General features: G+C 38.1%; 3 protein-coding genes across 9 annotated transcripts in view; 1 reads left to right on the top strand and 2 right to left on the bottom strand.

Annotated features, from left to right (window-relative positions):
* The first annotated feature begins 6678 nt into the window (after nucleotides 1-6678).
* Nucleotides 6679-51460, top strand: LOC106868008 (sperm flagella and cilia-associated protein 1). 2 transcript variants are annotated; one of them, XM_014913105.3, is made up of 6 exons: nucleotides 6679-7122; nucleotides 13561-13672; nucleotides 32581-32843; nucleotides 37668-37710; nucleotides 40941-41043; nucleotides 50259-51460. In XM_014913105.3, exons 1-6 carry the CDS (start codon nucleotides 7020-7022, stop codon nucleotides 50349-50351), a joined length of 717 nt encoding a protein of 238 aa, XP_014768591.1. In that variant the 5' UTR covers nucleotides 6679-7019; the 3' UTR covers nucleotides 50352-51460. The 2 variants fall into 2 exon arrangements, with proteins under 2 accessions (XP_014768591.1, XP_014768592.1); XM_014913106.3 differs by having other exon boundaries at nucleotides 6681-7122; nucleotides 51222-51460.
* LOC149137145 (uncharacterized) lies at nucleotides 38396-40340 on the bottom strand. The gene is made up of 2 exons (XM_089347122.1): nucleotides 40264-40340; nucleotides 38396-40166 (listed from the first exon to the last, which is right to left on the bottom strand). The coding sequence occupies exon 2, from the start codon at nucleotides 39919-39921 to the stop codon at nucleotides 38476-38478; it is 1446 nt and encodes a 481-aa protein (XP_089203248.1). The 5' UTR covers nucleotides 39922-40166; nucleotides 40264-40340; the 3' UTR covers nucleotides 38396-38475.
* Nucleotides 51461-56230: 4770 nt separating the features above from the next.
* The window catches only part of LOC106868009 (lysozyme), a 104406-nt gene continuing 88547 nt past the window's right edge, over nucleotides 56231-72089 (bottom strand). For all 6 annotated transcript variants that reach the window (XM_089347127.1, XM_089347124.1, XM_089347125.1 and 3 more), the window contains exon 5: nucleotides 56231-56665. In XM_089347127.1, the coding sequence (XP_089203253.1) occupies nucleotides 56472-56665 (194 nt within the window). In that variant the 3' untranslated portion in view covers nucleotides 56231-56471. The remainder of the gene's footprint in view (nucleotides 56666-72089) is intronic.

The following is a 72089-nucleotide window of genomic DNA, read 5'->3' on the forward strand; positions in this document are numbered from 1 at the left end:
ACTGGTTGACAACACCACACAGCTCACTGTGCATGGTATAGCCACTTGTATGGCCACAGTCAGCCCAACTAGTTTACTAATGATGACAACTCACCACAGTGCTATCCTGAAAGAATATCTGGACATTGCTCAACCAGTATTCTATAGCCAGCCAATCAAACATGAAGTTATCCACCACGTCAAAACCAGTGGTTCACCTATTGCTGCAAGACCCAGAAGGTTACCACCTGATTGTCTCAAGGCCGTCAAGCAGGAATTCCAACATATGCTCAACCTTGGAATCATCTGCTCGTCCAGCAACAACTGGTCCTTGCCAATACATGGCATTCCAAAAAAACCATCGACTGATTGGCGAGTTTGCGGTGATTATCAATCGCTGAACAACTGCACCGTAAGTGATGCATATCCAGTCCCCTATTTTCAGGATTTTTCTAGCTCGCTTCATGGAGCTCACATCTTTTCAAAGATCGACCTTGTATGAGCATACAACCAAATCCTGGTGGAACCTGCAGACATCCCCAAAACAGCAGTTACAACACCCTTCAGAATGTTTGAATTCCTGCATATGCCTTTTGGTTTATGCAACGCGGCACAGACATTCCAAAGGTTTATTGATATGGTTACCAGACGACATACTCGTGGCCAGTAGCTCGGACGAAGAACCTGCACCTGCTATTCGAACACCTGCACAAATACGGTGGTGTTATCAACCCCTGCAAGTGTTCGTTCGGAGTTGTTTCCCTTCATTTTCTCAGGCACATCGTTGATAAAGATGGCATTTGCGCCTTCCTGAGAAAGTCAAGGCCATCGTAGATTTTCCACCACCCACATCTCTCCGTAAATTAAGAGAGTTTCTCGGTTTAGTGAATTTCGATCGCAGATTTTTACCCCACCTCACTGAGATACGCAACCGCTCATGGATTTGCTACGTCAGCAAACTTGCAAAAACACGAATATTGCCCTGAATCAACTCGCCTCTTTCACTACCCTGAAATAAAAAGCGTTATCCAATGCTACCATGTTGGTGTATCTGAAACCAGATGCCCCACTGTGTACTCATTGACGTATCCGATTCCAGAGTTGGAGGTTGTACTACAGCAGTTTGTTGACGGCTTATGGCAACCGTCGTCCTTCTTTTCTAAAGAAGTTAAAACCCGCTGAAACTAAATACAGCACTTTCATACAGTTCTATATTTAAGAGAGTGAGGTACATTATTTACAATTGACGGATATTTGTTAAAACGTTTCAGTTCTCATTCTTAAGGTATTTTTTGATGTTGTTGTTATTGTTATTATTATTAGTAGTAGTATTATTCAGGTCAGTGCTGGCGGGAATTGAACTCGGAATCTTGGGGTTAGTAGCCCACACTCTTAACCACTACACCATATGCCCGTGGGCATTTAAGGAGTGAAATTTAGGGCTGATAAATCTAATATTCTCCTATTTTTCCTTAATACTGGTTCCCATATGCTGTTCATATCTGCACTCGGCCTGCTTAGGAGGTTGTTGTGTCCTAGCATATGTGTTACTTCCTTTAGTTTTCGTATTTTCCAGTGGTGTTCTCTGTCTATTATTTTAACTTTATCCCACAGGTGGAGGTGGTCTCCATTTTTCCATACACGATCAGCTATACTCGATTTATCAATATCTCCTCATGTCACAGTTTTGCGATGTTCGTCTACCCTTATTTTGAGGGGGCGACATGTTTAGCCTTTGCATAACCTACCACAGCTGTATGGGATGGAGTACACGCAGTTCTTAGTCATATTCTCTTCTATTGGTGGTTTTACTTGAAGGAGATATTTGTGAAGTGTTGTATTACTTTTGAATACTGTCCTGATGTCATATGGGCCACATATCTTTTGTATCTTTTCGGAGAGGCCTTTCACATAGGGTAGACAAACTGTGGACAGTTTATCAGTTTCATCCTCTCTTTTCTTCCTAATTGGAGTGGAGAGTATGCTTTTGGGGTAGTTGTTACTTAACAGATTGTTACTGAGCTTGATCATTTCTTTGTGGTGAGTATCACGATTGCTACTTATATTCATTGCACGATGTTTTAGGCACTGAACTATCCCTCTCTTTACACTGTATGGATGGTGAGAGTTGAAGTTGAGGTATCGTCCAGTGAAGGTCGGCTTGCATTATACAGATGTCCTGAATCCATACTTGGTGCATGTTATTAATACATCCAGGAATGTTAGCTGATTGTCTTTTTCTTTTTCCATTGTGAACTGAATGGATGGCTTTATTGAGTTCACATGATCTAACAGCACTTGGACATCTTCCTGGTGGAGCCAGAGTATGAAGGTGTCATCAACATATCACAGCCATAGGGTTGGTTTTAGTGGTGCTGATCCTAAAGCCAAATTCTCAAAGTATTCCATGTATATATTGGCTATTATTGGTGATAATGGTGAACCCATAGCTAAACTCTCTACTTGTAGCTACATATCAGTGTCCATGCTGAAGTAGGTAGTTTCTACACAAAAGGTCAACATTTCCATCAAGTTCCTTATTGGTATACTAGTGCGTTCTTTTAGATGGGTATCTGTCACTAGTTTTTCTTGAATCACTGATAGTGAACCTATAGTTCACCAAAGTCCCAACTAGTGAAGCACTATCAATGATTCAAGAAAAACTAGTGACAGACACATTTTGAGCTGTGGTAGGTTTATGTTGGTTTATTTTCTGTTTGTTTTTGGCGTCACGCATCAAAACGAAGAATCTGTCAGATGTTGATAACCACTCAATTATTAGCTTTAAATGTAAATGCCATAATGTTTGTTGATGTTTAAAAAAAAAACGATTTTAACAACTTTTTTCTTCCCAATTTAACATACCTTAAATTAAATGTTTGGATCTAAGTTTTGAAAAATGGTGTGCACTATTCTAAACATTTTCAGTCTTATTTATGACACTAGATAAATCACTTGTTTTTTTTAATATCCTAACTTTTGACAGGGATATTGAATTTCCCTGCTTTTGATGTGGAAAATGAAAGAATTGCATTTTGAGTTGCTTTTCCTGTCTCAGCTTGGAACACTTGAATATTGCTTGTCCAGTTGCAGTACGACAGCAATCCAACGTCCGCCTAAAAAACAAACAAACAATACTGCTACAAATACAATTTTTTCTACATTGACCATGATAGTAGTAAATGGAACTGACAATGAGAAATGCAAAATGTAATTATGCAAAATGTAAAATAACTCTGATTTGATGTCGTTTTGATGACGGACTGATATCGGCAAAAAATTACCGATATTCCGCTTTTCACCCGATATGGTCCTATTGGCTGGGGTCATGTATTGTGCCACACAGGTGGCAAGGTGACTGATGTCTGCAGAGAGACGTTACAAGAATGGAGATGGATGATGGGGGCAGCAACAGTTGTTGAACTAAGTTGGCATATCTGCAGCTCCATATGAGTGAGAAACTGGCAGCATCAGCTGGTGCAATACAAGGGCCAGACATACTATTTGACCAGGCTGGGTTTTGGGCTGAATTCTGTGCCAAAGATCATAGCGACAGTGCTCAAATATATCCAGGGAAAGGTTGATAAGGTAAAAAAAAAGCCACCAATTCCTATAGAGATGACATCCTAGGAGATGAGACTGTAATGTCTGCTGCAAATGTCGTAGGTCACCTGAAGAAGTTCAGGTTGACTATGAAATCACTGGAACCAATGGTTGGAGGACCTACACTGGGGCTCAAGCTTTAAAGAGACAAAACAGGTGCGTTGGTGTTTTGGAGACGGAATGAGATTCCAGAGCTGCATACCAGTGTCAACAAATAAGAACTGTTCTCAATGTGGGAGTCTAGTTGGTCCCTATCCAATTGCAGGGTGGCTTTGAACAGCATGCATCTAAGTCAAGAGACAAGCAGATGGGGCAAGATGGGAAGACAAAGTAGGAGAGAGGATGGTGATGATGATGCAGGAGATCCTAGAGAGGGTAAGAGAAGAAGACCCAGTTAGAGGAAGCTGGCATGTTCCCAAATTGGAGAACAAGACCATATGGTGTGATGCTAGCAGCATAGCAATAGGGGTTGTCCTGAAAATTAGAGGTGTTGAAGTGAAAGATGCAGTCTGGCTCTGAAAAGCAGATGATTACAACCACATCAATATGGCTGAGTTGGATGTAGTGCTGAAGAGGGTGAATCTGGCCCTGAGATGGGGGCTGTGCTCTATCGAAATCTGAACTGATTTGGCTACTGTGCATGGATGGGTTTGAATCAAAGGGGCTGCAGTGATCTTAGTAAAGCACTGTCTAGGGGTTCTGGGAGAGTTAGCTGTCGAAATTGGTTTGAAGCTGAGTGTGATCTTTGTGCCCTCAGAAAAGAATATGGGAGACCTGGTTGGTAGTGCTAGAAGACTTGGAGTGAGAGATAGCTGCAGCATATCAGCTAGGTAACCCAGATCTAAGAGGATTGCATTTCACGCCTCACATGGGTGTGGATAGAACCCTGTATCTTGCCAGGAGGGTTGACTCTGATGTCACTTGGCAGAGCTTTCAAAAAGTGGTTGGGAGCTGTGATAGGTGCCAATCTATTGACCCTGCTCCAGGTGTACACAAGCCAGGAAACATCTCTGTAGAGAACAACTGGAGGTGGATGTGACACACTTCTGCCAGGGGATGTATTTCTCGATGGTGAACTGTGGACCTGGTTGGATAGCTGTAAGAAGGGAAATGAAGACAGGTACTGCAGATGAGGTTGCACGTTTCCTGTACGAGATATTCCTGGAGTAACACCCTGTGAATGAATTAGTGATAGGCAATGCCACCGCATTTCATTCAGAGATGCTAAAGGAGAGGTTTGATAAGTGGAATGTGCACTGCTTCTTCAGAGCAGCATACAGGCTAAGTAGAAATGGGATCATGGATGAAGGCCATGGCAGAGTGAGGATGCATCTCATCACTGGAGGCAGTATTCTGGTACAATATGTCACCCCAATCAGTACAGGCTGAAGAGTCCATGCCACACAGACCAATATTCAGGTATGAGTGGTGGCACCCAAGTACAACATCAGAATGCCTTGTGGAAGTGAGAGGGCCTACATTCGTGTAGGTAGGAGATGAAGTCTGAGTTAGAGGAACAGTGATGGCTGTTAATTCCAAAAATGATGCTTCTGTAGATGGAATGCCATGTCACAATACTTGGATGTTTGCAGAATTGTTGCTTTGTTGGACAATGAAGGTGGAGAAGAGGAAGTGAGCAGAGCTTCATCCCTGTGGAGATCACAGTGAACGAGATGTCCGCCTGGATGGATGGCAGATTTCGACATCGAATGAAGTGAGGAGGTGATCTTTGAGATCAGTGGGGTATGTGAGGATGAGGTGAACCAGAAGGAAAGGACAGTGATGTCAACAGCTGAAGGGCCCCATCAGAAGAAGAAGAGGGAGTAACGAAGTGAAGGAAATAGGACCAGTGTGGTCTTCTTTTGGCCTTGACACAGTCGTAGTGAATGGACACATGTGGCCGTGTGGGCGAGACAGGGCTTTAGTTGTAGCTACTAGTGATAGGTGAAATGAGTAGGGCATGTCTTGGAGTTAACACAGCTGGACAGCCAACACTGAGTGGTAGGTGAACCATATTTTGTTTCTCATATTAGTTCCTGCATACTACATTTCTGCTTATAATTTCCAAATACTTTTCAGATGAAAAGGTGTCTGATTTGGGAGATTTAGCTGTTGTTTCTAGCATGTGCCATGACCATCTTGGTACCTTCCTTGTAGCTCTGTTACTCTGATATGTATTGATGTTTTTCAATATTTTTCTCCCCATCAACACATTTTATAGAATGATGATGCAGAAGTAACTCATAGCAACACACGTACTTGAAAATTTTACTTTCGAATTAAAATACTTTCCTTTTTCGTGGCAGAAAGAGCAAGTTTGGTTAATGTTTACATCTTGACCCAGAAATGAAAAGCAGAAAAAAAAAAAATACTGGAATGGATGTAAAACTATGTGTAGGAAAAGAATATAAAAAAAAATGCGCGCAAGGCAACGGGAAGGTGGGGAGAGGACTTCGGATTTTGGGAATTTTCCGAAAGTCCTCTCTCCACCTCAAGATTTTCCCCACAAAGTACTTTATAGTCGTAATGTATGCCGTTTGAAAAGTATTTCTTTAAAATTTCATTGGAACCCCCCCCCATTTTCCTAAAAGTTATGAGGGAATAGCTCGGATTTTGTGAATTTTCCGAAGGCCTCTCCGCACCGTTGCTTTGCGCGTATTTTTTTTTTTTTTTTCATATTCGTTTCCTACACTTTGTTTTATACCCATTCCAGTATTTTTTTTAAATTTTCATTTCCGGGTCAAGATGTAAACATTAACCTTTTTTTTTTATCACATTAAAACAATTCTGAAGTAAAAATCTAAAACCGAAACAAACAGTAAAATCTTAGTTTCTGTTCTATACGTTGCTATTTAAATACTCGAAATGGAAACAGCATAATGTATTTGGTTTCTGTTGATACGTTACTATATACTTAGTTTGAATATATATAAAGAGAAAAAAAGAATCCAAGGAGACTGATGATTATTTAGAAAAAGTTGCGGTTAACCAATTGTCGTTCGATCTACTTAGAGAACAGTAAGTGCCTTCAAGTTGTCATTGCAACTTAGCAAAATCTGGAATAAAAAAATCGCTGTAGAAGGGAAACAACTCTTTATCGGTGTAATTACCATGGAAACAGCATATGAAACTAGGTCAAGTTCTCGACTTGGAAACGCAACCGGTGCGTTGGGAAATTTAGGTCCCAATATAAGTTTAATTTGGTTTACAACTGCTACGTAATTGATATAAGTGGAAAGCCAACTTTTAAAATAATTATAAAAGTAATACATTTAATGAAATTTTACTCCATATTATTCCTTTCTGCTCTTGTATAGTAAATACACACCTACGTGTTATATAAGTAGTATCCATCGATACATTTGCATATTTTCATAAATGAATGTATGAATTGAAACTTGTCACTGTGTTGTTGCAATATAATAATTACATACACAATGGAACTTGAAGATGCAGTTCTGGAGGAAATTTACAGCTGGGTTGACCAACATCGTCTTTCGAGACCCAAGCGGAATATTGCCAGAGATTTTTGTGATGGTGGTAATTAAGATTTTATTTTGTTATGGCCGTTTTATTTACTAAGTTTGACGTCTATTTAAACATCATATAGTCTATAACGAAAAGATACTCTAAAACCAATAATAAGCGTTGCACACCAAAGATTTTTAAATATTAAAATATTTGGCGAAGGTAAAGAATACGTACACCCGGTGGTTAGGGTTTTTGTTACGTCGAAAACCTGTGGTGTACGTATTCTTTACCTCTGCCGAATATTTTCCATCGTTAATTCATCTCACAAACACCTAAAATGAAACCTATGGCACTGAGCACCCTTAAATAATAATGATAGTTTAGCTTTTTGTAAGACGTATGCATCAGCTATAAATAATTAAAAAGATCTCATGCTAGTGTGAGGTGTGAAATTAGTACAGCAGCTAGGGATAATGACGAAAATGATGATGACCAAGATTGAGCAAATTTAAAAAATGGTGCAATATACCTATATATATAAAAAAAAAATTCTTAAAAAGATGCTAAATTTAACCTCTAATCTAGATAACGTTTTGGCTAGATTCTTGGTGTTGTTTTAAGAAAATTATGCTTTCTTCATACAACTGAAGACTGCAACCCCACAATCCCCAAGTTTTCACATGCAGAAGCACTGTAACTGTACAGGCAAAGATACTGTTTATAACACTTGTATGAAACTACTTTCTGCAACCAAGTGAGAAGTGTCAATTTGCTATTGAAACTCTTATAAGACAAAATTTCTAGGAGAACTTTTGCATAGCACATAGCTTGCAAGTTCTCTGATCTGAACAATTGCAAAAATGCTTTCTGGTTTCATATTAAATTTGCAGGATATATCACTTAGTCATGCATTTGCTATTCTGCTTCACATGCAATTCCACAATGTATACCTTAAACTAATCTCCAAACTTCATCTTATGGAATCTCTTACCTCATGACTATGTGTGCACAATCTTTCCTATGTCCATTCCAGTTTAATAAAGTAAACATTTTTGAGAGTGTTCCTGCCATCACCTATAAACAGTATGGATATGAACTGGACTCTATTCTCAATCATCTTTTTAACTTTTTTCCCCTGCACATGGGAATATTTTTGACATAACTTTCTTGCTTGATTGCCTCTTAATGAGTGCTTCCCACTCTCTCATTTTTTTGATTAAGAGATAGTCAGAGAAAGTTTTTTCACCAATTGATGTAATGAATTAGTCAGGCAAAAAAATTTTAAATGTTCATGTGAGTTTGATTATATTTTCCACATTTTATACATCAGTTCTCCGGTCGCTATTAACTTTCATCAATAAAACTAATTTCTGCTCTTATGAAAACTTGCCTGTCATGACAAAATTGACTTCTAGAAGCACTGTGTGGAGATATGTGTGTTTGATGATATGAGGTTCTAGAGAAGACCTGTCTACATCACCAAAAATTGAGTGTTAGAAGCGTTTTGTCCCACCCACATGCAACAATAAACTTTTCACACACCCTACCCTAAGAAACCGAACTATGTCTCCTCTTCTAAACTGCATCTTTCTCCTCACATTTCCTCTTCGTACCTTAAGGGCATGCCTGACAATTGTCACCATATATCACTCTTCCTTACTCTGCCATCCCATCTATGCTCTGATCCTTGTTACTTGTGAGTATACCCTGATACTTCACTACCTTCTCTCTCTTGCTCACTCTTGCACTTTTGCTGCTTCCCTCTCTCTCTCTTTCCTCTGGTTGGGTAGCCATGTATCTCCTCTACAGCAGTACACCTGTTTCTGCCTTCATTCTTGATCACTCTCTGTCTCCTTCTCTTGTTTTTCCCTCTGGCTAGGTAACCTAGTATCTCCTTTACATTAGCATACCTGCTTCTGTCCTCTTTGTTGTAACTCTAAAGGGTATCATTCTGTATTCTGGGAATGCAATCTGCTGTCGGTGCAGAGTGCATCTGTGTCTCAGCGATAATCCTGTGGACCCTATGTAATTCCAGTAGCAACCCGAGAATTTTGGTGGTCAATGAGGAAACTAGGGATAGAAGAATGGTTAGTGAGAGCTGTGCGAGCCATGTACAGAGACGCTGTTAGTAAGGTGAGGGTTGTCAATGAGTACAGTGAAGAATTCCGGGTAGAGGTAGGGGTCCACCAAGGTTCAGTCCTCAGCCCCCTCCTATTTATCATAGTCTTCCAGGCTATAACAGAGGAATTCAAGTCAGGATGTCCCTGGGAGCTCCTCTATGCTGATGACCTTGCACTAATTGCTGAGTCACTATCAGAACTAGAGGAGAAGTTTCAGGTGTGGAAGCAAGGACTAGAATCGAAGGGCCTTAGAGTGACTCTAGCTAAAACCAAAGTCCTAATAAGTAGGAAGGTAGACAAAACACAAACCCCTTCAGGTAGATGGCCCTGTTCGATCTGTAGAAAAGGCGTGGGTAGGAACTCTATAAGATGCACCCAGTGCAAGCAATGGACACATAAGAGGTGCAGCAATATCAAAGGCAGGTTAACTAGGAAGTTAGTTTTTGTATGTAGCAGATGTTCAGGAGCTATAAACACTGTGAATGTGCAGAAAACAACTTCTGCCACATTCCAGGGAGAAAAACTAGACGTAGTTGATAGCTTCCACTATCTAGGTGACCAAGTTAGTAATGGGGGAGGGTGCGCTGAAAGTGTAGCTGCTAGAATAAGAATAGCCTGGGCAAAGTTCAGAGAGCTCTTACCTCTGCTGGTGACAAGGGGCCTCTCACTCAGAGTAAAAGGCAGACTGTATGACGCATGTGTACGAACAGCCATGCTTCATGGCAGTGAGACATGGGCTGTGACTGCTGAGGACATGTGTAGGCTCGCAAGAAATGAAGCCAGTATACTCCGATACATGTGTAATGTCAGTGTGCATACTAAACAGAGTATTAGTACCTTGAGAGTAAAGTTGAACTTACGAAGCATCAATTGTGGTGTGCAAGAGAGACGATTGCGCTGGTATGGTCATGTAACGAGAATGGATGAGGATAGCTGTGTGAAAAGGTGCCACACCCTAGCAGTTGAGGGAACCTGTGGCAGAGGTAGGCCCAGGAAGACCTGAGATGAGGTGGTGAGGCATGACCTTCGAACATTGGGCCTCACTGAGGCGATGACTTCTGACCGAGACCTTTGGAAATATGCTATGCGTGAGAAGACCCGGCAAGCCAAGTGAGACTTAAATCTAAGGCCTCAGCCAGTCCACTTATACGTACCTTCCTTCATTGGACACTAAACTCCACTTGCGAAGACCTATTGAGGCAAGTGAAATCGAAATCGAGTTAAATTGGACACTAAACTCCACTTGCGAAAACCTGTTGAGGCAAGTGAAATTGAAATCGTGTTAAATTCGACGGTCATCTCTTTCATTGGACACGAAACTCAGCTTGCGAAGACTTATTGGGGCAAGCGAAAGCAAAATTGTGATGTCACCTGTGTCCAGCGTCGCCTTTCTGGCTCTTGTGCCCGCGGCATGTGTATGGACTTTCGAGAGAGATTGTTGCCAGTGCCCCTAGACTGGCTCTTGTGCCGGTGGTACGTAAAAGCACCCACCACACTCTCTGAGTGGTTGGCGTTAGGAAGGGCATCCAGCTGTAGAAACTCTGCCAATTGGAAATATACTGTGCGTGAGAAGACCCGGCAAGCCAAATGAGACCTAAATCTAAGGCCTCAGCCAGTCCACTTATGCGTACCTTCCTTCATTGGACACTAAACTCCACTTGCGAAGACCAGTTGAGGCAATTGAAATCGAAATCAAGTTAAATTCGACGACTGGCACCCATGCCAACGTCGTCTCCTTCATTGGACATGAAACTCAGCTTGTGAAGATTTATTGGGGCAAGCGAAAGCAAAATCGTGATGGCACCTGTGCCCAGCGTCGCCTTTCTAGCACTTGTGCCCAGCGTCGCCTTTCTGGCACTTGTGCCTGTGGCATGTGTAAGGACTTTCGAGTGAGATTGTTGCCAGTACCCCTGGACTGGCTCTTGTGCGTGTGGCACATAAAATACACCATTTTGAGCGTGGCCGTTGCCAGTACCGCCTGACTGGCCTTTGTGCCGGTGGCACGTAAAAGCACCCACTACACTCTCTGAGTGGTTGGCGTTAGGAAGGGCATCCAGCTGTAGAAACTCTGCCAAATCAGATTGGAGCCTGGTGTAGCCATCTGGTTTCACCAGACCTCACTCAAATCGTCCAACCCATGCTAGCATGGAAAGCAGACGTTAAACGACGACGACGATGATGATGATGATGAAATCAGGTTTTCTGAGGCACAAGTAAAGTCAGATTTGATTTTGAATTTTTGTCTCTCTTTAAAAAGGAATTCTGATCCTTCTAGAAGGATGGGACATGTTGCGCAATATATATATATAGCTCTTCAACAACTAGAACCTGCTCTATCCTAACCTCTTCCCCCACTCCTTAACCCTAATCTAACATACAGATGTAACATCCTCTTTCCTTGGGTTTGTTGACTTATAAGCTACATTGTGATCTGAATAGTATTGGTGGTACGAAAAAGCATACTGTATGCACTGTAAAGTAGTTGGCATTAGGAAGGCATTGAGCTATGGAAACCATACCAAAGCAGACAATGGAGTATGATGTAGTCCTTGACTCAAACTGTCCAACCTGTGTCAGCATGTAAAGTGGATGTTTGATGATGGTGATGTGCTATGTTTTCTCTTTGCATCCAACATAACTAAAATCGTATCTGCTCCTTTAAACTCGCAAGCTATATTCTACCCGAATACAAACTCAATTAATGCTTCTGTTTCTATATCCCATGCCACTCCATACTAAAGACTTCATTAATCATTCCTTTCAAAAATTGAAACCAACTAGATTTTCTCCAATGTCTTCATTTTTGTTATAGGCAAAAGTGCAAGCTAGACATCAATTACACCAATTTTATTAGTCTAAATCAACCTCAATTCTTATAGACATTGCCCTCCTGCTTTGGGCAAAATAATTAATGTGTTTATTTTAGTTAACTGAGAATGTTAAAACACAAAGTTAGTCTGCATGAGAGAATAGTTCAGAATGTAAAGAGATATTTGTTGAGATGTATAAATAAAAATTAAAAAACTGTTTGCTGGTTTTGCAGATAGATATATTGACATTACAAATAATTACTTTGACATTGCCACTGCTGCCAATGACATTGAAGATTTGTGTAAAAATTGAAATAAATCAGTTCAAGTAAATACACTGTCTGATAATCTGCTTCAGTAGATTCATCCAATTTAATCCAATTTCAAGAGTAATTTTCCACATTTATAAAGCTTCTTGTATTTTAATAGGAAAACTCTCATCAGCAATCAGTGTTTTATACTGTCATTTTATGATTTTTTCTAAATATATATATATATATATATATATATATATATATATATTACAACAAAATTTTATATAGAGTTACACAAGGTTTTGTACCCACAAAGCTAAAGCCTTGTGGACAGTTTGTCAGACTCTATATAGAGGAAATGGCTCATAATCATTAACATTTTTTCATATTCCTCTTATTCTGAGCATTTCTTCATGTCTGTGACGTAGATATTTTAAAATTTAGTATTCATATAGAGTCTGACGAGCTGTCAACAAGGCTTTAGCTTTGTGGAGGCGAAACCTTGGGTAACTCTGTATAAAATTTTGTTGTAATAATTACTGCTCTATTTTTTAGAGTGTGCTTCTTTCTGATATATGTTCTTTTTGTTAACTATATATATATATATATATATATATATATATATATATATATATATATATAATGTTCCCACAGTTAAAACATATACTTTACAACTAGATACCATCCAAATGTTAACTATCCAATTAAAAAATGGTATATCTAATATTTTACTTAATGTCTTCAGTGTTTCCATGTGCTAATAAATATTGCTTTATTCATATTTGCTCAAATCCACTCTTGGAAAAGATTCTAACCTAAAGTAATATTTCCTGAACATCTGATAACTATTTCTCAAAGTTAGGTGCCAGTGTCTTATATGTTCAAGTATTCATATAACCACAACTTAATTTACACTGAAAAGCTTCATCTCATGTCATTTTCAATTAGTATTCGACTATTGAATTAATCAATTACTATAAATTTACCAAATTTTTTTCTTTGCTGAGCTCCAGCTTAGAACAGCGAATCACAAGTAAAAGCTAAGAAAATGGTAAGATGATGAGCCAAGTGAATAGGATTTATCAGTTCGTGGTTCACAGCTGTATTAATGTTGCAGGCATTTTGTTGAGTTTCTAGAATAGGCCACTTAATTCTATGTGTTTTACTTTTTACATGCTATTTCTAAAAGAAATACATTATATCCATAGTAAACATCTTTCATATTTCAAATTTTATGCACTGGCTTTATGAACCAGTATTTCTGAGGAAAGATAAAAATACAAATCCTTTTTCACAGATATTCTGAATGATTTCCTTTTTTAGTGCTGCTTGCTGAAATCATTCATCAGCACCAACCAAAATTAGTGGAACTTCACAATTACACTCCAGTGAATGCAACCAAACAGAAAATGGAAAACCTCTACCTTTTGAATAGGTAATATCATAACTTTTAATATACTTTTTTTATCTTATGAAAACTTAAAATATTTTATGTCACAGTATCAACTTGAGATTAGTATTGTTGGTTATCATAATATGCTTGTATATAAGTTGTGGCTCTTTAGTGTTTGCATTTTATCTTTTGTCTTTGTTTTCTTCATAAATTGCATGTTACTTTTCATAAATGCTTTTTGCAGCTTCACATGCAGTTGCAAATTAAAAAAATGCATGTAGCTGAAATAGTCACTATCATTACCAATACAATGTAAAAAGGTCATGAAGCCATAACTATCAGAACCATATGTTACTATGATCTATATCTGAAATGAACAGATTAATCAGTGATTTTAAATAGCCATTCCAGATTGACTGACATTATATTCTGGATCTACTGTACAACTACTAGTGGACAGCATATATATGATTCACACATGTGAAATATGAAATCACAAAATGCTTATATATGCAGTGGTGCTCCAGCATGACTGCAGCCGCATGGCTGAAACGAATAAAAGAATAAATTAGAAGAATATATATATGAGAGGCATTGGTATCCAGAAGACCCAAGGTGGCAGGTAAAGCTATGTAAGTGCTTTGGAAGGACCGTAGTTAAACCCTCAGTTTGATAATAATACGAGTGAGGATTTTAACGTGGGTCTTGTATGAGCATGTATATGTTAAATAAAATGAGACAACAAAGCCAAGGTTGTGTGGAATTTATAGGACATTTATGAAGAGAAAGTTAGTCTTACAGCTGTTTCTGGGATATTAGGGATATCCCTTCATCAGCAATGATGTGAGAATGGTTAAATAGAGGGAAATAGTAGAGTTCAATATAAGTACCTTTCTAACATATCATCCCACCTCCCACTCCTCACACATATTCATTCCTTACATTCTTATCTCTTCCTATCCCTCCCCTACTCCTCTCCCATCCCCTTCATAATATCTTGACCACCAACTAACACTCCTTTTTTCATTTTCTCTTCCTCTTTCTTTCTTTCTTTCTTTCCTCACCTATTCCTTTTGATCATTTTAACATATACATCTTTTCTCTCCTCTCTATCTACTTAATACTATGTCTACATTCTCAAAATTTCATTCACACCACAAGACCTCTTTGAATGAACAGCACATGGAATCTACATCTTCACACTTTCCATTTGTAATGACAAAATATGAATTCCTGTCGGAATTTACATACCATGGACAAGAAGCATTTCTATCACTTCTACACACCACTTTCCTTGGATAATGGAACTGCAACTATAACATCCTACATATATCTTTATTTTTAATTTTATTCTCTTATTTCTCTTTATACTTCTTATTTCTATCCTTTTCCCAAATAACCCCTATATTGAACTCTACTATTTCCCTCTATTTAACCATCTCACATCATCCCTGGTGAAGCGATATCCCTGATGCTCCAGAAACAGCTGTAAGACTAACTTTCTCTTCATAAATGTCCTGAAAATTCCACACACCCTTAACTTTGTTGCCTCATTTTATTCAACGCACGCGCGTGTGCGCACACACACTCACACGCACGCACGCACACACACACACACACACACACACACACACACACACACACACACACAAACTCACACACACACAAATATATATAATTCGAAGAAAGAGGTTGTGAATCCAACCAACTAAGGGATAGTGTCTATCCAATATACTGCTGGTAGAATGCCTAATTAATACACAAGTGTTGGCTATTGTGTGGCAATTACCCTACTGAGTATAATAATTAGGCAGGGGTAATAAGCAGTTTTACTCTTAATTTATATGGCAAGAATAAAAAGGGAGGGAATCCAGAGGTAGTATTCATCAGCTGTTAGACATTATGTTATGTCTATTTATTTATTTTAAACAGTTCAGATAATATATATAAATACATGTGTAAAGTATTACTAATTTCTAGAATATATATATATATATATATATATATATATATATATATATATATATATATATATATATAAACAATATATGAGTATATGCATATATGTACATGTATGTATATACGTTCATCTACATGTACATATAGATACATAACTAGGTACATGACGTGGCAAAAGAACAAGGACAAAATGGTAAACAAGGTGCAACAAACAAGCAGGCCACATAGAAACATCCCCTTCATCAGCTGCCACCATTAAAACTCCGGCGTTTCGAAGAATTAAGGCAGTACGCATCGTTAAAATGGTTCTTCCCACGAACACAAACTAAATTGTTTTCGTGGAGGGTAGTGGCGGATGGAAAACAAGACAGGAAAACGAAAGGGTGAAATAAACAAACAAAAAGGCTGTACAGCCAGACGTGAAGTGTGTATGTCTTGAACGCTGTGAAGCACGTACAGGAGGGGCAAAGATGTACGTGCGAGCTTGGTGATTCAAAGAACGAAAAGAAATAGCAGCCGGACACACGTGACCAAGGTTGTGTGAAGAGAAAGAGTAGCAGAGGGAAAAGGAGGGGAGGAAGTAGAATAAAAGTGAGCAACGAGAGGTAGAGAGAGAGAGAGAGATAGTAGTAGTAATGGTGAGAGGCGAAGGACGAGTAACAAGAGAGAGAGAGAGAAGTGGTGACAGGTAGAGGCGAAGAATAGTAGAGGGAAGAATGAGAGGGGGGGATAGAAATAGAGGGAGTCGCATTTATTGTTTCTGTAGTTTCAGCTTAGAGCTGTGGCCATGCTGATGCACTGCCGTTTTGCTACACTTTTATTACTGAGAGCCTCTTCCAATATGTGGCATTTGGTGAAGAATGGAATTTGATGTAGCTACCCTCATTTGCACCTCTTGCCGTGAGGTAGGTTTATCTGGGACTCTCAACAGGAAGAGGTCCAATTTGATTTTAAAATGCCTACATCTACTTTGTGCTGCTTCCTCAGGCTCTTTGAGAGAATATTAAAAAGCTGTGGGCCCCTGAAACCCAGGCTGTTGCAGTAACTGGTCCTGAAGCGCGATGGTATTGCTGGAATCCTTGGCACTATGCAGTGTCGTCCCATTCTGGCATTGGTGTAGCTTTCAATGCCAAAATTTGGCACAATTCCTTCCAGGATCCTCCAGATGTATATTACTGCATACCTCTCCCGCCTTCTCTCCAGCCTTCTCTCCAGGGAGTAGAGTCTTAGCTATTTCAGCCTTTCCCAGTAGCTGAGAAGTCAGAAAGAGATGATCTTCTTTGTGAATCTTCTCTGGATTGCTTCAAGGTCCACTGTTAATTTCACACTGGTGGGTGACCATAGCTGTGAGCAGTAATCCAGGTGGCTGAGGATGAATGTCCTCCAGAGGACCATCATGGTTTCCTTATCTCTGGTTCTGAATATTCTCAGGATCCATCCAGCCAGTCGTCTGCACTGTGTCGCCATCCTAGTAATGTGCACTTGGAAAGAGGTATCATCACTCATGTCAATACCCAGGTCCCTCACTGATTTAGGCTCTGGGATTGAAATTCCCTGTGGACCAGTGTACCCTGTAAGTTTCATATTCAGTTTTGGACACTGGTAGTGCAGGGCTTGGAATTTTTCAGCATTAAAATGCATTTAATTATCCTCAGCCCATCTGTAAATTGAGTCCAACTCCTGCTGCAGATGTGCAACATCACTGGAGTTCTGTATTTTCTGCGAGACTTTCGTATCGTCTGCGTAGCTTACAAGGGTGGCTATCCGGGCACTTGAGGGCATAATTGAGAGGGTCACTATAAAACGCAGTGGTCCCAAGACAGTGTTCTGTGGAACACCACTCACTATTTGTGTTTTCATAGAGGTGGCTCCATTATCCACTACTGCCTGACTTCTATCTTTCAGAAAGTCATGTAACCACTCTACAAGTTTTCCAGCTATGCTGAAATCATGCAGTTTGTGGCATATCATATCATGATCCACCTTGTCAAAAGCTTTTGCAAAATCAAGATATATTATGTCCATATTTGAGTTGTTGAGTAACTGCCTCAACACCCAGGCATAATGTTGTAAGAGCTGGGTCAGGTAGCTCCTACCTGGTCGAAAACCATGCTGGATATCACTCAGCAAGTTATTTTCTTCAAGAAATGCGATTAGTTTCCCTCTGATTATCCATTCCATGACTTTGCTGATGTGTGAAGTCAGAGAGATAGGCCTATAGTTTTTGGCATCTTCTCTGCTTCCCCCGTTATGGATTGGGCATATTATTAACTTCCTTCAGCTTGCTTGGCAGTCTGCCATTTGTAAGAAAGCTCTGGAAAAAAATCTGGAGGGGTTTTTCCAGGGCATGCTTACATGATTTGAGGAGGATTGCCGGGAAGCCATCAGGACCAGCAGTTGAGTTTGTATCCACTTCATCTATGGCTAGTAGTATATCTTCTTAGCTAATGTCAATGTATTCCATCGTAACTGCCTTGCTGGTTATAGGTGAGGCGGCAAAGAAGTCCACTGGTTCGTTCACTTGTCCGTGTTCCAACGGGGTGGTAAAGACACTTTTGAACTGGTCATTCAGTGCCTCACTGATCCTAGTTGGACTGTCTGTGAGGGAGCCATCCTTTTGGAAGAGGGGTCCTATCTTGCAGCATACTGAGGCTGTTTCTTTCGCGTAATGAAAGAAGGCCTTTGAGTTTGACTTAATGTTTTTTATAACCCAGGCTTCTTTGTCTGCTTTCTCCCTCACATAGGATTGTTGCAGCTCTTTTTCAATCTCCATCAGTGTTATTTTTAGGCGGGATCTTTCACTACTTTTGGGATGTTGGTTGAGTTGATTTGCAACCTTCATTTGTTGTCTCACGAGAATCTTCCTCTCCCTTGGAATCTTGTTCCTATTTGTGTTGGCCTTGTACTCTGGGACTTATTTCTGGCATATGGCTTGCACAAGAGACATGAAACATTCTAGTTTCATGTCAATGTCTGGTGGGGAGAGACATTTTGGCCAGTCCTCTCTGAGGATCTCTTTTTGGATCGATTTCCAGTCTGCTTTGTGGAAGTTTAGATTGGAGAGATTTTGGGTGTTTCTTTTAGGCTGTATGTCTCTTGTTACTTTCGGTCAAACATAGACAGCTCTATTATGTTGTGACTCGAGACTAATGTCGGTGTTACTTTCACATCATGAATGATGTCCATATTGTTAGTGAAGCAGATATCCAGAATGTTATTCGCCCTAGATGGTCTGAGTACAGCTTGATCCATGAATAGGGCATTGGTGAGGTTGAGCAGGGACTCCACCTGCGCTTGCTTGCAATGAGTCATTCCTGAGAGTATGAGACCTTCGGGCCATTTGACGTTGGGGAAGTTGAAATCACCCATAGAAAATATGGTCACATGGTGTTCCAGTTTCATGAGGATTTCTTTAATTCTTGTGATGCAATCTTCGAACTTGCCTATGTGGTTTGGAGCATCCGGTGGGCAATATATATTGCATATGACTATATTATGTTGTCTTATGTATACAATTAGAGTGTTACATTCCGAATTTGAGTATGACAGTAAGACCTGGGGTGTGAGTTTGTCTTGGATGTATACAGGAACTCCACCATGGCTCCTTTCCCTTCTGTCTGTTCGCAGTATGGCATATTTTGGTACGTGTACTTCTGCATCCTCTATATCAGGGCTGAGGTGAGTTTCCACGAGTGCTATGCATAGGGCTTGATTGCATGCAGCAAGATCTCTCAGGAAAGAAATTTTGCTTTTATTATGATGCAACAGGCCCCCAATATTTAGTAAAAATATTGGCATGATGACTGTGTAGGCATTAGGGGAGGCCATCCCGTGTCTGTTGACTGTGGTGGTCTTGTGCAGTGGTGGGCAAGGTTTCTTGTTTGTGCTTGGTGTAGCCAGGTCAGCTGCTGCACAATCTTTTGCGCCATGTACAAAAAAAATCTCATGCTCAGCTGCTGCATTGCGCATAACCTCTGAAGAGCGCACTTCTTTTGGTCGCTATAATAAAAGTTGAATGAAAATTATAGTGAGAATTCTCAGAAAGTAAACAAAGATGAAGTCGTAACTCAAATATTACCTATGATAAAAGAAAATAAACAAATGAAAAGGATACTTATTCACAAGAGGTAAAATTCCAAATCCTTGTTCTTGTATGTAGAAGTTTTCTTTCAAAAACAATTCTTTTTTGTTTCTTACATTTGGCTGCAAATAAAAGTACGACTTGTAACCATGTGGTTTTTCGATGATAACTCTAGCTTGTGTCACTGACTTTAATGTACCATATTAAAGTTTTAGTGTAATATATTACGTCTTTTTTTTAATCAATATATTATGGTACATCATTATGAAGTAACAAGTACTACGTTTTTCTCAGTTTTAGCAGATTTTTTTTCGTCGATTTATGCAATCCCATTTTGGCTGTTTCAGGAGAATGAAAAAGCACATCTTTCTTCAACAAAACCAGAATAATATATATATATATATATATATATTCTATAAAATCACCATTGGCTTGAGCCATGGTCTCCAGATGACTTTGTAATCTGCAACTCTTCTGGATGGTTTCCTTGTTTAAGTTGGTGAATGCTGCCATAATCCTTGCCTTCAATTCATCTTTGGTGTTATAAGGAGTTTTGTTGGTCTCTCACTCAACTGTGCTCCACACATAGTAATCAAGGGGGTTGCAGTGTGGGGAGTTAGGTGACCAGATGTTAGGGGTGATGTGGTTGCTGAAATAGTGTGACTGGGTTCTCCTGTTTGTGTGGCATGGTGCAGAGTCCTGTTGCCAGACATAGGGTCTTCCAGCATCCAGCCTCTTTACCCAGAGTAGCACTACTTCCTCCAGGTACTTGATATAGGCCACCGTGTTGAGTGTGAGGCCATGTGGGAACATGAATGGAGGCATAACATCGCCATCACTAGTGATCACTCCAAACACCATGTTGTTGACTGGATGCTTGGTTTTTATCACTCTTGGTACATATCCTCAGATTGACACCCGAACACTCTGAAATGTTTATATCGGAGCTTCTGATGTGAATGCCAAGCAGTACAGCATATTGTTTCCAAATTTCTGGCAGTGTGAATTGTGTCATACCGTTTTTCTCACAGATGATGTCCGACTATACCGTGTAGTTGACAAAATCAAAAACAAACAATGCACATGCACGAAATTAAAAATATAAAATGGCAACAATTTACCCATCGTACTCTGTATATATATCTTACATAATAAAACAGAGTTTGTGTGTGTGTGTGTGTGTGTGTGTGTGTGTGTGTGTGTGTGCGCGTGTTTCTTATGGATTTGAAGACTGAGTTGTCAATTTTGATGTATGAGGTATCAAAAGATTCAGTAATCTTTCAGCTACCAAATAAAGTATGTTTTTTGCACAACAACTCTTTTTTACTACAAAAATAACCTAAAGTTTTATATCTTGGAGCACAATGAGAAAATGTTTAAAATACATGGAATTTTACCAGAGAATGAATCTTCAAAGATACCATCAACTTTATTAGTATTATTTAGTAGATGCTCTCTTAATGTGAAGCATGTTTGTCTGTGTTTTGTTTAGCAAAGAGTTGTGTCTGATGTAGCAGACCAATCGCATACTTTTTTTCCTTGCCTGAAATATGGTAAATCTGCGTCTTTCTTTTGATGAAAGGTTGTGTTTTAAGAGAAATTTGGCTGCTATTTATAGTAGCTCAAGTTATCACAGACATCTGTGTGTGTGTGTGTGTGTGTGTTTCTTTGTGATGAAAAAAATACTTTTTCTCAGAATATGTTGCACAATAATTTTTAAAGAAATCTGGACATCTTTCTTACTACTAACCATTCAACTTCAAATTACAGTTGTTAATTGTTGGAAGTCAAGTAGACTGAGATGTACATATAGTGTTATCGTATAGAGTGGAAGTTCAATACAAAGTCTTGAACTCATTATCTTGTGGTTAATAATCCATTACCTTAAATTTGAAGCCATTAAGTCTTTAAACATTATTTTACTGGGTTTAGTCTTTCAACTGTTGCCATGATGGGGTATCACCTTCAAAAATTTAATTGATCATACTGACTCAGTACGTATTTCAATCTGGCATTTATTTTATAGATCTCTGCTTGATGAACTTTGAAACATAGTGGGACACCATACTTGATTTAACAACAAATGTAAACACACACACACATATTAGCCTGTGTGGTTGAGAAGTTTGCTTCTCAACCACATGATTCCACATTCAGTCCCTCTACTTGAGCAAGTGTTTTCTACTATAGCTGTAGGCCAACCACAGACTTGTGACTGAATTTGGTATATGGAAACTGCAGCATTATTCATCAGGAAATAACCAAAAACATGTTTATAAAGAAGAGTTGTTTGCCTCATATTCCTTGTGTGCTGATTCTGTCCATAAGAAAGGAACAAATAATACAATATGGTTGTAGGTCATAACACCTGGACAATGCTGGGTGCATTGCTTATATATATACAGAGAGAGAGAGAGAAAGAGAGAGAGAGCAGAAGAGATGTCTTTAAAATAAATGCATATATATATATATATATATATATATATAAGCAAAGTAGCTGTAAGGTTGTAAAATCTCAATAAGAGATGAGAGTGGTAACTATACTAACAAGTAAAGGTAATTGCCACATCATTGTGGCTGTTCCATGTTACTGCTAGTTTAACCCCAGGCAGATCTTGTGTCCACCTGGTTATTGGTGCAGCACTGCACTCTGTATATTGCCAGCAGGGGAGCAAAACCCTACCATCCTCCAGCAGATGAAAGAATCACAAGACCAATTTGGTATTGAGCTAGTTTGCTCATCCTCAGTCACGAACACTTGGCCACCAGAGAGATGGCTACAGTCTGTTCCAGCTAGCAATATATTGTAAACAAAACAACCATTAGTCACTGATTTGCAACAGGCAAAGTAGCTAGTTATAAAATCTCAGTAAGAGATATGAGTAGTAACTATACTAACAAATAAAGTGATGCATATATATATATATATATATATATATGTGTGTGTGTGTGTGTGTATCTAACTATCTATATATATATGTAGGGGAGTAAATATAAGGACAAATAAGTTAGGTAAATCTTAAATACTTTTAATACAAAAAATGTACATATGTATTTATATAAAAAAGTCTAACTTTCACAGAATATAAATGATATCAGGAATTAAAGGAGTTGAGTAAGAGTCCAACAGCTGTTTCTGGGGGCTTGGTGGTTCAAAATAATGATTGTAACTTGATTCCATCATTGGATACCACCAGCCTCCATCTTCAGGGAAGAATTTTACATTTGAGGTGTTGACAGAATGGAGTTTAAAGATGTATATATACTTTGTGGTGGTATATATATATATATATATATATATATATATATATATACATATACATACACATATATATGTGTATGTAAGTATATATATGTGTGGGGGTGCGGTGGGGTATATATATGTATGTATATATGCATGTATGTATGAATGTGTGTGTATATATATATATATATATATATATATATAAATTTTCAGAATGAGATAAAAATCCAAGACTGTGAAAGATTTTAGAACATTTATAAATAGAAGGTCTTACAGCTGTTTCCGGGATGTATTATATATCCCTTTATCAGAGACGGTGAAGAGATATATAAAATATCCCATCTCTGATGAAGGGATATATAAAATATCCTGGAAACAGCTGTAAGACCTATTTATAGATGTTCTAAAATCTTTCACAGCCTTGAATTTTTTTCTCATTCTGAAAATTTTTTATATATACACATGCTGATATATGACCTATGCTGGACTCCTCATTCGCATAATCACCGAACCTGGAGCTTTACTGTAGTCTATCCATAGCACTTACTCAGCATTACATGACACCTTCGGGTCTTATTGATACCATTACCTCTCATAACCTCTATATGTATATATAAGTTAAAGTAGTGAGGAAAACAAGTCATCAATGTAGAACTATGGCATTTAAATTCATTTAATTCAATCTAAGAGAGTTGAATTAACAATAACAGTAATACAATATTGGTAGAGATAATAGAAAAAAGCCAATAGAGGTAAGCTACTGATTGCCAACTTTTTTCTGAACAGGGCATTTGTGTTACCACAACTCCATTCCCTGTTTGAAATGGGATTTTGGTAGCTTATCTTTTGGAGCACTCAGAATGCACACTTATTAGTTTGGGTTACCTTAACCTAAACTCCTCATTTTCTGTATATATATATGTATGTATGTGCCATTACCATGTTATCACATTCATTCATTCATTTTTCAAGTTTATCACACAGTCACTTATTTCTCTAATTCTGTCTTAGATTAGCTGACAAAAAACTCTCAGATTTTTCAATTCTATATTACTATTATCAACATTTGCTGTCTCGTTAAACTATGCTACACAAATCCCAAAAGATTATTTTTCTCCCTCGTGTTCTGATCACTAACCCCACTCTCCCTATCTCTGCCTTACTCTGCTCATGGTACACCCGCCCTCTCACCCCCTCCACCTGTACCGGAAGTTCTTTTCCTCTCCACCTGTACTGGAAGTTCCTATCCTCTCCACCTATACCGGAAGTTCCTACCCTCTCCACTTGTACCAGAAGTTCCTACCCTCTCTACCTGTACCGGAAGTTCCTAACCTCTCCCATGAACACTTCGAAAGGCTTCACAACACCCCCACAACAACTTACGGTTTATCTCCTCCTAAGTAAAGTAGTGATCATATAGTGCAAAAATATGGTAGTGTAGTGTATGCAGGTTGAATTGAAGGCTACTGCTTGTTTATGAATTCTGCCAAATGCAAGTTTCTTTTCAGGTACATGATGCTGCTGTCCCCCGCCCCAGGGTCACATGGGCCCAAACCTCCCACACCCTCAGGGTTGGCACTCTCAACATTGGCACACTGAAAGGTAGGTCTGGTGAGATTGTTGAGATGCTTGAATGGAGATGTGTCGATATCTGCTGCCTCCAAGAAGAAAGGTGAAGAGGAGATTCTGCTATGTTCCTCACAGGCAAAGAACACAGGTACAAGATTTTCTGGGCAGGGAACACAGACGGTATCGGGGTTGTGGGTATACTTCTAGCAAAAAAATGGGTGGATAAGGTAATCGAGGTAATCAGAGTATGCGATAGAATACTTAAGATTAGATTCGTCCTTCATCATGGGTTAGCAACCATTATCTTGGCCTATGCCCCTCAGCCAGGGCTACCCGATGAACAGAAAGACCGATTTTATGACATCCTCTTGCAGACTACCTCGTTGACGAATGACAGGGACCTTCTCTTTGTAGCTGGTGACTTCAATGGACATGTTGGACAACATACAGGGGGCTTCCATGGCGTACATGGAGGCTATGGTTTTGGCTCACGCAATGAGGAGGGAACCAGGCTGCTGGAGTTCTGCGATACAAATGACCTTATGGTTTGCAATACTAACTTCAGGAAGCCTGCCAGTCACCTAGTCACCTACCGTTCTGGCAGACACACTAGCCAAATTGACTACATCCTCACCAGAAAATGGGAAAGAGGACTGCTTATAAATGCCAAAACCTTCCCAGGCAAAGAATGTACCCCACAACATAGACTAGTAGTTAGTGACTTCAGGATCAGGACTAAGTGGATGCCCAGAAGACGACCAGCATCACGGAGAAGGGTCTGAGAGCTTAAAGACCCTGCAAATGGACAGAGATTTAGAGACGTATTACTCAAAGCCTTTGACGAGATGGAAGGGGATATAGCTTCACACGATGTAGAAGACAACTGGAGGTTACTATGGGACAACCTACTGAAGGCCACTGACCAGATCTGTGGATGGTGCAAAGACCCCTCTCGACCCAAAATAACGTGGTAGTGGAGCAATACTGTTGACAGGGCTATTAGACAAAAGAAACAGGCTTGGAAAGACTGGAAGAACTGTGGTAATAGGGAATTGTATCAGACTGCCAGAAGGTAAGCTAGGAGACAGGTTTATTTAGCCAGAGGGGAAGCAGATAAGGAAAAATTTGCCAATGTTCTGCACCGTGAGGACCAAAGACTTGAGATATTTCATGTTGCAAGATAGTGTGTGAGAGAGAATCATGATGTCATAGGAGAGAAATGTGTCCGCATGGATGATGATTCACTTGCACTAAATGTGGCTGCAAAGAAAGAGGTCTGGAGATGCCACTACGATAGATTGCTTAATAAAGAGAATGAATAGGAGAGAGTCTGCTGAAGGTCGACTCAACAGAGGGACCAGCTATCCAAGTTGACAGTACCATGGTAGATAAAGCAATTGAGAGTATGAAGACAGGGAAAGCCCCCAGCCCATCAGGAATCAATGCAGAGATGCTCGAAATATCTGGCAGTGGTCGGCTATAGCCTAGTTATCCGTATAGTTAACCAGGTGATACACGAAGGAGTCATACCCAATGACTGGTGTAGAAGCACCATAGTCAACTGCTACAAAAGTAAAGGTGACGCTTTAGATACAAATAATTACAGAGGTATCAAGTTGTTGGATCAGGTAATAAAAGTCACGGAGAGGGTCATAGCCCAACTAATTAGGGAGAGAGTCAGTTTAGATGAGATGCAGTTTGGGTTTGTGTTACGGAAAAAGCACCACTGATGCTATATTTCTGGTAAGACAGTTGCAGGAGAAATATATAGCCAAAGATAAACCTCTGTACCTGGCTTTTGTCGACATGGAGAAAGCCTTTGACAGGGTGCCCCGATCCCTTATCTGGTGGTCAATGAGGAAATTAGGGATAGATGAATGGTTAGTGCGAGCTGTGCGAGCCATGTACAGGGATTCTGTCAGTAAGATGAGGTTTGGCAATGAGTACAGTGAAGAATTCCGGGTAGAGGTAGGGGTCCACCAAGGTTCCGTCTTCAGCCCCCTCCTATTTATCATAGTCCCCCAAGCAATAACAGAGGAATTCAAGACAAGATGCCCCTGGGAGCTCCTCTATGCTGACGACCTTGCACTAATTGCTGAGTCACTATCAGAACTAGAGGATAAGATTCACGTGTGGAAGCAAGGACTAGAATCGAAGGGCCTTAGAGTGAACCTAGCTAAAACCAAAGTCCTAATAAGTAGGAAGGTAGACAAACCACAAACCCCTTCAGGTAGATGGTCCTGCTCGATCTGCAGAAAAGGCGTAGGTAGAAACTCTATAAGATGTACCCAGTGTAAACTATGGACACTGCAGCAATATCAAAGGAAGGTTAACTAGGAAGTTAGTTTTTGTATGTAGCAGCTGTTCAGGAGCAATAAACACTGAAAATGTGCAGAAAACAACTTCTGCCATATTCCAGGGAGAAAGACTAGATGTAGTTGATAGTTTCTATTACTTAGGTGACCAAGTCAGTAGCGGGGGAGGGTGCTCTGAAAGTGTAGCTGCTAGAATAAGAATAGCCTGGGCAAAGTTCAGAGAGCTCTTACCTCTGCTGATGACAAAGGGCCTCTCGCACAGAATAAAAGGCAGACTGTATGACGCATGTGTACGAACAGCCATGCTTCATGGCAGTGAGACATGGGCTGTGACTGCTGAGGACATGTGTAGGCTCACAAGGAATGAAGCCAGTATGCTCTGATGAATGTGTAATGTCAGTGTGCATACTAGACAGAGTATTAGTACCTTGAGAGAAAAGTTGGACCTTAGAAGCATCAGTTGTGGTGTGTAGGAGAGACGATTGCGCTGGTATAGACATGTGGCAAGAATGGATGAAGGTAGTTGTGTGAAAAGGTGCCACAGCCTAGCAGTTGAGGGTACTTGGGGAAGAGGTAGACCCAGGAAGACCTGGTATGAGGTGGTGAAGCACGACCTTCAAACATTAGGCCTCACTGTGGCAATGACTAGTGACCGAGACCTTTGGAAATATGCTATGCGTGAGAAAACCTGGCAAGCCAAGTGAGACCATAATCCATGGCCTCTACCAGGGGTGTAGCCAGCCCACTTATTCATACCTTTATTTCATTGGACACTAAACTCTGCTTGCGAAGACCTGTTGGGGCAAGTGAAATCAAAATCGTGACTGAACCATATTCGATGACCGGCACCTGTGCCAGTGGAGCACTAACAGCACCGTCCAAGCGTGATCATTACCAGAGCAGCTATCCAGCTTCCATGCCGGTGGCACATAAATAGCACCATTTGAACATGATCATTACCAGCATTGCCTTTACTGGCACGTGAGAAAACATTCGAGCAAGGTCATTGCCAGTGCCATTGGACTGGCTCCTGTGCAGGTGGCACATAAAAAACACCATTTGATTGTGGCCGTTAGGAAGGGCATCCTGCTGTAGAAACTCTGCCAGATCAGACTGGAGCCTGGTGCAGCCATCTGGTTTGCCAGTCCTTAGTCAAATCCTCCAACCCATACTAGCATGGAAAGCGGACGTTAAACGATGATGATGATATATACATGCACACACACAATCATACATCATGTAGGTAATGTTTTCAACTGAGAGATTACAATCATATCTGATTCTTCAAGTGCTTCAATTCTGTCTATGTACATATATTTACTAGATTGCTGACATTTATTAGTGGTTTTCCCTATTGTGCTAATGTGCCATTTTCTATCTTTAAGAAAACTGTTGGCATTTTTACCAACACGGGTATGCTAGTAATAATAATAATAGTCTCTTCTTCTATAGGTACAAGGACTAAACTTTTAGGAGAAAGGGCTAGTTGATTTTATTGATCCCATTACTGGTACTTATTTCATTGACTCTAAAAGGATGAAAGGCAAAGTCAACCCTGGTGGCATTTGAATCAGAATGTAAGGCTGGAAGAAATATTGCTAAGCATTTTGTTTGGTGTGGTAACAATATTACGTGTTTGCCACCTTCTGAATGATAATTATAATAATAATATTTTAAAAGGATTGATGTAACTCTTCAGAGAGGTAAACAGACAAGACGAAGAGCATGATGTGATTGCAATAGATATTTTATTAGTTGAACAATATTTCGACAGCAAACCTGTCTTTGTCAAGTTCAAAATAAGAAGTGATAAAAATTCAAAATTATAGAAATTTAAATTTAAAATATGAATGACAGCCTCCACACATTGATGGAATGATAAAGTTTCAAGTTTATAACAGGTGAAAACAAAAAAAAAGACAAAAAAAAAGAGGAAAGAAAAAAAGAAAAGGAAAAAGAAGAATATTTAATCAAACAGTTTTGTATAAATTTGATGATATTCTCCTGTCATTTTATTCATTCCTTGAAGGTGTGATGTTAATAACCTGCAAACATATTTCTTCTCATGCATTTTAAGAAGTGAAAGTGAAGCAGATTCAGACTATTTTCTGAGAATATGCACTTTCAAAGTTTTTTTTCAAAATTGCAGCCGTTTGAAGCAAAATGTTCAGCAAGTTATGTTGAACTGCTGTTATTGTACCTTACGTCATATCTGTGCCCATTAAATCTTTTGTGTAATTGTTCTGTAGTACAACCAACATAAATCAAGTTGTGTTTCGCGAATTATGCCGCGTACACCAAATGGGAATCTCTACATGTCCCACCTTCTGTATATATCATAACATTTCTGTTATAATTCCTGATGGAATTCACTTGACTCATGTTGTTGCACTATGAACATGGCTTACCTCTCTTGTGGCTGTTTTTCAAGGTACAGCATGCAGATACTCCAATGTTCGTTTTCTTGGGGTCAGAAATAGAGGTCAATAATTCTTGTATATTCTTATTCCGTCTAAAGGCTACAATAGGCAGCTGAGGAAATATCTGTTTGAAATGATATTTTTTCACCACATGCTGGTAACTTTCATGCAACTCTTTTGAAATGCCAGTAAAATTTTGGAATTCTGTCATCTATTGTATTGTGTTTGCTAAAATTATGCATGAAGGTTTGACTATCTTTGCTAATCTTAGCTAATTCATTTGCTATTTCCTTTAATCATGATTCACTGTAACTGCATTTGACATAATGATGTACAAAAACATTTGCATGTTTCCAGGATTACTGGAAACATGCAAATGTTTTATCCTCAAAAATTGGGATTTTGGATTTGACCAAATAATATGATGTGAATGATCGGAGTGGTGGTGGAGGTAAATGTGAGAACTTTTGTGTCCAAAAATTCAATGCTAGTTTTTGAAAAACTAGGCGTAAATTTTATGTTGTATTTAAAGTCGTACTTTTTAGCATAACAGTCACAGAAATTCAAGAAATCAATTAAACTATACTGTGATCCTTCCTAGACAAAAAAGATGTCATCAATGAATCATAACCAGAGTATTGGTTCATGACCATGAAAGGATTTGAATGTCTTCAGTAACTGTGTCTCGAATTTCGACATGAAGACATTAGCAAAATTAACTGTAATGGGGTTACCCATGGCGCAACCCCTCGTCTGGTGATAAAATCTTTGCCCAAACTTCATTGTGTTACTTTGTAACACAAACCTCAATAACCTTCAGAGAAAATTTGATTGAATACTTTTGCTTAACCACTTTTTGAAGACATCCATGCATGCTTCTACCTTGTTATTGTGGTCAATATTGGGATATAAGGAAGAAACATCCATGGTTACTAAAAAACAGTTCTCAACATGGCCTCGATGCTTAAAAAAGTTGTTGATTTTAGACACAAAATCAAAAGTATCCCGAATATAGGCACTTTGATCTTTTTGTGACAGGGAGTAGAAAGCCATCCAGCCATTCTGAAATCTTGGCTATACAACATTCATATCTGCTGCAAATTGGGAGCATTGGAGAAAATCTTTCGAACTTCTTGTGTATTTTAGGGAAACCATAAAATACAGGTGTTCTTTCTGACCAAAATCCTGGATTTGGCCTTATTAATGAAATTGTTTTCCTCCATTTCCAGAATTATTTTGTCGAGTTCCTCTCAGTAATTGGAGTTTGAAACGACAGGTAATTCTTCATATGAAGTTTTGTCATTTAAAACTTCTTCACAAGCCAAAATATACTCACTTTTGTTCATAATTATGATAGCGCCTCCCTTACCTGCCATTTTAATAACAATAGAATTGTTATTAGCTAGACATCAGATTGTTTTAAGGCTTTCTCTAATGCCTATCTGACAAGATTCGAGAAATTCCAATAGTGCTTGTGAATGTCCATCCTGAACTTTATCTGGCTACCAATTGGGATTCTTTTCAATCTAATTATGCCAGATTTGATCATCATCATTTTCATTTTCAGTAAGCATAGGGTTTTCTGAGTCCTCATTACCAGTTTTTTCAAAAAAATATTCCTTCGGCTTGTGACGGCAGACAAACTGAAATAGCCCTTGAACTAGTTTATTCTTAGTACTTGGGCAGAAACTCAGTTCAAGCTCCAAGACTGAGACATTGTCAGGCAAAAGTTTTAGTTTAGATAAATTTATGACCTACTTATTCTCTAGTGTGATGGATTTTTTTGGGCAAGTGGTTTTCAGAGTCTTACTTTCATTAGATTTCTGACTACTTTTTGGGCTTTGCTCAAAATCTTCACTTAAAACATGGAACCTATTGGATGATAAAATTTGTTCTAAATGTCCATATGAGATAATAATAATTCTTTCTACTATAGGTACAAGGCCTGGTCAATTACATTGATTCCAGTAATTGACTGGTACTTATTTTATTGACCCTGAAAGGACGAAAGGCTGAGTTGACCTTGGCAGAACTTGAACTCAATGAAATGTCACTCAACATTTTGTTTGGTGTGCCATTAGTTCTGCCAGTTCACCATTTTAATAATGATAATAGTAATAATAATGATGATGTAATTTTTAGTCTCTTAGTTTGTCATGAGAATTTGTTCAGTTGGTTCTTCATGCAGCCAAGAAACATATTTTCATTCATTAACTTCACCAGCTACAATAGCAGCATGAATGAAACATCATAAGACCACTTGTGGCAGGTGTAAAGAGAGATGGGATGAGATGGCTGGGTCACAAGCTGAGGAAGAATGAAAGTAACTGGATGGGTGGAGTAGAGAAAGGAGAAAACAAAGAAAGGCATGGTTAAAAATGATAGTGGAAGAAATGTGAGTAAGGAAGTTAGTGAGAAGAATGGAGAGGATAGGGTAAAATGGGAAAGATAATCATGGGACCTGCTAGGTTTACTCCTGTTTTTGCAGGGGAAAAATGACCATTAAAATGCTTGTTGCTGTTTTCTTAGCTTAATTTGTCTCTCTGACACAAAATTCTTCTGTAAAGTCTTCATTGTCATAGTGAGTGTGGTAGTATCATATACCACCCTTTCTATTTGTAAAAGAAATCAAACAGATAAATAGCTCACCATATATTCAACACTTTTAAATTTCTTCAGTGTAAAGTTAGGGAAAAAAGTGAACCTTTAGGAAGGTGATGTTTTTGCACAATTCTATCTTATTAAAATACAGTGTAATTTCTAGAGCTTGTAAGAGAAAAATTCATAACTTCCATTGTAATAATAGTAATTATTATTCTCTTTAATTTATCTGTGATGTTGCCACTGTCACAGTGAGTAAGATAATATTGTAGTTGAGGAAATTCCCTTGTAGATTCTACACAAATAGTTTGTTTATTTTAGGGCGACAACTTTATTAAGTTTGGTTTTGGAAATGTAGAAAATGCTTTTGATGCTCAGATGAAAGTAAAGAGAACAATACTGTAAATTTTTATAATGAATTAAAATTTTCAACAAATTGGCACCTAAAAATGCTGCTTACTTCTAATTCTACATGATTAAATTTCTAGAATGTTTAGATCTGATAAAAAAAAAAAGGAATTCATTACAAATGTTTGAAATCTTTCATTGAGTTACTAAAATAAAATTGTTTTAGATGTTTAATTACTAGTTTTCACAGCCAATTTATGTTTGTTTATGTTAATTCTATCAATAATAGATTAGATATTTAACCAATGGCTCTTGAAAGTTGTCATAGAAAGAAAATATTTACCTCTTACTTTGAGAATGATGCATTCCAAAATATTTTCAATTTATATTTTACTTTGTTATTTTTATAACAGGCGAGTCTTTTCTAAGATGAAATTTGAACTTTCAGATGAAGTCATTTGTGCTGTTGCATATTGCAAGCCATATGCTATTGAAAAAGTATTACTTTTTTTGCGTTCACGATTAGAAACATTTAATCATAAGGAATGGACTAACACTAACTACTTGAAGTTTAATCTTGACCAAAAAGCAGTTCCTCTGTCAGACCCTCCAGAACAGGAATTTCAAAATCAATTACCACAAAATTGTGATCAACCTGAAGCTGACCAAAGTACATGTGAGTTTATCAAAAGTGTTCATTATTTCTGTCTAAAATTTTATGAAATTTGCTTGTAAATTGAGTCTTAGGTGTTAGTATCATAAGTTATTGTGAATATTTATTTACTTCTGAAAGCTGTTTAATCTGTATTACTACCAGTAATCATTAATTTTACAGGTTTGGCATTGGCCCTAAACTTTTAATGGAGTCAAAAGGGTACTCTCATAATATACTGTACATCTGTCTTGATGGTGTACATTTTTCTGTCCATTCCTTGATGTCCATATATCTTTTCCAATATCCTCCCTTCCTGTTTTCTCCTTCCATGGTTCCTTAAAGAATGGTCTTTGCAAGGCCATCAGATATTCTTATGTGGCCATATCAGCTCAGTTTTTTTCTTTCTTTTTCTTTTCTTTACTGTTATGAGAAGGTCATCATGGAGTCTAATTTAATGCTGGATGGTTTTGTGTATTCAAAGTATGAGATATTTGTTGCAGTAGCATCCCATTTCCAGTGCCTCTGTCTTTCTCTGTACAGGCATTTCCTGTGTTATGGAAACACTGTATTCCTGAAAATCTTGCCAAAATGTAGAATTCCATTGCATAAAACCTATTTTCCATTGTCTTCCATGTTACACAGAAATCATTGAACATGGAAATCCACAGAAAATATGTTTTTCATATTAGAATTTTATGTTACAGCAATCCTGAATGTAGAGATGTTTGTATTTCTAGATTAGCTTCAGTTTGGTTAATATGGTCATTGTCTGTGTATTTTTGTTGAGAATTTCAGAGTTTGATCCTTTTTAATTACTAATTACCCCTAGGTATTTGAGATACTATGCTATCTCAAGTTTCAGTCCTTTACTGAGATGTTTGTTATGATGACGCTGTAGACATTTGCCACTAATCTGGTTTCTTCAGCACTGATTTCCACTTTAAACTGTGTGGAAGCACTATTAAAGTGGTTCACTAATTTAATCAATTCCTCCTCTCTTCTTGCCATCCATCAGTGTCATCTGCAAATCTTGTGATGTTCTTCCCTCTGATGTTGACTATGGTGTGAGTACTGCACTGATTGTATTGGCATAAAGTCTTTGGTTAGTATAAATTACTTTCTACTTCATGTTGAATTTCTGCATTGTGGTCCATAGAACATCATTCCAGTCTCTGTCAAATCCCTTCTTGAAGTTTATGAAATTATGGTATAATTTACTTTAGTGTTGGAAGTATTTCTCACAGAGGATGTTGATATGAAGTGCTTTTGTCTTTATGGAAGCTTGCTTGTTCCTTGGCTATGATGTTTTGTTCCTAAGCTCTGTCTATTCAGGCTGATTCTGATTACTAACTTTGTTTGCGTGGCTGATCTTGCTGATTGTATGATTGTATAATCAGTAGGATTGTACAATTAACTGTACTGTGATTCTAGCATAGTTGATGTTTACCTTTCTGGGAAGCCTTATTATCAGCACCTGAGTCTAAAGTACCATAAGTTATTTATTGGCTATTCACCTGTCTTCTAAATTGTATTGTAGATGGTCATAAGGATATCTATTGTGGCTTCTTCTCTATACATTACCAGCAATCTTACATTGGCTTTAACTTCTCACATGACTGAGTTATCAGTCTCATTGGAAGATTTGTGTATTCTGTTCACCTTTCCATTATCTCTTACTCAGTGAAGTTTTTTCCATTTTTGTTTTTTGATGGTGTTTACTTTTGGTTTGTTTTATTTTGTGAGGTCTTTTACCAGGTGGAATAACTTCCTTGTGCTGTGGGGAAGCCTGTCTTCAATATCTTCACATTGTTCATCTGTCTATGCTTTTTACAGGTTTCCTTTCTACTGATTTTGATCTTATATTTTGTTCTTTTTGTGTTTTTATCATTCTTTAGCTTCCTCTTTTTGTCATACGTGTCCAATATCATGTTCATAACCCATGATTGAAATTTACAGCCTCTTTTATCAGTAATCTCTTTTAATGTCTCTATCATCACAACAATCTCAAGGTTGGCATTCTAGTGGTGCAAAGTTTCCCCCAAGTTATCATCATCATCATTCAACATTTGTCCTCCGTGCTGATATAGGTTGGACAATTTGACAGGATATGACGAGTCATAGGGCTGCATTGTACTCAGATGGCTGAATATCTTTCTTAATGCCAACCACATTATAGAGTGTAGTGGGTGCTTTTATGATGGTACCAGCACCAGTATGCTGGTGTAACTCAAAGCCTAAGGAATCCCCTTAGTAGAAAAGGAGGTGACTTTATGCTACATGTTGAGAAGTTAAAGTATGATAGAAGGAAAAGGAACAGGCTTCTTGCTGTTAAGGCAATATATAAAGGTGGATAGAAGCAATTGGAGTGAAGCTGGAGGAGATAAAGATAGTGGTAATGAGGTGTCAGAGTGTCTTCAAGGTACAAGAAGGTGAATAGGAGAGAGTGTGAGGACACAAGATCAAGAAGGGTGGGTGAGTAGAAGTTTCAAGAATGCATGGGGTGAATAAAAGATGACAAGATGAGGATAGATTTGGATATAGTATGTAGTGAACAAGGCTAGAGGTGTGGTTGATGGTAAATAAGAGTTGGAAAGAGTAGCAGAATAATAATAAAACAATGGGGTAAAGTTGAGAGAAAGGAAGATTCCATTCATCCTATGCATTCCTTCCCACTTTTTTCACTCCAGACACTTTGTATGAATTGTATGCCTTTATTGTTTGTCTTTTTGATGATCTCTTGAAATTATTTGTAGAATTCTTCAATATGTTTATCATCATAGTCTCTTGTGTGTAAACTTGTGCCACTGTGATGTGGGCTTGGCTCATAAGCTGAGAATCACAGCCCTACATGTTAATGGTTGACATCCCAGTACAGCATTCTTGATGAACTTGTTGACTAGTGACCTTACCATTTTTACGATTGGTCTCCACTAATGTTGTGTACATGCTTTCTGAGTGTTCTTCTATCAGGTTTCACAGAACCCAAAGGAGGGGCCACGTGTAACTCTCTATCTTACATAAGTGTTCTTTTAGTTTTCCATTTTTGTTCTTATATTAATTGTGATAATTTTGATGTACTCACTGTCACAAATTTTTTCTTGTTGGGTCATTACATCCAATTGGAAAAAACAGATGGTATGATTGTTAATCCAAGCTGTGACTGGCCTAGTATAAGGTTCTTTTATTTCTTGGTTTCTTCATCATACAGCATATAAACCTGGTAAAGCTCATCCTTCTCCAGGTGTAACCCCAGCAGATTCTTTCCAGTAAAGTTACTTGTCTTTGTCATGAACATGAGGTCATTACAGTTCAGTGAGAGAACTTTTTCTGCCCTGGCTGGTGAGTTCATCAAGGAAGTCATTTTGTTAATGATGCCATGTTAACACCATTCCTCTCAAGCTTTTACTTACCAGCTAAAGTAGTTTACCAGGGCATAGGCTCTTAGAACATCACATGAAATGTGGATGGACATGGACTAATAACGTCTGTCCATCCTGTCAATTATGAAGCAGTCTTAGCTATCAAGACATTGCTTCTATTCCTTATATCCTATTGCTGAAGACTGTCTTCATGTAGAGCATCCAAAGACAAGGCACCCTGACAGAGACCATGTTATTGATCGTGGTCCCTCTACTGGTTGATTGTCACCAGAAATTCCATGAGATAAAAAATAATTGAAATGATAAGGTTAAACTGGAATTAAAATTGGTGTAGACTGATTGTTCCAGTCTCTTTGTTTAAAAATAAGAAGCATTATCTTAGAAAATGGAACTCTTGACTACCTGGAAATACACGTAATGCATAAGTAGTCTTTGAACCTTTTTCCAAATAAAATTATTTCATGTAAATTTTATTTGTAATACATTTTATTTTGAAATGTTTGATATGTTATTCATTTTTCTTCATACATCACTACATCATATAAACTGGTTATATTATTTTAATATTACAATATGTTATAAGTAGTGTAAATAACTTTGAAATACACCTTTTCACAATATTGGACATTTCTTTTTTTACCCAATAATGTAATTCACATCTTGTTTGGGATGGCCTGTAAAAGAAACTACAGGTTTTTATAGTATAGGACATGTAAGATAGTATCTTTGTAATTACACACTGTACTTCATTTAATCTTACCATCAAATCCATTGATTAAATTACTACAAAATTGCTTCATATTTGATTTGATCTGCTTATTTTAGATTTCTATATTGAGGTATTTATGTAGGTGCAGGATAGTGGATAAGTACATTACTACCTTCAGTTTAAAAATGAAGTTTCTAGCTTAAATTGTGATGTACATATCCATGAATAGGATACTTGTTAATGACTTGAGATTGAACTAATCAAAATGTTGTGTTGAAATATAAGCTCTAAAATGTTAACAACACAGAAAATTATACTCATAATATCAAGAGCTTATCCATTTAGATGTATAATTTATTTGATAGAATTTAAAGTATTGCTTGCTTAGGTTGGCAAAATGTTAGTACTTAGCTTGCATGGTGAAAGTTGTTTTCCTAATGAATTTGTGAAAGCTTGCTTAATTTTACTTCAGGTTTTGACATATGGATCTCTGCTAACTATTGGTGGATTTTTATATGCAAATATTCTGCATTAGTTTCTTCATAATTTTCTTCATCTATTTCTAATGATAGTCTGAATGAACTTTTTTAAAGTGGCTGGAATTTTAAAACAAAATACCTACCTCCACAGTTGATTGCATCCAACTACTTCCAGCAAAATTCTGTGTAGTTTAAAGAATTTATAGTCTAACCTTTCCAGACAAATATTTGTGTTCTCTTATATATTTTTACATCTTGTATATTTGTATATACACAGGTGAACCATTTTTATACCGTAGAAATAAAAAGACAGTGAAAAGGTGAGTGACTAAGCAATGTAAAATTATTTCCCTTTTAAATTTTATAAGAATTATTTCCCTTATATCACACTTTCTATTAGATCTTAAATACAAGTTTTAAGACTTGAATAGAATTAAAAATCAGCAAAATACAAGAACCTTTTAAATAATTATTTTCATATTCCTGAAAATTCATTGACTTTTTTTTTATCATGGGTTTGACTTGATACAAAGTATTTTGATTATTTAACTTGCTTATGTCCCTGTAGCTTACTGAGTCAATAAAAGAGACCAATATAAGTGCCAAACTTGAAAAATTGAATTGCTGTGATCAATTTGTTTGACTAAACCCTTCAAGGGTCCCAGCTTAGCCACAGTACAATGACTGAAACTAAAGAGCAAGTGTGTATACCATAAACAAAAGAATTAATTTCATATCAGAATGTATTTCTTGCCAAGCTGTGAAATAATTGTGTGATTAAAACCTATTGAAACTATGGGTTTGATAACACTGGTCACCAAAATGAAACTTTTTTAATCATCAGAGTTGCTAATTGACTTTTCTGGGTTAATTTTCGATGCTGATTATGAATCTGAAGTCCGATTTCCTCTATCAGGTCACATTTTCATGTTAATGATACCTGCTGTTTTAACTTATAGGATACGTAAAGCATGTCTATATAAAGTATAATGAATACAAGATACAATAATTTCATGGCTTTTTATTGTACAAAATTAAAATTATTGTGTACAAATAAGTTAGAATACACTCGAATGCATAACAACTTAAAATCTTTGGGATTTGGACTTTCTATGGTGTTTTGTTTCTGGTTCATCCCTGTAGAACATCCAACAGTAGTCAGTTAACATACCTACATTCCAAAATCTTTGATACCGTTGTTCCATCGAAGCAATATCTTGATGAAAGCGTTCCCCTTGCTCATCAGACACTGCTCCAAGGTTCTCTGCAAAAAAGTCCAGATGTGAATCAAGGAAATGGACTTTTGGTGACATCCGACAGCCCATTGCAGCATAGGAGTCTAGAAGACATTTCACTCCATTTCTAAACTCTAGAGATCTCTTGTGGCCTGGGATATTTTCACAGAGGCATTTGAAAGATTCCCAGGCTTTAAGCTCAATCTCATCAAGTGCTGTGAGGAAGTAGTTGTCCTTCAAGAGTTCTTTTATCTGCGGACCTATGAATACGCCCTCCTTTAGTTTTACCTCGGTGATTTTTGGAAATTTGGCCTTCACGTATTCAAAACCTTTTGAACTTTTCCAGGCAAGTGTCTTCACGAATTGTTTCATGAAGCCAAGCTTTATGTGAAGAGGGGGAAGAATAACATCTTCTGGGTTTAAAAGTGGCTTACTCTGGACGCTAGAAACTCCTGGCAAAGGCCACTCTGATTGCACATAGTGCTTGTTAGTTGCGCGACTATCCCACAGGCATAAAAAGCAACAATATTTTGTGAACCTGGATTGCATTCCCATCAACATTCCAATCACTTTCAAGTCTCCACAGATTTTCCAGCTGTAGTTGGTATACTTTATGGCATTGAGGAGTACTTGCATGTTTTCATAACACTCCTTCATGTGCACTGAATGTCCTATGGGAATGGGTGGTTTCTTGTTGTTGTGTAGTAGTACTACCTTGAGGCTTCTCTTAGATGAATCAATGAATAAGTGCCATTCAGCTGGAATATGCTCTTGGAACAAGCAGCGAAATAACTCATCAGTGTTATTACTGAAACAAAGTGGTCCATCAACAGAGAAGCATGAAGTCAGATCCCTATTTCTCTTCCTGAAATGAGTAATACAAACATCTTTCTTAAGCAGACACTTTTCTTGTAGGCAAGTTGCTAATAGTTCAGCTTTATCCTTCGACAATGACAAGTCTCTGACTAAATCATTTAACTCTCCTTGAGAAAATTTCTGTGGTACGTCTTCATTTTCAATCGTGAAATCTGCATCCACTTCAGTGTCTTCCACAGCAGTAGTATTTTCTTCAGGAAATACATCTTCGTCAGACATTTGAAGGCCATTTTCTGGTGGTATTGGAATAGGAAGATCATCATCGTTGTGTGGTACTGGTCTTCTTGCTGATTCCAAGTTGGGATACACAATCTTATGTTTGGTCTTTACAGTAAACCCACATACATTAATGTTGCAGAAATAACAGCCCATGAAATGATCCTTTGGCTCTCTCCATATCATAGGTGTTGCAAATGGCATTGCTCTCTTCCTCTTATTTAGCCAATCCCTTAGTCCATTTGCAGATGATGTGCAGGGCCCAACTCTTATCTTGATCCTCGAGAGAGCAGCCAAGTATAACTGGTAGACCTTCTTGATTTCATTTGTGATGACACGTTGCTCAACTTTGGTGGTAAATGAACCACAACAAGACAAAATATATCAGGACTGTTCTTGCAATGCCTTGACATCCTGAGTAGAATTTGATGATGATGATGAGTTGGCACCTTAAACAGGAAGTAAAATTTATTAAAAGAAAAGATTATGAAAACATAAAATTACAAAATGAATACAAATAGTTATAAAACAGAAGGCAGAATTTACCTGTATAAGATGTTTACCTGTAGCGATACTGCTGATGGGAGTTATATACCTCTCTTATCTCATCAGAAAAACTGTGCCTGAAAGAAGGAAACCAATTACATTTTTGAAATCTGCAGACAAAACTACATCTAAAACACCACATAATATCCCTGATACAAATTGGCTGTTAACCAGTGTAATTAAAGCATCTTGATTTCTATGCATTTGGATCTCATGGAATCATAGTGTATATGTAATTATCCTTGTACTCTGTGTATTAAGCATATATTGCCAAATGTTATCTTGTCTAACTGAGAGATTATATATGTTCTGACTTCACTGGAGTTTAATGAAATCCAGAAATGTGATACTTTGATTAGCAAATCTGTATATTCTCTGCAGTGATATATTATACAGAACAGTTTAATTAATATGGTGTATGATGGAAATTTTTGTATAACAGCTAATGCAGGATCAAACTTCAAATATTCTTTTAGCTTTCCTTTGTAAGTGTATAATTAAAAAAAAAAGTGTTTTCTCAAACTTAGCTTAATTTTACTTGTCTGAAATAAAGAGTTGCCATTGTAGTCATCATTCAAGCATAGAGTTATAAAATTCTGATTTATTACAATTTCCTTCTAATATCTTATAATGCTTGGTAGGTTTTAAATTGAATCATTTTTTTTCTGTCTTTATAGTCAAGCTATCCAGAAACCTTTTGTATTCAAGAATGATCCCATTAGTATTTCACAACTGGAAGAAAAACAGAAAGAGTCTCTGGCAAAAGATGAAACTATTAAGGTCTGGATTTCATATTCTTTGTTACAGATTATATTATTTTGTTGTCATTTGTATCCTGACAAGATTAATCTTAAGAGTAGCCATAGCAACTTCATATTTCAGTCATACATTTGTTGTACAATTTTAGCTTTAATTAGTGGAGTAATTGGAAGGTTAAGGTGATGATCATTGTATTATATTTCTGGGCAAACCACATCATTTTGCTGTCTATTCCTACCTACTTCATCAGTGAGTGGTCAATATTACATGTAGTCATGTATTATTGATCACTCAATGATGCATTATATTCTACTGTAACTTGGAACATCAGATAGTTTGACAAAGAAGACCTCATATGTAAGAGCATTCAAGAAATGAATTCTTTTAATTACACAGAATTTTGTTGGAAGTAGTTGAATGCAATCAACTGTAGAGGTAGGTGTTTTGTTCTAAAATTCCAGCAACTTTAAAAAAAGACTATCATTAGAAATAGATGAAGAAAATAATTTTTGAAACCAGATAGTCTCTTACATTATCAAATATAGAGTCTAACTATTCATTTCTGCAGTTTATCAATAGTTATGTAAAAGGTTGATAGTAACATAGAGACATTAGTCTCTCTCTATCACCTTCTAACAAAATAATTATTAGGAAATAAGTAGAACAATTAACAACATAATAAAAATAAGTTTTATTTTGGTGATGTTTGGCTTTACAAATCCTGTGTCATACAGCCTGGTAGCCGCTGGTTAACCTGTAATCAGCATCTTGAGATTAAGAGCTTCGTTGAGGAGCAAGTTGTTGTCACATAGAAGGCATCATGCTAAAGAGGCTTAGAAAACGTGCGAAGCGCTTTAAGTACTGGTTTACTACGCATGTGCACTCAAGGGGCTTCCGGGAAGGCAAGTCCCTTGCGCATGCGTAGATTGTACTTCCTTAATAGCGGCCATAATTTCGCACCAGTACAATGCCCCCCCCCCCCCCCCCCCCCGAGTACGTAGCACACACAAAGAAGAGATTGTAGTGGCCGTCTGAAACAAGATGCGGCTGTAGATACACAATGAAAATGAAAAAGAATTTGTTAATACAGAGAATGGAAATACCCAAAATGTAATACAATGCACATGGAAAATAATATTCCAGCGGCACAAGTCAAGTTCAGCTTGGTAAGTGTTGTTGGCTGTAAAAAAAAATTTTTTTTTGCTTACGTCACTGCAGTTCCTTTATTGCTTGTGATTGATGCAGTGACACAAGAAATTTCTATGAGCACTAATAGGGAAAAACACAGTTTGAGCCTTTTTTACAAAAGGAATGCTGAAAATGCAATAATATACAATGCAGTCAAATATAAATTATCTTGGAGTTTCTTTGGCCAGTGCACTGTAAAGCCAGACCTAGTGACACAGGGTTCACTTGTGGTAGTTCTCAACGACGAAGGTGGAGTTTTCACAGGTGTATGTGTTGGTGATGGTGATGGTGTTGATAATGGTGTATGCATTGGTGATGGTGTTGACAAAGGTGTATGTAAAGGTTGAAAGGGGGGCATGTCAGTATTGTCAACGGAAGATGTAGTTTTATCAAAATATGCTTTCTTCAGACGGTTGACAGACACGGTCTCCGTAGAACCATTAGCGTCTATTTAAAAAAATTTGGGTGTGCGAGGGAGCACACAAAAGGGTCCTTTATAAGGAGAAACCAGGGGTCCTCTGACAGAATCATCCCTAACAAATACACGTGACCAAGAATCAATTTCTGATGGCACTTTAGAAGGTGGAGATTGTTGCCAGGGACTCATAGTAGGAAGGTTAGAAAAATAATCTTGTAATCGAGTGACATAGGACACTGGATTTGGAGGCTGTAATTTGTCTGGTACCAACATTGTACCAGGCAATGCCAGTGTGGTACCATACAATAATTCCACTGCAGAAAAACCAAGGTCTGCTTTAACTGCAGTCCAGCATCCAAGTAGGACAACAGGAAGAAATTCAGTCCATGACTGCGGATTGGGTGAGGCGCACAATGCGGCCTTTAGTTGCCTATGAAAACGCTCCACCATCCCATTAGAAGCGGGATGGTAGCTGGTGGTGTGTATATGATGCACCCCCAGGATTCATGATAACTCATGAAATAATGCTGCTTCAAATTGTCGACCACGATCCATGGTCAGGCTGGACGGTACGCCGAACCTAGAAACCCAGCCAGAAACGAAAGCTTGTGCAACAGTCTCAGAAGAAATATCTGCTATAGGAATGGCTTTTGGCCAGCGGGAGAAACGATCAACACTAGTTAAGAGATATGAGAATCCGCGACTCACAGGCCATCAAGGTGAACATGGCGTAAACGGGCCTCTGGAGAAGGAAATTGTCCAAGAGGGGCACGAACATGCCTATGGACTTTCACACTCTGGCACTTCATGCAAGAGCGTGCCCAAGTGTTAATTGATCGCCGCATGTTGGGCCAGAAAAACCGAGCAGTGACAAGCTTTACTGTTGCAGAGATGCTCGGATGTGACAAGGAATGAAGGGCATCAAAAACAGAACGTTGATGGTTCTCAGGTACTAAAGGCCTAGGAGAACCGGTGGATGTGTCACACAATATAGAGCCTTCTGATAAAGGGATTGGAAGATAGGCAAATTTACAATTGTTGAATTTTGGTGAAGTTAAATCTAACATCGACAAAAGAGGTTGGTCCTGCGAAATAGCAAGTAAATCAATTGTTGCAGGAGAGGAAATAGAACTGACAGGGAGTCTCGAGAGAGCATTAGCAGGGATGTTCTCCTTCCCTGGCACATGACGAATATCACCTGTAAACTGTGAAATATAGTCCAGGTGACGGAAAGCACGAGGAGAGAGTTTGTCTGTTTTAGAAGACAGAGTGAACGTAAGGGGTTTGTGATCAGTATAAATCACAAACTCCCGTCCGTCAAGCTGGTGCTGAAAATGCCGAACCGACAGATAGATTGCTAATAACTCACGATCAGACGTACTATACCTGCGTTCGGCAAGCTGCAATTGGCAAGAAAAGAAAGCCAAAGGTTGTGGTTGATTATCTATGGTGTGCTGCAAAACAGCACCAACCGCAGAATCTGAAGCATCCACAGATAAAGAGAGCGGAGCATCAGGAGCCGGATGTGCAAGAACAGGAATGGAGGATAGTTCCTGTTTCACTGACTCAAAGGCAGACAATGCCTCAGCTGAAAGAGTTAGTTGAGCATCCTTCTTAGAATGGCCTTGTAGTAACCTTGTCTGCACACCAGTCTATAAATCTTCTGTAGAAGTTGACCATGCCTAAAAAATGGCGAAGTTGTCGCAAAGAAGTTGGAGGGGCAATGCATTGAATGGCATCGACCTTAGCAGGAAGAGGCTTGATCCCATTAGAATCAATATAGTGCCCCAGAAATTCCAGGGAGGGCTGCCCGAAAACACATTTATCGGGGTTTATCTTCACATTATATGCGCGGAGTTGCTGAAAAAGTCGCGACAAATGGTGGAGATGATTCTCTTTTGTATCACTAGCGATGAGTATGTCATCGACATAGGCGAATACAAAATTAAGCCCACAAACAACTTCATCTATAAATCTTTGGAAAGTGCTTGTCGCATTCCTCAGACCGAAGCTCATAAAAAGAAATTCAAAACAGCCAAAAGGAGTAGTGATGGCAGTTTTGGGAATGTCCTCTGGATTAACTGGAATCTGGTGATAAGCCCGAACCAGATCAATCTTGGAAAAGATAGTGCAACTGTGTAGATTTGCTGAAAAATCCTGAAAATTCCTAATTGAATAACAATCTGGGACCGTTACAGCATTGAGTCGCCGATAGTCCCCCACCAGACGAAAATCAGAATCACCTTTTCATGCCAAATGAAGGGGAGATGCCCATGGGCTGGTGGAGGGCCGTATGAGGCCGAGTTGAAGCATGTGTTCAAACTTGGCCTTAGCCGTCTTAAGGCGGTCTGGTGCCAGACGTCGTGGATGCGAAAAAACAGGCGGCCCAGTTGTTTTGAAATAATGGAAGGTGGAATGAGCAGGCTTTGCTGACTTAAAAGTTATGTCCATCAGCTCGGGAAAGGAAGCTAGAAGCGAATGAGAAACATCCCCAGCAGTGGCAATAGTTGAACTGTCGACAAGCCTCTGACGCTGAACATCTGCCAACATGTTAAAATGATTTAAAAAGTCTGCACCCAAAATAGGATGCGGAATGTCAGCTATGACAAAAACCCATTGAAAATCTCTATGAAGACCAATGTCTAGGCATAGAGAAAACTGACCAAATGTATTTATCGGAGAGGAATCAATTGCATGCAACACTATAAGCGAACGCTTAGGTTTGTCACTAGTAAAATGAAGAGGCCAAATACTACAGCACGATCCAGTGTCAATCATGAAGGACTTCTTTGACACTTGGTCCTGGACAAAAATTGCACGATGAAAGGTAGGTGTAGAGGAAGAAACAGACGGGCTCAATTTCTTGGAAGTTTTCCAAAACTTTAAAGGAGCATGGCTGGATGCACTTGTGTGCCTTTTCAGCGAATTTCGTATGATACCAGCACATACCAGGTTGTGTCCTAGAAGTTGAATGACTACGAGATCTGCTACGTGAGCGTGAAAAAGACCGCTTAGAATGGCACAGATCATTCATCCGACACGTAAGTTTCTCCAGTTTGTCAGCAAAATCATCAGAAGAGAGACAGGCACTGTGTGCAGGCTGAGCGGAAAATTCAAGAATCTTGTCTGCCATGGTGGCGACTTGATCAACCGTGTTGGCATCAAGCGCCATTGCCAAATTTGTACGCACGTGAGATGGTAAACGAGAGAAAAAATCTTATGAAGGAGAAGGGTGTCAATCTTCTCACTGCTCAACTCCCTAAGATGGCGTAAAAATTCTGAAGGTGTCCTGTCACCTAACTCTTCATCAGCCATCAGCTCATTAAATCTACTTTTGGCAGACTTTGTGTTGCGTTGCAAAATTTCTGCCTTTACAGACGCATAATTGGCATCTGGGTTCAGGGATGTAACTAGATCTCTGGCAGATGTTGCAAGCTGTGTTGGTAAACTACAATAGAAGAATTTCAGTTGATTCGACGGAGAAATTCCATATGCATCAAAGTGAGCTTCTAATTGAGTGAACCATAAGAGCGCATCACCAGTGAATGGAGGTAACATGTGTGACGACATATTTGTTCGAGAATGATTCCATCAAAGTGAAAAGGAATGAAAAGGAACAATGAATAAAATTCTCTCGATATGAGGACACCAAACAAAAAACAAAGCCGATGATAAAAAACAAAAAAAATATTTGTTTTTTGTTCATGTGTTGTGTGTGGAAACAATAGTGTGCATTAGAGAGAGAGAGAGAAAAAAAAATTTTCATAAAACAAAAAAACAATGGTGTTTGCTTTTGTTTTTTTTTTCTGTGTGCGTGTGTAGATTGTACTGCATGCAGGAAAAAGTTTTCACCAACCTTCTCGTATTTTGTCTGCAAGAAAAATATTACCAGGACAGGAGAGAGAAATTAAATGTGTGTGTGTCTGTTATATTTTAATGATAGTGTTGAAGTATTGTAGCACAATTGACACCATGTGGATTTGCAGCAGTTGTTTATCACTGTTTCTTTCTTCTTCTCTTCACGGACTGATGCGAGTGACAGAAAATGGAGATTTTATCGAGGCAGGCGTTGTCATCGTGACAAATTTTTTTATCATCATCTCTTCCCGGTTGACGAGTTGTGAGAGAGAAAGTGTGACAAGCGGCTGGGTTCTGTCTACTTGGTTCCAGTTTCAAACGAGAAAATTCCGTATTCTGTACTTGGGGTCACCAGTATAAAAGGTTGATAGTAACATAGAGACATTAGTCTCTCTCTCTATCACCTTTTAATAAAATTATTTATTAGGAAACAGTAGAACAATTAACAACATAATAAAAATAAGTTTTATTTTGGTAATGCTTGGCTTTACAAATCCTGTGTCATACAGCCTGGTAGCCCCTGGTTAACCTGTAATCAGCATCTTGAGATTAAGAGCTTCGTTGTTGTCACATAGAAGGCATCATGCTAAAGAGGCTGAGAAAACGTGCGAAGCGCTTTAAGTACTGGTTTACTATGCATGTGCACTCGAGGGGCTTCCGGGAAGGCAAGTCCCTTGCACATGTGTAGATTGTACTTCCTTAATGGCGGCCATAATTTCGCGCCACTACAGTTATTTTATTGACCTTGAAAGAAATGAAAAATAAAGTAGCCTATGTAGGATAAACCCTTTAAACTCCTTTTAATTAATTAATCAAACAGACGGTTCTGCATTTAAATTAATGTTCTACTTTATTTAATAGTAAGGCAACTTTTAGAAGATCCATTGGGATATATTAAAGTTAGTGATAATTTATAAATAGTTTGAGCATAAGTAAGCTGTGAAAGTAGATGAGCAGATACAACTGTACATAGATGTAAATGAATGATGAAAGTTGGATGAAAAACTATTTGCTGTTAGTGATTCTCATAACAGGAAGAAGTGATGGGGTCATATTCCTAACATTTGGTCTAATAGAAGAGATCACAAGAAATGGAGATGATTGGTAATAAGTTGTATAGAAAATTTATTCCTTTATTCAATCTGTAGCAGCATAGAAAAGTGCTGATTTAAAATGTTAACAAAAAGAAACATGATGTGTGTATATATATATATATATATATATATATGGGAGCATCATTCTGAATCGCTTTTTCTTTTCTGTAGTTTTGAGAAAATCTTTAATTATATGTATTATTTTTAGGTGAATCTGTAAAATACTTAGCTCTAGTTCCAAATAGTTCAATAGTTCCAGAAAAATTTGACCAATTTTATGAAAGCATTTAAATTTGTGTATAGAAATTCATCAATGTATAGATTCATAAGTGGGTTGTTTGATTTTTCATATCAGTATAATAAAATATAGCTGCAGTTTATCTGAATATAGTAACAAACACCATGGAGAAGTATAATTCTCTACTATCAGCAGCAGTAAAACAAAGGTTAATTTGGGTTTTATAGGTTCATTGTGCTAAGTTATTTGATAGACAGAAGTGGGTGAAGGTCTATGGTTGCTGATGCCTGTATCATCATCGTTTAACGTCCGCTTTCCATGCTAGCATGGGTTGGACGATTTGACTGAGGACTGGTGCAACCGGATGGCTACACCAGGCTCCAATCTAATTTGGCAGAGTTTCTACAGCTGGATGCCCTTCCTAACACCAACCACTCAGAGAGTGTAGTGGGTGCTTTTACGTGTCACCCGCACGAAAACGGCCACGCTCGAAATGGTGTCTTTTATGTGCCACCCGCACAAGAGCCAGTCCAGGGGCACTGGCAACGATCTCGCTTGAAAACCCTACAAGGCCAGTCAGGCGGTACTGGCAACGGTCACGCTCAGGATGGTACATCTTATGTGCCACCTGCACAAGAGCCAGTCCAGGGGCACTGGCAATGATCTCACTTGGCTTGCTGGGTCTTCTCACGCACAGCACATTTCCAAAGGTCTCGGTCAGTAGTCATCGCCTTGGTGAGGCCCAATGTTCGAAGGTCTTGCCTCACCACCTCAGTCCAGGTCTTCCTGGGCCTACCTCTTCCACGGGTTCCCTCAACTGTTAGGGAGTGGCACTTTTTCATACAGCTATCCTCATTCATTCTCACCACATGTCCAAACCAGCGCAATCGTCTCTCTTGCACACCACTACTGACACTTCTTATGTTCAGCTTTTCTCTCAAGATACTTACACTCTGACGGGTATGCACATTTACATTACACATCCAGCGGAGCATACTGGCGTCATTCCTTGCAAGCTTACGCATGTCCTCAGCAGTCACAGCCCATGTTTCACGTCCATGTAGCATGGCTGTTCGTAAACATGCGTCATACAGTCTGCCTTTTACCCTGAGTGAGAGTCCCTTTGTCGCCACCAGAGGTAAGAGCTCTCTAAACTTGGCCCAGGCTATTCTTATTCTAGCAGTTACACTTTCAGCGCACCCACCCCCACTACTAACTTGGTCACCCAGATAGCGGAAGCTATCAACTACCTCTAGTTTTTCTCCCTGGAATGAGATAGAAGTTGTTTCCTGTTTGTTTACAGTGTTTATTGCACCTGAACATCTGCCACATACAAAAACTAACTTTGTAGTTAATCTGCCTTTGATATTGCTGCACCTCTTATGTGTCCATAGCTTGCACCGGGTACATCTTATAGAGTTACTACCTACTCCTTTACTGCATACTGAGCAGGGCCATCTACCTGAAGGGGTTTGTGTTTTATCTACCTTCCTACTTATTAGGATTTTGGTTTTTGCTAGGTTGACTCTAAGGCCCTTCGATTCTAGTCCTTGCTTCCACACCTTAAACTTCTCCTCTAGTTCTGATAGTGACTGTGCAATTAGTGCAAGGTCATCAGCATAGAGGAGCTCCCAGGGGCAACCTGTCTTCAATTCCTCTGTGATCGCCTGGAGGACTATGATAAATAGGAGGGGGCTGAGGACGGAACCTTGGTGGACCCCTACCTCTACCCGGAATTCATTACTGTACTCATTTCCAACCTTCACCTTACTGACAGCATCTCTGTACATGGCTCGCACAGCTCTCACTAACCATTCTTCTATCCCAAGTTTCCTCATTGACCACCAGATAAGGGATCGGGGGACCCTGTCAAAGGCTTTCTCCATGTCAACGAAGGCCAGGTACAGAGGTTTATCCTTGGCTAGATATTTCTCCTGCAGCTGTCTCACTAGAAATATGGCATCAGTGGTGCTTTTACCTGGCACGAAACCAAACTGCATCTCATCTAAATTGATTTGCTCCCTAATTAGTTGGGCTATGACCCTCTCCGTAACTTTCATAACCTGATCTAACAGCTTGATGCCTCTGTAATTATTAGTATCTAAAACGTCACCTTTACCTTTGTAGCAGTTTACTATGGTGCTGCTACACCAGTCATTGGGTATGACTCCTTCGTGTATTACCTGGGTCGTAATACGGGTGACTAGGCTGTAGCCAACACTGCCAGATATTTTGAGCATCTCTGCAGTGATTCCTGATGGGCCGGGGGCTTTCCCTGTCTTCATATTCTTAATTGCTTTACACAAAAATGTAGCATTGGAATTAAATCCTTCCACGAGCAAAATAATTGTATAAAGGCACTTTCATTATTTGGGATGCATACCAAAAGCTATTAAACAGATTTCAATCCGGTATAAACTACTTGTTTTTGTATTTTCAGATTCTACAAGAAAAGATTCAACGTTTAGAATATCTAAATCATCTGAAAGATTTGAAAATTAATGATCTTCAGAAACGTCTTTCTGAAATCTGACTGAAATAAATTTATACTCTTATAAAATACTATTGTCTCAAAACTACTGAAGGAAAACTAATAAAATCACTGGTATTTGATATTGTTACTGTATTATAAAACTACTGCCAGCTATCAAATGTAAACACAAACAACCAGTTTATGAGTTTTAACAAGGATATAATGATACCTGTTGCATTTATTTTCTTTCATCAAAAGTATTGTTGAACCTAATTTTAGTTCTCTTTATGTCTCACTTTTTTTAAAATATTAATTTAAAATTTCATATTTAAATATCAATAGATTATGCATTTTTAGTAATTTTCAAATTCTTTTAAAAACACAAATTGGAAATGATATGAGCAACATGAAAATGTTCAAATGATATTTGAAGCAATAAAATATTGCAAACACATGCTAGGTATAAAATCTGAATCTCTAAATTCAGCAATGGAAAAACATTGTCCAGTGATGCCTACAGTACTGGTCAAAAGTTTGAATATACTGATAAAAATATGGTTTTACTAATGATGTTTTACTAATGATGTAGATAACAAAGGGGAACAGTGAGTGTATTTTATAATTGACTAAGTAGATAATTTGAAAATATGCAAAAATACAAATATCAATATTATACATTTCAATACTTGGTGTGATGCTCCTTTGCTTTTAATACATCTGCATTATAGTCAGAATACTTTCAATTAAATTTTTAGTAGTAATCTGGTGTTATTGCTTATGTCCAAAATCTCTTAAATCAATATTGATACCTGCAATTTTCTTTTTTTTAATGATCCATGTATTTTCTAACCAGTTCAAAGTTAGCTGATGATAATCTTTTATATAATAATGTAATATCAAATCTAAACTAGTCTTTCATACGTTTTTCAGAATGTCACAGTGCACTATTTGTTAGAATATAGTGCAGTTATGGATGGTCATATGAGTAAGTAACTTCTTCAAAGTGTCCAGGTGGGTTTTAGAGTTTATAATTGTACAGTGAGACAAATACCAGCTTTTTCACTTGAGAAATGAACATTGCTTAACTCTTGCTAGTGTATACCTGAGATTGCACCTTGAGTTTGATGGGCAGCAAATGAAAGATACATTAAATGCAAATTGTTAATGAATGTTTTGTTACTGAAGTTAGTTCTTCTTAATTCAACTTTTATGATTCCTATAAAATTGCAGATGATCCTGGATGTTTTACTATGAAAGTCTTTTTTGTTTTTCTGTTAGCCATTTTTTTGACACGATTAAGTCTTTCTTCAATTAATGTCTTATTGCCTTAGTGGTATTTTTTTGCTGTTGTTGACAATTGTACATGGATGTCTTTACTAGAAATCAGTAGGGATGCAACACAAAGATGGTGAAGTGGGTTGTGACACAAGGTCTACCTAATTTACCAAATGATTTGTAATCACTATCTGATGAAATTAGGATAAAGCTTTCTGCTAAGAAAGGCAGTTAGCTGAGTTGATAACTTTCTCCACATGAATTCATTTCCATGTAAAGCAACAATTTAACTTCATTCCATATCTTGCGATATCTTAGATGATAGGCAAAATTATAAATCAGTATTTCATAATTCATATATCATAAAACAATATAAACTGATTTTTAACTTAAAAATATCTAGCAGGTAATTAGATTTTTCTTCATATAAATGTATATTTAGAAAATACTAAATTTCACTTTTGTATTCAAATTTTAAACCAGCACCTAAGCTTTTGCAGTAATGAGTCAATAAATCATGGTGAATGTAATGAGATAACCCTACTGAAGCCTTCCTAGTCCTCAGTTATATGAATTGTAATTCATGAACCTAAGGACTGGTTTAAACAATATTAAATAAATTCACTGATTATCTTGTATGACATCAATAATTTAATGTAATTACCTGTTTTGATTATTGTGCCTTATATTAAAGTAAAAACCATTTATGGTTTGTGTGAAATTTGTTATTGTCTTAAATAACAAGTACTGGAAAAAAAATAAACATTTTCAGAAAAAAATATTTGGAATTGCTTTCTATTTTTAAAAATTATTATTGAGTGTTCATGACTGTGTGGTCAGATGTAATTTGTGTTCAGATTGAACATCTGTAGATTAATGCTAGTGGGAAAGTGTAGAGAAAGGATTTAAGAGGGATAGGATGAATTAGGCAATGTAATGAGTGCAAGGTTTGTGTGGAAGAGAGACAGGTGCATTGGGTGGAATTGGTATGCAGCTTGCTAGTTCAACAAACAGAAATCATAATAATAGACAAGACAGGTAGAAAGCAAAATGTGAGTAAATGGTCATAATGTGCTGCATGAGTGAATGTTTGCCAACCAGCTCCAGAGCTAATCTATGCAGTCTAGCATGTGTGTGTAGCAGTAGTATAATGTACATCATACTTATACTTTATAAAAGGTCAGCAACTGATGAGTGCTGAAGTATTATTTGAACCACAAAATGATGCTTCATCACTGAGATGCTGAGATATGTGGCTGCAGTTATGTGAGATGCAGTTTTAGATATGAAACTGAGTTATATGGCTGCAGTTTTAGATATGAAACTGAGAATCTGTGAAGTTAACATCAATAATAATTTTAAGGGTTTTAATCATGTTTGTGAATAGGATTGGTGTAGTGCTGTATGATTGTTTCTTTGGCGTGTGTAATGGTTGTGTCTTGATACAATTAAAAGGGACTGAATTGGCACAGCAGAATGTTGATCTCTGTTGATGGAAAAAGTTCAAGTTTGGTATAAAGTCCCTCAGATACATCTAGATGATGCTTATATGTAGAAAGTTGAAGAGGAATGAAAGGTGATCTCATTTGTAGATAATGTGTATTTTAAGATTGAAAGCGAGTTTATTTTTAATATACAGAAGGGTGAGTGTGAGAGACATAAGCAATCTGTAAGTGATAGAATGTGGGATAGAAAGAACTTTTGATGGGAGATCTAATCTGAAAGGTGGATAAATCACATAGGCAGACAAATTTACTTGAGATTCTTGAACCAGTCAAAAATGTTATTATCATACATTGTTTTCATCAAAATTCTTGAGGGTACTGTAGAAAATTTGAGGGCATTTGACTCTTGTTGCTAGGAGAGAGAATGATTACATAAGGGAAACAAATTATTATAAATGCTTCTGAAACTGATGATAGGAATAGATAGTAAAAGGCATTACTGTCTGATGCTCAAACAATTCTATTTTATCATTTCTCCACGACCATGAAAGGTAAGGTTGACTTCAGTGGCTATTGAGCTCAGACTGCAGATAGCCAGAACAAATAACACAATGCATTATTGCTTCAAACTCTAACAATTCAACTCAAGACATTGAAAGGATGAAAAATAATGTTGAGTTCAGCAGGAACTGAAGTACTTTTTCTGTTTTTATCAATTTCTTTTCTACTAGTCTTGGATTCTAAAAGCAGATATATTTGCATTGCATACTTGATGAAATAGTTAATGGAAATAATTTACTCTTTGCTTTTATGTGATTATCTGAAGATGGGTATAGAATAGAAAAGCTAATTTCAAGCATTCAAAATGAACAATTCCAAGTTTGGAACTCAGTGACCATACTATTTAATTGTTTTGGTATACTATTTTTTCTTGCTCCACCTTGTAAAGTATGATTGCAGTGATCAGATAAGTTTTTAACTACATTACTCAATATGTTCAACACAACAGTCAAATCACTCTCAATAAACTGCTTATTGGCTTGAAGTTTGAGATTTTTGGACTGCATTCCTCATAATGAATGCATAAGGGAACTATCTGAATACTGATAAAAGGATTCTATCATCTGCCTTCATACCACAGATATACTTAAGTTACTCAATACTAATAATAATCCAGTTCTATATTTAAGAGATGAGGAATTATGTACATTATTTACTTTTGACGGATATTTGTCTTTATCTTGTTTGTTGTTAATACAACATTTCAGCTTCATCAAGCCTTCATCAGGTGTCTTGGGGGAATTTCAAACCTGGGTTCTCATTCCTAAGGTGTATTTCGATGTTATTATTATTCTTATTCAGGTCACTGCTTGGAATCGAACTTGGAATCTTGGAGCTAGTAACCCATGCTCTTAATCACTGTCATATGCCCACAGGCTCGAAATTTCCCCAAGACACCTGATGAAGGCTGGCGAGTATATCAGCCAAAATGTTGTGTTAACAAGAAACAAGATGAGGACAAATATCCATCAAATGTAAATAATAATAATGTCTCTTCATCTCACATAAGAAAATGTTTTAAATTCAATATTAATTATTTTTCTCCCTCAAGCAGTATTTTCTAGTTCTAAGTGGATTTTTTCTATTAACCTTTCAGAGACTTACTGACTCCCATCTCTATTTTTTTTTATCACCTTTCTCCTATTTTCGTTACATTCCCTCAAATTGAAACTCATCATTACCCATGCCTCCATTCGTGTTCACCATTCACTGCTTTCACTTTTATCCTCGTTTCTACTGTCTGACACTCTTCATTCACATTTTTGCAAACCTACCTGTCCATTCAGCCATCTTTAATTCTCTGACTGTATTCTCTCTCTATCCACATTCTTGTACCTTGAAGATATGCCCTGATACCTCATTTCTGCCATCCTTTCTCCATTTCCTCCTAGGGTAGCCATGTATCCCTTCTACAGCAAGATACTGTTCCTGTCCCTCTTTCCTAATTTAGCCTCTCTACACCTAGCATAAAGCACTTCCCTCAATATTGCATCCCCACTTTGTGCAGAGGTTTTGTTTGTGAGTTACTTGGTGACCTCACTAGTGTTCATGCCATGAAAAAGTGTCTAATGCACTCCGTAATGTAGTTAGCATTAGGAAAGGCAGCCAGTTGAAGAAAAATTACCAAAACAGATGTTGGAGACCAATGCAGCTCTCAGACATTGGATCCTATCAAACCATCCGACTCATGCCTGCATGGAATATGGATGCTAAATGATGATGATGATGTTATTTCTGAGAAAATTGTCAGTTGGCATTTAATATCTATGATATTTTATGATCACAGATAATAAATAATTGGTTATCAGAGAACTAATATGAAGATTTTGTGATTCAATAAATTTACTGGAGTGGTTTCATGTTCTCTTCTGGCCAACGGAAGGATTTGAATGAAGCACTGCAAGTTTATCAACTACTTGTTTGTATTTCAACTTCTTTGGAATTTTTTTCTACTTAGTCTGAAGTGAAATGACCTCACTGATGATAGTATTCAGGGCTTCAATGACTGGTGTGAGGAAGGGAAGAAGTTATCCTTAGATGAAAATTTCAATTAAAAACATGCAATACAGTGGACACTGCTAAGAGCATCTAAGGAACAGCTTACATTGTTAAACCCAGATAATAGATTAAATCTACTATATAAAAATAGATGCATTCCCTTGATTGGGCTTCCATACAATATCCATCTGCCAAATTTCACCTGCAAAGTTTCTCAAAACAGCCATGCTTGCATCAATGCTCACAACATCAGGTTTCCTATTTTGAATTATGTCGACTCCTTAAATATAAAATAGCTTTACCAGGAATACTGTATTGCACTACTAATGGAATTTGGATTGTCAGCCACACAGTTAGTTACACACTTGGGTAAAGAAAACTTGTACAAAAATAATATTTACAGGATTCTTTTGAAAGCCATAACTGAATGCATCAGCATAGACAAACAAACATTTTAGGTTTTCTTTTGTTACTATTTTCCTTTTCTTTTTGAAAGGCCATCTTATAACTAGGTTATTCTCCTACCTAATTTTCTGCCAAGTAGACTAAGATAGTCAGCAGACCTGAACTACATACATACTGGATTTCTGAAGATAATCAAAATTATGCATTACAATCAATAATACAGCACCGCATTATACAATGTAATATGAACCTGTCTGTTTTGATTTGAGAGATTAGAATTTTATTGAATCATTACATATTTTTGCTTTTTATAGATAATATACAGTTTGTTTCTAATTTGCAAATTTCTTTACTTGGAAAGACCTGTTAGTTGATTTCATATAAATCAGCAAAATTACAAAAATTTTTCTTTAAGTGAAATTTTCACAAGATCAGGATGTCATTTGTTTAATTGAATGTATTTATTTGGTTTTAATTATACTGAAATTTCTTTTCATTAACTCTCTGAACATTTATTTACTCTCAGAGCAAATAGTAAAGTGTTTGGATTAGCACAACCTGATGGACCGCCAAAGTGCAACCGAGCAAAGTTAAGGCAATTTGGTTGAACACAGTTGTTAATATATTTATTCATGTAATTTTGGACGCACAAGGTAGAACAATATTTATCTTTTGTACATTGCTGCCAACCTGAAAAATATAACATGAAAAATATCTGTATTATCTTTTTTCTATTTTACTTTTGTAATATCTCTAGAATAGGTTTATTACAATGTGTAAAATATCTGGAACTATTATGGATCATGTTAGTGTGAGTTGTTCTGTAGCTGTTGGCATCCAACATTGCCATGTTCTTGTCAATCTTATTTCCCACTCCTATCTCTCAGGAAATTGTAACTTAGACACTATAAATTACTTTGTGAGAACTATTTTTTACAGAAATTTCTTTGATATTTCATTTTCAGAAGAAATGAAAAAGCATTTATCAATTACTAAGTCAAATAAAAAATAATTATTCCACACTTCTTAAACACATTGTACACTCAGAAAACTCATTATACGATAACTACTCATTTATAAGATAAGGCAAACTGAGAAATAAAGTTATATTTTTTGTTTGGTTTCAACTGGTGGAAGTGGCTCTTCCAGTGACTTTTGCTGGCCTCTGAGATCAGTAAAATTAATGTAGCTGCACTAGCTGCAAGAAAAACATGTGCAGAGAAATACTTCCTGAAGAACTAGCAGTAGTGATAGAGCAGGGTCAGGAAGTAGATACAATATAAATGACAAGAAGAAAAGAGACAAGTGAATTGGGGGTGAAGATGACATAAGGTCAACCATTTCCAAGAAGTGGATACCACTAAAGCAGCAGCTGAAAAGACAGAGAGAAGAGACAATACTTTTGTGTGCAACACCTTAGCCTCAAATCAGCCAAAAGTTTGTAAGTGAAATTTGATACTTGGAAAATGTGGGAACCCATCTTGTTTTTTGGGGTGGTAAACTTGATCCATTGCTGGATTCATCACTGCTATCTACCCTTATGCTGCTTCTGGTAGACCAGATTTCTGGTCTGAGTATAAATTCTTGTCTCAGAAGCCCTGAGAGGGGCTTATAGATGCTGATCTTATGACTAAAACATAAAAAAAAAATTCTGAGCATTTCTCTCTCATGCCTCTTCCCTATGGATCTGCTCAAGTAGAGTTGATCAGAGTTACTAAAAATTAAACTCAATAATTGCAACATTAATTGCACTAATGATCACAATGTAGCCCTGTTTTCATATGACTAACATCTTTTGTAATATTCTGTTCTGTTATTCAAGTCAAAAATTAATACTTTTCCATAATTCTATGTTAGCTTCAATATTCATTTGAAAAAAAACTAGCATCATTGTTTAGAAGTTTCTGTTGGGCTAATTGGTTTACCTCTTTTCGTTCAGCAAGAGTGATATGGGAGCATCTCTAACTGGTCTTTAAAGACTACTTGATTTTCCACAATGTTTTCCAAAATTGTGTGTGTGTGTGTATAACATCATCACTATCATCATATAATGTCCATGTTGCATATCCTATCAAACTGTTCAACCCATGCCAACATGGAAGATGTTGGCATGGGTTGGATGGTTTGACAGGATCTGATGAATCCAAGGATAGCATCATACTCCAATGTCTGCTTTGGCATCAATATCTATAAAAGAGAGGATGTTTGTGTGTGTGTGTGTGTACGTGAATGTGGTTTATGCACGTCCACAAATTAGCACGCATGTCACTCCAATTTTAGGAGAAGATTCAGAATGACCCTATGTGCATTTTAGTGAACTTTCTCTCTCAGAGGTACCCGCATATACCTGTAAAAATCGATAAACTTTTACCAATTTTGAAGTTTGTTGACATGGCGAAGTCAAATCTGTGCGTACGCGCGTGAAAGAGAGAGAGAGAGAGAAAGAAAGAAAGAAAGAAATAGTGTGTTTGTGACAGGGAGTGGGGGAGATACAGTGTTTGCTAGCGTCCAAAAAAAAAAAAATGAAAAAAGTGGGTAAGGCAGACAGAAATCAAAGCAAATTTTTCTAAGCAAGACAGAGTTTACTTTGCTAGCGTCTAAAAAAAAAAAAAAAAAAAAAGTGGAAAGGGAGGCAGAAAGCGTATTAGGAATGAAAATGTAGCTAAGACAGAGTAAGTGTAAAATGTAAAAGGCATTTTTTTTCTTAAACATGAGATATAGTTTAAAATATACGATGTTTTTGAAAGACACTATATTCTATAATGAGATTATATATACTTTCTCACACAGCAATTCAAATATATTTATTTTAAATCATTTATTTGTTTTAAATCGTTCATCTTTCTCCCACCTCTCACTCTCACACACACGCACATATACTACTTTGGGAGCGAAATAGTTTTGTTTATATTTCACAACTATGAAACAAAAATGTAACAATTTGTCAATCCCCCCCACAACCCGTTTTTCTGACCACAAAAAGGGTTTGGTAATTTTTCAGATTAACACCCGAACGATTTCCACTAGGGTGTTACGGTTAGGGTTAGGATTAGGGTTAAGGTCAGTGTTAGGGTTAGGGTTAGGATTAGGGTTAAGGTCAGGGTTAGGGTTAGGATTAGGGTTGGTGTTAGGGTTACGGTTTTAGGGTCAGGGTTAGGGTTAGGGTTTAGGATTAGAGTTAACCTAGAAGGGACAGGCCCCTTATTTTTTGGTTAAGGCTGTTGGTAAGTTTTCCTAAGTTACTCCAATTCACATCCCCAATGCAAACCTTCAGATCAACCTTTTCCTATGCAGATCTCTAATGCAACTTTAAAAAAAGAACAGTCAATGCGTGGAAATAACCAATAAACTGATTCCTTATGGGATTTCCCAATCAAATTGCCAGCAAACCATTTTCAGCCAAACCAATTTCAACGGATTTCGCTCAAATCTGATGTCCATGTTACTTATTTTGGTTTGAAATAAAGCACTTGATCACTTAATAATCCTAGCTTAATCTCGTGCAGTGCCGGGCTAAACTGCTAGTAGTTTCTATGGCTGAATGCTCTTTCTAAATGCCAACTACTTTACAGTGTGTACTGGGTGCTTTTTTCATGTCACCACCATTATTGAGGTCACCATGCAGCTTGCAAGTCTACAAAATCCAAGGAGGGAGTAGGGGGTCCATCCTTATGCTTAATGCAACTCACCACTTGGAAGGGGTTGGTGTAGGGTAAATTTTTGTTGTAGAGGAGCTACATAGTTACACAGATCTAGGGAAGAAAGTGAAAATGAATCAGTAGTAGCTACAAAGAGATAGATAGTGGTGATGAGTTGTCCAGGTGGCACATCAAGACACAAGGTGAGTAGAAATGAGTGGGAACAGAAAAACTAGGAGTGTGTATAGGTTAGGGTTTGCAAGAGTGTATGGAACTGGTGGCAAGAGACAGGGCAAATGAGAGAGAAGTAGGTAGCATCTGATTAGGGTGGGTTAAAGGGTGGATATGAGTGTGAAGATGGCCAGTAGTTCATGAGTTGGGAGAGATAGAGGGATGCTAACAACAGGATAGTAATGATGATACAGTTGACATAGAGAGGACAAGAGAGAGATAATGTGGTTGGATAGGCTACAAAGGAGGAGGAGAGAGAAAGAGAAAGGCTCTGTGCATGAGGTAAGATAAATTGGTGGCTTAGTAAGAGAAGAAGATAGGGAGGGATGACCAATGTAACATGTGAATGCAGAGAACAATATTAATGGATGATGAATGGCTAACAAGTGCAATGGCTCTGGATAGCAAAAAGAAAAGGCAGTTTCAGGAGATAGTGGTGAGCTGTGGTAGGAGAAATGTGAGGGAGAGGATTATCGAGAAAGGTGCCTGTTTGTGCATGCACACAACAAATACACATATAATATATACACACACACACACACAGTGCTTCCAGAAGTTAGTTTCACCACAATTGGTGGGTTTTCTCAAGAACCTTGTATCATCAAACAGCTCAGTCTTTTGCCATTTCTTCTGTGAGGCTTAGAGTTTTGAAGTCAACCTTCATCACTTCATCCCATGTCTTCCTAGGTCTTTCTCATTCACAGGCTCCAGTCACATTTAGTAATCAGCACTTCTTTATACAGCTGCCTGCAGCCTACAAATGTCCATAGCAGCATGGTCTTCTTTCTTGCACATTACATCTGATTCCTCTTATGCCCAGTTTTTCTGTCAGCATATTTATACTATGTTATTCACTGCACACTTACATTGCACATCCAATGGAGCATTCTTGCTTCATTTTTTCCAGTCTTATGTCCACTTTCACTTTGATGCAGCATTGTAATTTCCGTGCAAGCATTTGTCCTTCACTCTGTGGTAAAAAGACCTTGGTTACCAGCAGTGGTAGTAGCTCCTTGAGCTTTCTCCAACTTGTTCTTCGTCTGAGTACTATACTTTCAGAGCAACCACCTCTCTTGCTGATGACATCCAGGCAGCAAAAGCTATCAACTATTTCTAGTGAGTTATCTAGGTATTCAAGGAAGTCTATTTCCAGTATGTTCATAGAATGTACTACTCCAGTGCATCTATCATATTCGGAGATTACATTCTCTGCTACTCTGCCTGTGATTCCATTACATCTTTTGTGTGTTCATTGCTTACACTGAGTGCAGCGTATCAAGCAAACCGCTTCCCTGAAGATATCATGGTCCTTTCCTCTTCCCTACTTATTAAAATTTTCATCTTTGCTAATTTTATTTTAAGAACTCTCAATTTTAAATTTAGCTTCCATGCCTGGAATTTTCTCTCTAGTTCTCTTATAGATAAACTCAGCTATGAGAACTTGATTATCAGCATTTAGGAGTTCCCATAAATATCTAGTCTTAAATTTCTGTGTAATGGCCTGTAGGACTATGATGAATAGGAGAAGACAGAAAACTGAGCCTTCATAGGCTCCAATTCTCACACTAAATTCCTCACTGAAGTTGTTACTGACTTTTACTTTATTTACTGTCTTTACACATGACATGTACAGCCCTCATAAGCTATTCATCAACATCATGTTTCTTTTGAGATCACCAGACTTCTTTATGTGGTACCCTGTCAAATACCTTCTTGAGCTAGAAATAATGATTTACTCTTAGCTATGTATTCCTTCTGCAGTTGCCTCACCAGGAAGATTTCATCTATGGTAACTTTTCCAGACACAAAACCAAACTGCATCTCATCTAGGTCTATCTTGTCATGAATCACTTGTGTTATGACTTTCTCAGTGACCTTCATAATCTGATCCAGTAATTTAATTCCTCTATAACTGCTTCTCTCTAAGGTATCTCCTTTGCCTTTGCAGCAGTTTACAATGATACTGATACACCAGTCATTAGGTATGATTCCTAGTATAACTTGATGATAATCATGTACTCTACCTCACCAGATATTTTGAGCATCTCCATAATTACACCTGATAGATCTGCAGATTTACCCTTACTTCATGTCCTTAATCCCTTTATCTACTATGCAGCTGTCAACTTGAATTGCTGGTCCCACTGTAGGTTCAGCACAAAGTAATCCCTCTTTAGCTCATTCATTCCCCCCATTCAATAGCCTCTCATATATATATATATCAGGCTGAGTAAAAAGTAAGCAACGTTTTGAAACATGAAATTCATCATAATATATTTCAACAATGCAAAAATTATATTCATCAAAGTAAGTACCATTACAATCAACACATTTTTGCCAATCAGTTACAAGTAACATAAAAATCTGGAGTTCTGGAACTCTTTGAATGCACTTTCAGCATTGGTTTGATTTTTGAACTCCTTCTCTCTCAGGAAACCATCAAGGTGCTTGAAAAAGTGGTAGTCAGTAGGAGAAAGGTCTGGGGGATAAGCTGGATGGGGAAGAACTTTGTAAGCCAAGTTCACTCAACTTCTGGAGCATCATTAGTGACATGCGTGGTAGAGCATTGTTATGAAGAATGATTCATCCTCTTCTGTTGACCAGTCTGGGATGGAGGAGTAGCAGTTTTTCATTCATTTTGGCAATTTCATGGCAATATGTTTCTGCAGTAATGGTTTTTCCGGGTTTTAAGAAGTTATTGTGGGTGAGTCCAGCAGTACATCACCAAACAATCACCATAACCTTTTTTCTGAAGAGCTCAGGTTTAGGAAAGGATTTCGGTGCTTCATTTTGGTCCAAGCACTGAGAAGAACGTTTTTTTTATTATTGTACATTTTCCACTTTTCATTGCAAGTTACAATACGGTTGAGAAATGGATTGCTCTCATTACATAGAAGAAGCAACAAGCAAATTTCATATCTGTGCATTTTCTGATTTTCATTCAAATCATGTGGTACACATTTGTTCTGCTTTTTTGATTTTCCAATCACATACAAATGGTTGCAGGCAGTTTTCTGGCTAACTTAAAGTTCTTTTGCCAGTTCTCGAGTGGTTTTTATATGGTACTTTCTCAGTGATAGTCTTTGATTGACTGTCATTGATGACAGATGGGCGTCCACTACACTCACGAACTTCAAGGCTCAGGTCTCCACTGCAAAATTATTTAAACCATTTTCAACAAACTTTTCATTGATATCACAAGCAGTTTCAGCTGCTTTACATCCTTTTTTGAAGTTGAATAGCAAAAACTGCTCGAATATCACACTTTGACAGTTCCATTTCAGATGATTGTAAAAACGTTGAAAGCAGTATCAATGTTAATTTATTGATGCATTTGGGCAAGTCCATGTCTATATTATCAGATAATTGCAAAAAATGTTTAAGAAAAATTCAAAACTCGACAAAAATCCATATAAATTCTTCATGGTTCAAAATGTTGCTTACTTTTTACTCAACTTGATATCTATACTATAATGGAGAAAGCTGCTTATCAATTAAGTATGTAACAATTAAAGTACCAGAAGAAAGCAATATTAAAAGCTTTACCATCTGGAAATATTTTTATAAATTCATCTTCTAAGAAATTGTCTATAATTTTGAATGGATGAGGATAGCTGTGTGAAAAAGTGCCACACCCTAGTGGTTGAGGGAACCTGTGGAAGAGGTAGACCCAGGAAGACCTGCGATGAGGTGGTGAAGCACAACATTCGAACATTAGGCTTCGCTGAGGCATTGACTTGTGACCGAGACTTTTGGAAATATGCTGTGCGTGAGAAGACCTGGCAAGCCAAGTGAGACCATAATCCGAAGCCACTGCCAGGGGTGTAGCCAGCCCACTTATGTGTACCTTTCCTTCATTGGACACTAAACTCCACTTGCAAAGACCTGTTGAGGCAAGTGAAATCGAAATTGAACCAAATTCGATGACTGGTACCCATGCCAACTTCTCCTTCATTGGACACTAAATTCGGCTTGCAAAGACTTGGGGCAAATGAAATCGAAATTGTGATAGCACCTGTACCAGTGGAGCGCTAAGAGCACCGTCTGAGCATGATCATTGCCAGAGCAGCTGTCTGGCTTCTGTGCCAGTGGCATGTAAATAGCACCATTTGAGCGTGATCATTTCCAGCGTCGCCTCACTGGCACTTGTGTCAGTGGCACGTGAAAAGAAAAATTTGAGCGAGGTCATTGCCAGTGCCGCTGGACTGGCTCCTGTGCAGGTGGCATGTAAAATACACTATTTTGAGCATGGCCATTGCCAGTACTGCCTGACTAGCCTTTGTGCCGGTGGCACATAAAAGCACCCACTATACTCTCGGAGTAGTTGGCGTTAGGAAGGGCATCCAGCTGTAGAAACACTGCCAAATCAGATTGGAGCCTGGTGTAGCCATCTGGTTTCACCAGTCCTCAGTCAAATCGTCCAACCCATGCTAGCATGGAAGGTGGATGTTAAATGATGATGATGATGATGGTTTGATTTCTGAAGTTTATTGAATTTTTTAACTTCAAATTCTTGCAAATTTAAATATTCATTGCATTCACTGCATTCAATTCTTCATAGATTTAAATATTCATCGCATTCACTGTGGAGTAGATTTTAATGTTTAATAATAAACACTATTAATTCGTTGCAGGCAACATTTTACGTTTTTATTTGCAACAGTCTCTCATTCTCACTCGCCTCTATTTTCATTAATGATAATTTGATAATAGCTACATAACTTTGATACAAGACACAATTTCAAGAATATTATCAGTTCCGGAGTTTGTTAAATGAATACTTTTGATAAAATGAAAATTCTTTAATATACTGGTGTAATTTTAAAGTGATTTTGTGTTGAATGAATTCCTGCTATTACATAAAATAGCTATATAACTTTGATACAAGGCACAATTTCCAGAATATTATCAGTTTCCAGAATTTGTTAAATGAATATTTATGATAAAATGAAAATTCTTTAATATACTGGTATAATTTTTTGTTTTTTAAATGAAGTGATTTTGTTGATATGGCTACTTGGAATGCTATAAGCCTTACAATAATAACTATAAGATTGTTTTTAACGAGCTTTCATTTATATATAAGGCACAATGGCAGAAAGAAAAACAGGCAACTGAATCAGATGAAACCAGGGCAAAGCGACTGAAACACATTCCTGAATATGCACAGAGATGTAGATATGATTCTGTTTCCGCTACACATGACCGTCTGGTTAGGTTATCTTGAGAGGAGAATATTCTATTTCAAAATAATGGTGTCAGGTCACAAGTTGTTGATGCAACTCTAAAGAGATCTTTTCTTTGCAATCATGTAGAAGTAGTGGAGTTGACAACCAATCTAAGATTTCTTACATAGGGTCATTCTGATGAAAGAAAGTTCGCTAGTTAACTTCTTGATGTAGGAAATGGTAACTTTTCTGTTGAACAAAACCTAGGTGAATTCAAAATCAAACTACCCAATGACCCTTGCCTTGAAAGTGGTATTCTTTCAGATCTATGTGGTTCTGTATATGCTGACCTCAAAAATAAATTCTCAGACCCTGCAGAACCGTTGTTACAAATGAAGTAGCACAATTTGTGAATGATTTTCTGTTGACCAGGATCCCTGGTGAGCTAAAAATATACAGAAGCTCAAATACAGTTGATAATGAAACTCTGTACCCAATCGAGTTCATCAACAAACTTACACCATCAGGGTTTCCACCACACATTCTCAAACTGAAGAAAAACCAATGCATAATGCTTCTGAGAAATTTAGATGCTACTAACGGACATTACAATGGCACACACTACATTATTGCCAGTTTACATGATCATGTTATTGGGGCTGAGGTTGCTTCAGGTCCTTATGCAGGATCAACTCTAATCCCAACACAGTATGTATCTCAAGAAATGGAATTTCCATTTATTTTTATGCGCAAACAATTTCCTGTCAAGCTAGCTTTTGCCTTGATGTGTAACAAGGCACAGGGACAGACTTTTGAACAAATTGGTATATATCTTCTGACACAATTCTTCTCACATGGTCGGCTGTATGTTGCATTTTCTAAAGTTCGAAAGAAGGTTAATGTAAAAATATTGGCTGAGAGAAATGGAAACAGTATGATTACTGACAATTGTGTCGACAAGGAGATGCTACTTTAAAGCAAAATATGCTTTCTAGCAAGTTTCAGCAAATAGAATTAACATGTAAATTATATGTAAAGTAACATTTATTTGTGTGGAATTAAATTGTTTTGGCATATTTCAACACATGCCGAATGAATGATATTGTTATATTAAATTTGAGTATATTTGAAAATGTAAGGAAACGTCATTCTCATGTGTTCTCACAGCACCAGACTTTTGTGTGTGTGAGCGTGTGTATCCCTCCCTTCCTCCTCCCCCTCCTTATCTATCTATCTATCCACCCACCCACCCACCCACAGACCACACCCACCCACCCATCCACCTACCTACCTACCCACCCATATGTATGTATGTGAATGGATTGTTGACAGATTGGCTCCTCGTAAGTTTGATTTATTTGTATACAAAGAACTGTTTGTTTTTAAACACTTTTTGTCAAAGAGGGTGTTTAACATCTGCTTTGATCTAAGCAAATCTTTTAATAGGAAATTCACCCCTTCAGGGTGAATTTTCAAAACTTAAAATTTTCTTGGGCATTTTTTTTTGTCATTTTCACTTAGAAAATGACTAAATCTAATGAAGAAGCCGGTGTTCCTCTTATTAACTTCCTCTGCCACTGAAGCTGAAAGTAGGGGAAGCTGAAAAGAACGTCATTTCACTTGCTCACACACCCACACACAATTGAATGATCCACACGCACACAAGAATGCCAGTCTGGCCATAGAATATATGAACAAGGTGAAGACAACATTTATTTGTACAAACATTACCTCCACCACCACCAACAGCAACAACACAAACAGTCAAAGTAACTTTGCTTCAGTTTTGAGGCAAAGAAAATGAATTGTTTCTTTCACACATCAACAGTTAATGGAAACAAGGCACCTTTTATCTAAGGAGGGGAACACAATAAACCTAAACACACTGCATCACATTTTAGGAAACATTAACAAGAAAACTTGAAAACATGAATCAGCAAATAACTGAAAAATGTTTAAGGCTCATATGAGCACATAAAAAATACATTATAAGGGGCAAAAGATTTGCCACAGTCAAAGTCAGGTTTGACTCAGAAGAGCAAACCAAAGTTTTTTCTACTGAATCACTTCAGTCTGAAGAAAAACATCTTGGAGATTGCCATCCTAGATCAAAGGAACTGGATAGGCCAGTCTTTCAAGATCTTGGTCCAAGTAGATCAAGAAACAATTGAAAATATTGTAGATTTAATAAAACTGCCAGATGGTACCAATCTACATTTCGTTGTTGAAGGCAGAAAACTATGCAGTTACCTCTATAGCAGCAAAAATCACCTAAAAGTTGGTTGCCCAGTATACAAGGAGCAACAGCAACAAAAACAAGAAGGAGAAGAAAAACAAAAACAACCACAACAATAAGAAAACTAAAAAGCAAAGAAAAAATCAGCACTGAAACCCACACCACCATATGCACAGCTGATAAAAGAACTTAACCAAGAAATGAAAGAGCATCAGCAACCAACAAGCCAGCCCAACCAAACAATACCACCATCAGTGCCACTAAGAACAGAAACAACACCATCACCATCACTACCAACAACAACAACTCTAGAAACACCAAACGAAAAAGAGAAAAACAAAAGGACTCATACCCCACCCACAAAAACCCATACACCACATTCCAACTGTCACCAACCAACACCAACAACAAAATCAACATAAACACACTCAGAAATAGACCCCAATACCCTTCCCTTCCCACTTTCTGATTCCTCTGGCATGTCATCAGATGAAGACAACACAGAGGAATGGCAAGTGGCCACAGGGGGAAGGAGAAAAAGGTGGGAAAAAGAATAGAGAAGCAAACAAACAAAGCAGGGAGGTTTACCACTCCTGAAACCAAAACACCCGCAGAAAACAAAAGCATTAACATAAACACACAAACACCAAATGGCCCCATAATGTTGACAGCTATAATCACTAACAATTCAGACTTAATGCAAAGACCAACATAATAAAAAACAATGCCAAAACTAATAATCACCACCACAGCACATTAAAATCATACATGTCACACAAAACACACAACACACTGAAATCTCTCTACCCAGATGCAGCAGGGAGATTTCAAAAATACCTATCCCAAAAAATTATATAAAAACCTTCTGAGAGAAGATTGTGAGGTGAAGGACAAGCAACTTTTGAATAGTGACTCTCTCTCATTCTTTTCAACTTCCTTTCACGTGTAAAGCACAACTTTCAATAGGAACATGCTTAGAATTGGTTGTATAAATGTGCGTGGCTTGGGATCACCTTGGAAACAAAGCTACCTGTTAAATGACATCAAGTCACAGAATGTGCATATCATAGCCATCAGTGAGACCAAACTCCACAACCCATGGGACCTCCAGCACATGTTCGGCGGACAATTCGACATTTATTTTTCTCCGTGTCTGCCAAGAATGGGCGGAGGTGGTACTGCGGTGCTTTTTTGGAAGAGTCTGAACCTCAAAGTAAGAGCAATATTCCTAGACCTGGAGAGTAAGCTGGTCGTCTTGGATGTTGATGGCAGTAATGGGTATGCTTTTCAACTGATAACAGTTTATGCACCATCCTTTTAGCCAGATTTCTTTCGACGTCTAGAGGTTTTCCTGAGAACGTCTCGACCTTTACTTTTAACGGGAGATTGGAACGCTACCTTGGAAACGCATCTAGACTATGTGGGTGGAGATAGGAATAGGAGGGGATATAAATGCCTCAAAGACCTGCTCAGACATTTTTGGCTGTCTGACAGGTACCGACTGGACCACCCGAATGTGCCAATGTGAACATGGAGCAACCGCATCAGGTCGTCCAGATTGTATTTAGATAGAGTATTCTGTAGGACAGTGGATAGCGATAGTGTAGGTTGCCCACAATTTCATGTCATCTACACAGATTACAAATTTATGACTTGTACACTTGACTTAGATGAGAGTCATAGGCAGGGTCCCGGTTACTGGAAGCTGAACACATTGTTCACAGTGTGCCAGGCTTACAGGGACCGGATTAGTACATTAGTTAAGAGGGCATTGACAGGTGCCATTGTCAACAATAAATGGTGGTATGCCCTAAAGAAAGCAATTAAAGCAGAATTGGTTAAGTATAGTAAGGCTCTAGCGATAGATGGAAATAGAATAGAGGGAGACCTAGTTAAGAAATTAGAAGAGGCACATAGAAGTGGCATTACGTCCAACATGCTGGCAGCAAGGTTGACCCTCGACCAACACTTTAATACCAAATATGAAGGATGCTCTAAGGAATGAAGGAGTTGGAGCTGCCCAAGAGGCCTGAGTGGCGGAGTCTCAATGAGGCAACAAAACCGCCATTAGGTCTGACAAATGAACATGGGTGCGAATTACTTGAGCCTGAAAGGATGTGTAAGGCCTTTCAACAGCACTTTACCCGACTGTTCGGGACAACTGGTCGGTTAGAACACAGGGTGAACTTTAGTGCCTACCTGCATGGCCTGCTATGACTCTCGGCAAGAGAGGTGGAGTGTTGTGAAAGACCCATCACAGCCGCAGACGTATGGGATGCGATAGCAGGCTGTGCGGGAGACAAGTTGCCAGGCTTGGATGGTATGCCAGACTTGTTTGGAGGTGTCTTGGCAGCAAAACAGGAGTATCTCCTGTTTTGCGAAGCGAGGAGCGGTGGCACTGCTAAAGAAAGATCCAAGCAAGGGGAACGTCATAGATAACGTCAGGTCCATCACTCTGTTCAACACCGATTTGAAGATTTTGGCCAAGGTGCTAGCTGAGAGGTTGGCGCTTGTCATTAAGAAACTAGTTGACAAGGCACAAACATGCGCTGTACCGGGCAGAAGTATCCATGACAACCTCCATCTGATGCACTACATCATAGACAGGGTAGTTAAGGAACCTTATACAGCAGCATCTGCTCGGTAGTTCGCGTAAATGATCATCTGTCCAGCTCTTTTAACATCATGCATTCAGTCCATCAAGGATACCCCCTCTTGCTGCTTCTATACATATTGGCTCTAGAGCCACTACTGTGGAAGCTGGCGAACCTGAAGGGCATCCCACAAGAACTGGGATGTGAGAGGAGCGTGTGTGCATATGAGGATGACATCACCCTCATAGTGTTGAGCCACAGGCATATTGAAATGGTTGGCGAGACTCTAAAAGAATATGAAGCAGGAACAGGAGCGAAAATTAACCTGGAAAAGTCAGTGGGCTAGTGGCTCGGCACCTGGAGAAGGAAGCCCATGTCATCCAACAGTGTCTCCACCATGGGATGCTGGACTGACGGACTGGTTAAATTGTTTGGGACTGGTTAAATTGCTGAATCAGATTGGACCTCCAAATGGAGAAGAACTGGGATGAGATAATGAGTAGGGTGGCCACTGTCACCCAGCAATGGCCCGAGAAGAAGCTATCCCTAAAAAGTTGGGTGGAGGTGGCAAACGCATACATTGCATCCATCATCTATTACTGTCTGACCGTCGTGCCTTGTCCCGACCCTACCATCACCAAACTGGAATGCATAGTCTTCCGCTTTTTGTGGAAGGGATGCATTCTGATGGTTAGGGGATCCATTTGCTGTCAACACCTGCTAAATGGAGGGCTGGGCATGCCGTGGTTGATGATGCACAGACATGCACTGAGACCATGATATCTCCAGCACTTCATAGACAATGGTGAACAGGTGTGGTCGCTATTTGTGAGGTGTGCTTTCCTGCAGCTCGTCTCCTTGGCTGAACTGCAATCATGGATCAAGCAGAAACTGAGGCTTGGCAAATGGCGCCTTGCTCTCAAGCAACTCTGTCGTCCAGGACCAAACTTGTGTGACTTCAATTCCATGAAGGCATCCTATGGAGGATTAGTGGAGGTGGGGTGCGACAACGTTCTCTGGGAGAATCTGGGTGTTGTTGACACCTGACCCGCCTATTCAGGACAAACTTTTGGGCCGGGACCTATGGACAATCACCAGAGATCCCTAGCCTGGCAGTGCTATTGGGAAGCATTGCCTGTTCGGGATAAGCTCTACAGGCACGGTTCAAGACAAACTGGACCGATTTGCCCGAGATGCAGTCAGAGCGACAAAACCTCTCTGCATGCACTCATGCAGTGTCCAACCATTTCAGACCTGTGGGCTTATGTTGAACAGCTGCTGTCACACGCGAGACGATTTTGGTTATCAGCCAAGTCTATCGTGAAAATTGCACCGCCACCTTCCTTTAACCGGGAAGGCAAGGCAGTTTTCCTTGTACTGGTGACTATGGTGAAAGAATGCGTGTGGTGGTTTAGAGACAAACACTTTCCTCTCTGGCCAATCAACTTTTTGAAGTATTACTTGAAAAGGAAGGTGAGAATAGAGAGGTAAGTTTTGTCTCATGAAAGATTCAATGAAAGGTAGGTGAATGTAGCAAAGGTGGCACGCGTGAATGATGAAACCACTTTGAGGATGATCCTGTAAATCCAAGAGAGAGAGAGAGAGAGAGAGAGTGCTTTGCTCTCATGTTTTTTCTTTCCCTGCCCGAGGTTACTGTGGTTTTTTTCACAGGATTTTCTTTCCACGGATAAACGTCATCTGTTTTACATTTTTACTCCACATTATTATTTTGCTGTTTACACGTCACAAATTCTTTTGATCAGAATTTTTTCTCTTTTATTCTTTTCCTCTTTCTTTCTTTCTTTCGAAAAGAAAAACTCTACATTGTATTGTCCCCTCTGTGTTCGACCCTGTGTGGCTAATTAAAGAAATCTATCTATCTATCTATATATCTGTCTGTCTAAGTTCTACCAACAATTAATAAATATATATAACAGATTGACTCTTTAAGAAAGAGATATTATGACTTATAAAATAATGAAAGCAATATTTACTAAGCAAAGAAATAATTAGATGTAAAATATCATAAACATTATTAGAATTGAGAATCAAATGTGGAAATAATATTATTGAGTGGCTAGCAGAAAACCGCCCGGAGGGCAGTCTTTCTGCTAGTGTATATATATATATATATATATATATGTATATGTGTGTGTATATGTATCATACATACATATATAATGTAGTTGTTGGTTATGGGTGGTCAGAAAGTTACCATTGGTTTCATGTCTAATATTGCTTTTAGCA

The sequence above is a fragment of the Octopus bimaculoides genome, chromosome 2 (genome assembly GCF_046866305.1).
Source record: "Octopus bimaculoides isolate indiv1 chromosome 2, ASM4686630v1, whole genome shotgun sequence".
Taxonomy (NCBI): Eukaryota; Metazoa; Mollusca; class Cephalopoda; order Octopoda; family Octopodidae; genus Octopus; species Octopus bimaculoides.

Bases quoted from the DNA above. Each gene is read 5' to 3' on its own strand.
- LOC106868008 (XM_014913105.3), top strand. From the start codon at position 7,020: ATGGAACTTGAAGATGCAGTTCTGGAGGAAATTTACAGCTGGGTTGAC. The intron at 13,673-32,580 runs GTAATATCATAA...TTTTTATAACAG, and splicing joins AACCTCTACCTTTTGAATAG to GCGAGTCTTTTCTAAGATGA. The intron at 32,844-37,667 runs GTGAGTTTATCA...GTATATACACAG, and splicing joins TGAAGCTGACCAAAGTACAT to GTGAACCATTTTTATACCGT.
- LOC149137145 (XM_089347122.1), bottom strand. From the start codon at position 39,921: ATGCCATTTGCAACACCTATGATATGGAGAGAGCCAAAGGATCATTTC.